The following is a 72,089-nucleotide window of genomic DNA, read 5'->3' on the forward strand; positions in this document are numbered from 1 at the left end:
TTTTCGTTAAGATCCTGCGAATTTTAGGGGTGTTTCCCCCTATTTTCCTAAATAAGGCAAATTTTCTCAGGCTCATAACTTTTGATGGGTATGACTAAACTTGATGAAACTTATATATTTAAAATCAGCATTAAAATGCGATTCTTTTGATGTAGCTATTGATATCAAAATCTAATAGCTATTCAAAATCAAATATACAAAATCAATATCCATAGCTATTAATATTCATTTTTTTAGAGTTTTGGTTACTATTGGGCCGGGTCGCCCCTTACTACGGTTCAGAAAATTTAAATAAAGAAGAGAAGAATAACAGACTACGTAAACAGGAGGATTTCTGGATCCATACTCTTGGTACAGCTTATCCTTTTGGGCTAAATGATCGTGTAGCAAAATATGGTGACCTGTCTCATGTTGTTGTTAAATGTATTGATGGTTTTATGGACCATCCTTCTTTTACTTGTCCTACTAAACGTAAAAAACTATCGAGGGGACATAGGAAAAATGAATTAGATGTATATATGGTTTCTATAGATCTATGCCAGTTACTTGAATCTAGGGGTATGATTTCTGTAATAAAATGTCTAAATACTTTATCCAAGAGGAATTTAATCAAACTTTTCTGGATTGTTAAGAATAATACAGCTCTTGATTATAATTTTAAAGTAATATGTGATACAATTTGTATTCTAACTAAAACGAAATTTATTTCAAAAAAGAAAAAGTTCGATAAGATTAGTAATAAGGATAACAGATTATATTTACCTATTAATTTTACTTGTTAGCAGATTGAAGATATTAATTTACCAGAAATTTTAAATCAGCGGCATGTGAAACAGGCCCTTCCTAGTAATTTGAATTATAATGATAGTCCAGTTTTAACTTATAAGTTTTCAAAAACTATTGGGCAAATTATTTTTTAATTATAATTTAATACTAAAAAGATTAGATAGTGATATAAATTGGAAGCCGGTTTGTAATTGTAAGCAACTTGGCCTATTTGTAAATCCTACTTACAAACATGTTATAACAGGGGACTTGTCAATAATAAAGCAAGATAATCTTCAAATTATAATGAATAAAGGGGCTAATTTCCGTCTTTCTCATCATCTGAAACCATCGAGTGTTCTTGATGGCTTGGAAAATGATTTTGATTTATTTATTGATAAGTGGTGTAAGAAAGAGAATAAAAATAAAGAGAGTTTTCAAAGTTGGAAGAATTTAATTACTAGTAGAATAAGAAATAAAATATATTCTAACTTAAAAAATAGTAACACTAAATCATTATTTTATAATGCGAAGATTAAACAAGCAATTCCTAATCTAAAGAATGAATTTGTAATTGTGCCAGTGGATAAAGCTAATAATAATTTTACCATAATTTGTCAGAAGCTGTATTGTGATATCTTAAAAAGGGAGTTATGCACAACTAATGTTTACGAAAAGGTAAATACAGAGGATGAGAATTTAATTGAAAAGACTGAAGAAAAACTTTTTAAAAATTTTAATATTAAAATAAAAGACAATGATAAGAAGTTCCCTTTCCTATATTGGACTGTAAAATTTCATAAGAATCCCCCTAAACCACGGTTTATTGCTGGAGCAGCTAAATGTCCAACCCGCATTGCTGCTACTGACCTCTCTTTAATTTTAAAGGAAATTGTAAATAAACTTAAAACCTATTGTTCTGGTATTAAAAAATTTTCGAATTTTAATCCATATTGGAGTGTTAATAATTCACTGCAGGTGATAGATTCATTAACAATGGTTTCAGCTAAAAGAATTGAGTCTTTCGATTTTGCGACAATGTATACTAATTTATCACTTAATGTAGTGTTTGATAATTTAAAAACTGTTATCAAGAAATCTTTCCTCTTATCTAGTAAAAGGTTCTTAAAAATAGACACTTATAATAAAGAAGCTATATGGACAAATTGCTTTAATACTACAGTTAAATTGAGATGTTACAGCTTGGATATGATTTTTGAGTTATTAGAATTTGTTTTATACAATACTTATATAAGATTTGGTGGTGATTTGTACAAGTAAATTGTGGGAATTCCCATGGGGGGGGGGAATGCTAGCCCATTTATATCTGACTTGTTTTTAAGTCAGCTAGAATATAAATATATGATGGATATGAATAATCCAATTAATTTAAAACATGTTTTGTCAAATAATAAAAGATATTTAGATGATATTTTGGTCTTAAATTGTAAGGATTTCATTGATATTTCTAAAAAAATATATCTATCAGAGCTTATTCTTGAACCTAGTCATGGCGCTGGTCATGAAGATCATTTCTTAGATTTAAATATTAATATTTGTGATAATAATAAATTAAGTTTTTAAAAAGTATAATAAAACGGATGATTTAGATTTTGAAGTGATTAGTTTCCCATTCCCTGAAAGTAATATACACTCAAATATCACATATTCAGCGTTTTTCTCACAGATACTTCGTTATGCAAGGATTTGTAGTAATTATATTGATTTTAAAAATAGATGTAAAATCTTAAACCAAAAATTGATATCAAGAGGTTTTTCTGCAAATAAACTTGGCAATTTAAAAATTTAGTTTTCATTATAACGAAATTTTAAATAAATATCAAAAGAATTATCTAGAAATACTTAAAGAAATTTTCAACTAATTTCGGAACTCCGTCTTGTTCAATATGCTTTCTTCACATTTAACTAAACTGCTAACCAATATTCACGGCTAATCACTAATAGATTCAGCAGTGAAAGTTTGATTTTAGCTAGTCTATTTACTATTTTTTATGAGCAACATGCAAGCCATCATTTTAGACAAGAGGTGCAGTGGCCGATATTATTATCTATTTCCTAGGTATAGCGAATAAAACATTTGGGGACCACCTTGTGCCAGCATCCACGGTCATACAAGTTCCTAGAGGAAATATTTTAGGTGAACAGAGGAGCTTTGACACAAATATATTTCATATCAATAAGGGTGAAATCTGTATTTATCTCCTATTTTTCTTTGAGTAAAGCAGTTTTTAGATGGTCAAACAACGAGGATACCCCACTAGTCCTCTCTTAATTAACCTGGGTAGTATTATTCAAACCTAAAGAGTTTGGTGGCTTCTAAACTTACTTGAGGAACCTGCCAAGTAAACGACAATCCACGAGACGATCAACCCGTTCTTGTGAAACAGCTTATATACCGTCGTTCTGGGGATTAAACAAATAACTTCTCTTAATTGCTTAGGCTAACAAATTTGCTCAAGGTGTAGCTTATGTTCGGGAGAGGATGTGTTACAATAAGAACGTACACGGAATCTTTAAGTTACCATGGAGAAGAAGGTGGATTTAAAAGTAAGGCCTGCTAACCTGAAAAATGCTCTGAGAAATGTACACATCACCCGTCGCTCTCTTGTCTGAAGAGATAAGTCGTAACAAAGTAGGCACACTGGGAGGTGTGTCTTGAAAGAGGGAGGGAGTTTGAAAAAACATTTTGCTTACACTAAAAAGATACTCTTTAGAGTGCTTCCTAAATCTCCACTCTTAAATCTATTTAAGACAATATCACATAAGTAAAAGAACTGAACTTGCTCAAGGTCTAAGCACTGAAAGTAAAATCCGTTAATTAAAAGAAAGTTATTTTTTTACCTTTTGTATCAAGGTTTATTAAATTTCGATCTCTATCAGCGAATCCCGAAATAAGGTGATCTCTGTCAATTAAAGGTGACTGTTTCATAATTCTCCTTAAGATTGAAATTGGTGTAAAAAAACATTTCGTACCTTCATATCTGGTTGGCAAAATACTCCTTTAGGATCTAAGAAGCTCCTTAGGAAGCTTTAGAAAAAATTATATTATAATATCAAGGAGGACATGTGAAGGCTTAAACGTTGCCTGGTTGTAACGAACATCGTCATTAAAATTATATTTTCAAAATAATTAATTCATATTAGCCGTTGCTAATTATAGATATTCAGCAACTATAATTATAGAATCAGTAGAATCACAAGTATATTTAATATAATTCATTTTAAAAAATCCGAAAGGAATTCGTCAGAACTCATCTCCTCCTGTTTAACAAAGATATCGCCTCCCAATTTTAGGAGTTTGGGCCTGCCCACTGATGAATTGAAGGGCCTTGGTATACTGACTTTGTGAAGGTAGCATAATCATTAGGCTTTGATTTGAAGCTGGAGGGAATAGCTTGACGACAGATGGCCTGTCTCTTCGATTAGATTGAAGTTAATTTTTAAGTGAAAAAGCTTAAGTGTACATGGAGGGTGATAGCCCCCTATAGAACTTTACATTTAATCTTTCTGTCTTACGGTAAGTAACTAGACACAAGAAAATAATGTTTGGTTGGGGCGACACTGAGAGTAGAATAAAAACTCATAGTACAAATACATCGATAAACGACCATTGATCCTTAGATGAATAAATACCAAGTTACCTTAGGGATAACAGCGTAATTCTTTTTGAGATTTCAAATGGACAAAAGAGTTTGCAACCTCGATATTGATACAGGGACTCTACTCTGTATAGCAGCCTAGAAGGGTAGTCTGTTCGACTATTAAACCCCTACACGATCTGAGTTTTGACCGGCTTAAGCCAGGTTAGTTTCTACCCCCATGGCAAATTCACTCATGATAGTACGAATGGACCTCGAGATTTTATGTCAACTTGGCAGATAAATGCTTTAAATTTAGAATCTATTTATAAGGAGTCCTTAGTTGATAGCACTAGCTAAAATGATCTATTTTATTTTTCTACAGGTAGTTATGGTTTTAATCTAAGTTGCTTTTTTAACAATATTAGAACGAAAGATTTTGGGGACATTCAATTACGTAAGGGCCCAAACAAAGTCGGTTTCCTTGGGATCTTACAGCCTTTCTCTGACGGTATCAAACTATTTTGTAAGGAAGTTTCACTTCCCCTTGTTTCCAACTTCATACCCTATCTCGTTGCCCCTGTGTTTAGCCTATTCCTCTCTTTCTTCCTATGGAACTAAGTCCCATTCATGTCTTACGGCTCAAAATTCATTTTTTCATTCCTCCTATTCATTTGCGCAATGAAAGTGGGAGTATACAGAATCATAGTCGCAGGCTGATCTTCTAACTCTAAGTATTCCTGGCTAGGAAGAATTCATGGGGGGGCGCGGACTATTTCTTATGAAGTATCTCTAATTATCATTATTCTCTCTCCTTTAAAGTTAGTCAAAAAGTTCGATCTAGTTGTGTATTTAGTTAAGTCCTCGTATTTAGAGTGACACCTATATTTATGTTTCCCTCTAGGATTGTGCTGGTTAATTACAATGATGGTAGAGACCAACCGCTCTTCTATCAAGTGTAGTATTCGGGGGAATAAGCTTTTTGATATTTTGCTTAGTGGTGTACTTCTATCTTTGGAGACGTGGATCTGACCCTCGCTACCGCTACGATAAACTAATATACTCATGTTGAAAAAGCCGTCTACCGGTATCTTTTGTATTTCTCTGTCTCTATTGAAGTCTCTCTCAAGGGGGCTAAAATTAAAGACCCCTGGTTGTATAATCAACCTTATCCTGCTTTCAAAAAAGATGCTTTAATCGGCCAAGGGGTCTCACTTCACAATTTTGTCGTTCATATTACTAATAATTGGAGTAAATACAAAATAAGAGAAGTGCACACACGTGAGAACTTTGTCTAGAAAAACATCAGGATCTTCTACGGGTCGTGCCCCAATCCATGTAAGAAGTAAGAATACAGATACTCATGATCAAAATATGGGTTGAGCGATAGAATAGAACTCAAGACCTTGAAACTTGGGCATAAATGTAAAGGAAAGGGACACAAGAATGAGGAAAGAAGAGACAAGAGCAAATACCCCTCCTAATTTATTAGGAATGGACCGTAGGAAAGCATTTGCAAACAGAAAATATTCTTCTGGCTAGATATGGGCTGGGGTAACTAACGGATTAGCAGGAATGAAATTATCCGGGTCTCCTAGAAGATATGGTCTAGTTAGGGATAGAGCTACAAGAAAAAAGATAAGCACTATAAATCCCGAGGTATCCTTAATAGTAAAATAAGGGTGTAATGTTAACTTGTCTAGGTTGGCTTTAATCCGAAGAGGATTACTAGAGACTCTTTGATGAAGGAATAAAAGGTGAATTATTGTTAAACCAGCTACCAGAAAGGGGATTAAGAAATGAAAAATGATAAATCGCGTTAAAGTAGGATTATCAACAGCAAACCCACCCCACAATCATTGCACTACATCATTACCAATATAGGGTACGGCAGATACTAGGTTCGTAATCACAATAGCTCCCCAAAAGGACATCTGACCTTATGGAAGAACATATCCTAAAAAAGCATCGGCTATTACAAGGAATAAGAGAGCGATTCCAGTCATTCATGTCTCATAGTAATGAAAAGAGCCATAATATATTCCTCGACCAATATGAAAATAAATGCAAATAAACAAAAAGGAGGCACCGTTGGCATTAATAGTGCGAAGCAGTCAACCGTAGTTTACATCTCGGCAAATATGAGCTACTCTGGAAAAAGCTAAGTCTACTCTTGCTGTGTAATGTATGGCTAAGAATATTCCAGTAACGATTTGGATAATCAGCCATAGTCCTAGGAGGGAGCCAAAGTTCCATGAAATTGAAATGTTAGCAGGGACAGGCAGGTCTACTAAGGCAGAATTAATAATATTGAGGGTAGGCTGCGTCTTGAGTAAAGATTACATTTTATTTTTTAAAATCAAGGTGGCATTAAACCCCCCACAGTAGGGGCTTTTTATTGCTGTTTAAAAAGTCAATAGCTAGAAGGAGGTCTAAAAATAAGTACACTACTACAAATGAACAGGCTAATAGAGTAAGTTTATTAACATTAAAATTAATGAGCATGAGGTCAGCAGGATAGAGATACCCCAAAGAAGAGCTTATAAATATATCACTTTTAACCAAAACCAAGAAAGAGAAGATAATTGTGGGAAGAACTCATATGAATGAAGTTAACCCAATAGCAAGCTTCTCGTTAGGTCTGAATGAAGATACATAAATAAATATTGCCAGAATTCCACCCAAAAAGATCAAAAAAGAATTAAGGAAATTCACAAGGAAATATTTTTAAGCATAATACAAATTAATAGAGTTTGGATGAATAACGAGAGCGTAAAAGCAAGAGGATGATTTATTAGAAGCATAAGTATTTAAATAACAACAATAGATCTTAGCATTTCAAAACGTTGTTTAATAAAAATATTAACTTTGGAAGTTAAACATTTAGAGATTTCTCTAAATCTGGTTTACAAGACCGACATTACTTTTTAATTTCTCTGTCTATTATAATAATTTATTTACCACTCTTCTTAGGGCTATTAATCTTCTCTTCAAGAAGCAAGCACCTTCTAGTAACTCTGCTAAGACTAGAATTCCTCATCCTTTTACTGTTCTGATTATTAATATATTCAAATTACATAAGAACAATCAATGCATTCATCTTCCTCAGAATTACAGTTTGTGAATGAGATTTAGGGTTATTACTACTAGTACCTTTAGTGTGTTCATCAGGATCAGATCAAGTACAGTTTTTAAATGAATAAGTGGTTCCTTACCTCAAGTCTAATATATTTACTATTAACTTATAAGTTAATATTCGAACTCCACTCAGAATGGGGGAGCATTCTATTGACTTTAACGTCAGGAATCTTCTTTTTAATAGTTATTATATTCAAGCCAAGTTGGCCATTAAGCTCTAGAATTATTCTTTTAAGTCTGTTTGTTCTTTTATGGCTCAATTTCACTACTCGGTCATTTATTTTATTTTATGTTTTCTTTGAGTACTCTTTATAGTTTACTTCGAAGACCACACTGACTTTCCATGACAAAAGCAAAACTGTTCAAAATGGGGGGATGAAACCTTTTTATTGACAGTGAACAAATATAAAATTTAGCTGGATATTTCGAACACATATACATTGTTCATCATCAGCAGTAAAACTAAAAGACATGAATAAACCAAACAAAATTTATACCTAATAAACTAATTAAATATAGTTTATTGCTCTTATTTTTTTCAATGCAACAGCGGAAGCCAGCCTCTTTGACATTTTCGGTTTCGGTTCAATAGATTTATCTGACATATTACGTGGACAGAGGTTATAGCTTTTAGGTGTGGTGATATTTACTTTATTTGAACTCAGTAAATTATCATAAATTGAATTCAATCCTTCATCTGTATCTCTGTTTATGGAATTATTCTTGAATAATTTTGTTTTAATTTCGATTGTTTCCCTAAAAATTTCCTTTAAAACCTGGTTCCTAGAAATCAGAAGAACATTTAAAAAATAAATTATTTGGAAAATTATAGATATGTTCCGAGAGGGCCGACGTGAAATCTTCAGGTTTAGTATTTTGCTTTAAAGACGATGAAATAGAATTATGATGTTGTAGCAATATCATTTTTAAATTCTGGATAGTACATCCCACATAAGAGCTTCCACAAGTACATGGGATTTTATAAGCCCCACTTTGTTGCTCTACGGAAGTACGATCCTTTCCAGAATTTAAAAGACTAGCCAAAGTATTATTACCACTTAAAGCTACCATTAAGCTATTATTTTGTAAAATTCTTTTAAGTCACTTAACCCTGGAACATATGGTAGAGAACAAAAAATATCTTTCTTTTCTGTTATTTCCAGAATATCCTCAGAAAAATCTAGAAATTTTTTCCTTCTTTTCGAAAACTTCTGGTCAATTAACAAACCCGGATAATGATTACTTATTAAAATCTCTTTTAACAAGAATAATTCCTCCTCAATGAATTTTGGAGAGCAAATTCTAAAAATGCGGTCAGTTAAGGATATGATAAAACCAATTTTAACTTGGTGAGCATGACCAGAGAAAAACGACAAAAATCTGTTTTGTTAGTAGGTTTTCTGTAAATCTTAAAATCCAGACTATTTTCATTTTTTAAATGAAGAACATCCGGAATGTTATTATCCTCTTCTAATTCAATTGTAAATTTTAAATCACCTTCCCAAAAATTAAGATGTTCTAGAAAACCTTTTGATTCCTCCACCCCATAATTCCATACTGAAATTATGTCACCCATATATCTCCCCCAAAATTTAAGTTTCAAAAAGTATAAATCTAAAGCTATTGTTTCAATATTTTCTACAAAACAATTTGTTAATAAAGGACTTAATGGGGCCTCCATGGGTAAACCATTTACTTGTTCGAAAAAACTTCCTCTGAAATGAAAACGAATAAGAGAACTTGTTGCACAACCTAACTAAATTCATAATTACACCGACTTCCAAAACTGTTTCATCACTAATTAAGTCCAAATCTCTTAATATCTTTCTTTCAAGAAGATTTTCTGTGGCTTGTACATCAATACTCGTATACATTGACACTATGTCAAAACTTGAAATTATAGAATTTGAAGAAATCTCCACTTATTTTAGTTTTCTTACAAGTTCTGACGAGTTCTTAATGTAAAAAATTTGGGGTTTACATAATTACACTAACCACTTACTCAGAGCACTTGTTGGTGACTTTGTTCTTGCATCAATTGGTCGTAGTGGCAGATTTGGCTTATATATCTTTGGAAGTCCATATAATTTAGGGCATAAAGAACTTCTTGGTAAGAATTTGTAGGAAAGTTGAGGTGTAATCTTCCCTTCTTCCTTCAAACTCTTTAACTCGTTCTTAAACTTCTTTGTGTGTGAGTCCGTCGGGTCAAAAGAAAGTTTTTTGTACGTTTTTTCATCTTTTAGTAAAGTGTTTAAATTTGAATCGTAGCCCTTGGTGTCCATTACCACTTAAGTGCTACCCTGGTCTGCTTTTGTAATAATAATAGATTCATCACTTTTTAAATTATTAAGAATCTTTATGTCTTTGATAGAATTATTAGGTATTTCTGGTTTTATAGCAAACTCTGACAGGGTTTTAACTGTAGAAGCTCTTACTAGGCTAACAACTTTGATTAGGATGGGGTTTCAATGTAAAGATATTTCTATTGAAGAGGTAATTTCTTCTACTGGGACTTTAATAGTTCTAAAGCTAAATTTTGGACCTTTTTCTAATACAGATTTTTCTTGTAACGTTAAGGTCCTTGATGAAAAATTAATTACACCTGGTCTAAGAGTTGACGAAGGCATTACGGCTTTATTTCCAGATAGTTTTGCAAACTTTTTAACTAATCTTTCTCCGGAAAGGTGAAAGTCATGATTGAAATGATTTCTTGCTGTTAGTTGAATAAAACAAAAATCACTTGCACTCACCTCTTTTGATAAAATATTTTCCAGGAAAAGTTTATCTTTCACTAATAAAGCTCTTTTTCTCCTTTTATCTTTAATCAGATGATTTAAAGTCTTGAATTGTAGACCTCGTTCAAACTTTCTTCCTTTAAAAGTGCCTAAATGTAAAATTTTCTACAAAAGTTCTAAATTTCTAAATTTCTAAAATTTTTCGACGATATTCTGGAAACAACAGAAAAAAAGATATTTTTTGTTCTCTACCATATGTTCCAGGGTTGAGTGAAAAGCTTAAAAGAATTTTACTAAATAATGGCTTACAGGTAGCTTTAAGAGGTAGTAATACTTTGGCTAGCTTTTTGAATTCTGGAAAGGATCGAACTTCCGTAGAGCAGCAAAGTGGGGCTTATAAAATCCCATGTACTTGTAGAAGCTCTTATGTGGGATGTACTAACCAGAATTTAAAAATGAGACTGCAACAACATCATAATTCTATTTTATCGTCTTTAAAGCAAATACTAAACCTGAAGATTTTACGTCGGCCCTCTCAAAACATATTTATAATTTTCCAAATCATTTTATTTTGTTTGAAAATGTTTCTTTGATTTTGAGGGACCAAGGTTTAAAGCAAATTTTCAGCGAAAACAATCAAAATTAAAAAAAAAACTTATTCAAGAATAATTCCATAAACAGAGACAGGTGAATTTGGATTGAATTCAATTTACGATAATTTACTGAGTTCAAATAAAGTAAATATCACCTCACCTAAAAGCTATGACCTATGTCCACGTAATATGTTAGATAAATCTAATGAGCCGGAATCGAAAAGGTCAAACAGATTGGCTTCCGCTGTTGCATTAAAAAAAATAATAACAATAAACTATATGTAATTAGTTTATTAGGTATAAATTTTGTTTGGTTTTATTCATGTCTTTTAGTTTTACTGCTGATGATGAACACTTTATAAGTGTTCGAAATATCCAGTTAAATTTTATATCTGTTCACTGTCAACAAAAAGATTTCATCCCTATTTTGAACTGTTTTACTTTCTAGTGCTCTTTAATTCTCGGTTCATCAGCCAGTTCTAATTCTCGGGTCATCTAATTCTCGGGTCATCAGCCAGAGCAGCTTCCTGCTTCTTAAGATTTCTTATTTTAAACTCTGTTTTCTTCTTTACCTCTTCTTTTTATCATCAATTGCTCATAAAAGTCTGCATTCATTCTCTTTCTTGGGATTCGGTGGAAATTTTACAGACAAGATGATCTTTTCTTTGGCCATTCTTTTAATTTTAGTGGAACTTCCAGTTTACTTTGCACATATTTAGCTACCCAAGGCTCATGTAGAAGCCCCAGTTACAGGATCCATAGTGTTAGCTTCCATTTTCATAAAATTAGGGTAGCTATGGCCTATACTTTGTGCAAGGACTAAACAATTATAGAGAGACTTTACTAAAAGGGGTCTGTTTAGTAGGCGGAATCTTCAGCTGTTTGATTTGCTTGAGGCAATCCGATGTTAAGCTGTTAATTTCTTACTCATCCGTAGCTCATATATCGTTTGTCCTTTTGGGTATACTCATAACCTGCACCTACACGAATTCAAGATCAATTTTAATAATGGTGTCTCAAGGGATCTGTTCTTTTCGGATTATTTTATTTAAGCTATCTATTCTATGTGCGTATTTAAAGTCGCAGATTCTTGCTCACCCACAGAACAATTTCTCTTTTTTCATATCTATTCATTTTGATGGCTCGGTAATAGTTTTTTCAAAATAGGTCTCCCTCCATAACTCAACTTCTTTTCCGAGATATACTTCTTTATCGGGGTATTCAGTTTAGATTAAATGGTAGTAGTCCTCTCTGGAGCCTTATGTTTTTTCTCATTTTGTTATTGTATTTTCTTGTACTGCAGCACCAGCCATTGGGAAAGTCTATATATTTTTAATTGATTAGAATTCAGTCTAAAGGAATATTTAATCAGAAATGCCCACTTCATCCCCCTATTAACTTTAATTCTCGTCTACTATTATAGTTTAAAAAGAATATTAATTTGTTTAACTAAAGGAGAATCATCTCTAACAGTGTTGTTATATTTCGTATCAGGTTACATTTTATTAATTATCGGAGTAACGGCTATTTGTTGTTCATCTTATTGTTTGTATTGGATGAAATTTACTTACTAAAAATATCCTTCTTGCATTTGGATTATCAAGTCTGTTTAGATTGATTAGGACTATCAATCATCTTTCTAGTGCTTCTGATTTCTTCTCAATTTATAATTTATTCTTCTTATTATATAAGCGATGAAATTTTTCTAAACCACTTCATATACATAATACTAGGATTCATCTCATCTATGGTTTTGTTAATCATATGTTCAGACGGGTTAAGACTCATTTTGGGTTGAGACGGGTTAGGGATCACCTCTTATTTATTAATCATATCCTTTAAAAATTACACTTCTTCTTCTAGAGGGATATTCACCATTCTAAGAAACCGGGTGGGGGATGTATTAATTTTATGGTCATTGGGGCTAATGTTTTACTCTAAGATTTGAGATTGTATATTTTTAAGATATTTCTCTTTATCAATCATGCTCCTTTTTATTCTATCTTCTTTCACTAAAAGAGCTCAGTTACCCTTTTCTGCGTGATTACCAGCTGCCATAGCAGCCTCCACTCCCAGCCCATCTTTAGTTCATTCTTCTACACTGGTAACAGCCGGAATCTATTTGATGATTCGTTTGTCTCCTTCATTTGAAGAGAGAGGATGTTCTCTACTTGTTACCATGGGGGCTCTAACTTCTTTTTTATCAGGGCTGGCCGCTTTCAGAGAAAACTATTCAAAACGAGTAATAGCATTGTCTACATTGAGCCAGTTAGAAATAATAATATTTTCTTTTAGGTTCGGGGCTTATACTATTTTGTTACTTTCATCTCTTTGCCCATGCGCTCTTTAAAAACCCTTCTTTTTATATGTTCAGGGGTCGCAACCCACTCATTAGGTGTACAAGATATACGTTGAATAGGAGGGGTATTTAAAATACTTCCTTACACTAGCTATATCATCTCAGTCTGTTCCTTAAGACAGATGGAATTCCCGTTTTTATCGGGTTTCTTTTCGAAAGATCTAATTATTGAATCTTCAGAGGACCTAGGCCTATTGATTCCCAGCGTACTTATATTAGTCTCATGTCTTTTAACAAGAACTTATTTTTCCCGAATCACAATAATATGCTTATGCTCCAATAACTCTAATTTAAGCTGTCAGTAAAAGGACGAAGAAGGCGATTATCTAACCACCCTTTTTGTCCTTTACTGGGGGGCCGTTACAAGAGGATACATTTCTTATTGTTGCTTTCTGGGAGATGCAAGAATTATCTTAAGTGCAACCGAAAAGATTCTTCTCCTTTCTCTTATCAGAATAGGGGTCGTCCTACCCTACTTTACCAAAACACTCAGCTTAGGTCTAAGAAACTATCTAATTAGAATGTTATTTTTACCAATCATTACAGGGCGGATAAGATTCATACCATTAGCTATGGGTAAACTTCTGTTCTACGAGGGTGATTGTGGCTGGGTAGATGAAGCGGGACCTTCACTAATCTACCAAAACAGTTTCTGGGGCTCATCTCTATTTTCGTTTTTAACTTCCTCCCCATATAAGGTACTCATTCTATCTTTTTTATTGTTCACACTATTTATTTATTTATTTCCATAGCTTAATAAGAGCACAACACTGAAGATGTTGGAGTGGACTATTCCTGGAAATATCTAAGAGACATCTGTCTATCTATGCATTGAAAATGCATTGTATTAAATATACTACGTTAATAGGCAGTGAGTAGAATATAACTACCTGGTTGAAGTCTTAGCAGCTCCCATCCTTCTTTCTACCTCTTAATAGGGGCTACCCCTTACTCTTCATTAACAATGAAGCACTATTAATTAACTTCTGTTAAAGAGTAGGGGCCAAGAGGCCTAAATTCAGGTCGAAACTGGATTTGATAACATCAACTCTCACTCTGAGAGAAGGGATATCCCCTCCTTTAGGATGCGAACCCAATGTTCTGATTAAACTACTCTCCTAAATAAACTAACCTCAAAAAAAGCTAACAATTACAATATTCATGAAAGGGCACCCTGCCTTCACTCATAAGATATTCATGCAACAAGGATAAAAGAATAAAAGATAATCAAGTAGGTTCTTGAGTAGGATATATTCAAAAATACTATAGGTAGGAGCAGGGTAATCTCTACATCAAAATAAGAAAATAAGAGAAATAACAAAAAACAGAATAGAAAAGGGGACTCGAGAGGAATTTAAAGGATCAAATCCACATTCAAATGGGGAACTTTTTTCACGATCGAGAGACACATTTTTGTTATTAGTAAACACCCCCAGGGTCAGCATAATAAAAACAAGTATAAAAATTCTTAATAAAACTAAAATAAATATTTTTCCCTAGCAGGATCCCTCGTTTGGAAGTCAAGTATAACATTTATACTAGAAATATTTTATTCTCCTCATCAGTAAATAGAAAGATGAAGAAACAACCATACAACGTCAACAAAGTGTCAGTATCAAGCTGCAGCCTGAAACCCGAAATGATGTTGATGGGAGAAGTAGCATTTAGCATGGCGCAAAATACAAATTTTGAGAAAAATAGAGCCAATAAGCACATGTAGATCATGAAAACCTGTCATTAAAAAGAATGTAGATCCATACATTCTATCTGCATTAGTGGAAGAGGCCTCTATATATTCCAGCCCTTGGAGAAACGAGAAGTATACTCCCAACAACAAAGTAATCAGGAGCCCCTCTAGACACCGATCAAAATTTTTTTCTATCAAGGCATGTGGGCTCAAGTTACTGTAGCCCCTAAAGCCAGACAGATACTTGTATTAAGTAGGGGTACTTGCAACGGATTAAATATTTCTACTCCCATTGGGGGTCACAAGGCCCCAACTTCAATTTTTGGCGATAAGCTTCCTGAAAAAAATAACCCAAAAGAAAGAGACAAAACAAAATTTCAGAAATAATAAACAAAATTATTCCTCATCGTAATCCAAATCCAACCTTCGTTGAATGCATTCCTTGGAAAGTAGCTTCTTGTGCGACATCTCGCCACCATTGATAAGAGACAAAAATGATTGTAAACAGCCCTGTAAAGGCGAGCATTCTATCAAAAGAATGAAATCATTTTACAATTCCCGAAGTTATTGCGCAACCTCCTATACTTGTAGCCAGGGGTCAAGGTCTAACGTTAACTAAATGATTGGGGTGATTCATTATTTGGTGATAATTTATTCATTATTCTCTTGGTAAAGATTTATTAGAGTCATATAAACATAAGATTGAATAATAGCCTAAGAGAATTCTAGTATCAATCAGACAATCTGTGAAAAGACTACAATTGTAATAATATAAAGATTTTCTATGGGACCTTGAACCCCTAAGAGAGTTAGTAGGAGATGGCCAGCAATTATATTGGCCGCAAGTCGGAGAGAGAGCGTAATAGGTCGAATCATATTTCTAATGATTTCAATCACCACTATGAAAGGTATCAGAGGTGCTGGTGTTCCTAGAGGTACAAGATGGGTTAAAGCGTTTTTAGTCTCCTTAACTCAAGCATATATGAGGAAAGAGATACAGAGAGGAACTACAAGTCTTATATTGACCGTTAAATGTCTAGTAAGAGCAATAACTAGGATATTAGCACCAAATCAAATCTAGTCGTTCCTATAAGTAAAGACGTCTCCCGATTCAATCCTATCAGAACTCTCTTAGCCAAAAATTGAGGTCATGAGAGGATTAATCAAAAAGATATCACTATAAATGAGAGTGGGGTTAACATTTTAACCAGATGGATAAAAAACAGGAAGTCGGATCAAATAAAGAAAAGAGATTTGCTATCATTTTCAATTCAAACAAATAGTCTGATTAGAGAATCTCTTACAAGAAGGGACTGAATGTGGTTGATAAAGGAAAAAAAACTATAGTCATAATAGTTCATAGGAGGGCTATGGAGATAAAAAAGATTATAACTCAAGGGAGCGGTATTATTTGGGGAATAAGAGACTGCCACTGGCTTCTTAAAGTTGACAGTCTTATATTTACTATTAAGCTAAGTCTCTATTCCATAGAGGGTAATTAAAATAAGAGAGCTTAAGAGACTACCGCTTGACCTTCAGCCACCCATTGAACTTTGTAACTCAAGTTACTTTAGAAAGTCTCTCTCCTCTACAGCTTCAATTACAATAGGTATAAATTAATGCCCAGATCCAAAAATTTAAGAACATTGTCCATAAGATACTCTTGGTATATTTACTAGAAGTCTGGATTGATGAAGTCAACCCTGGACCGTATCCATCTTAATGCCTAGAGACGGTACGGCCCATGAATGTAAAACGTCATCTGAAGAAATCATTAGACGGATAGTTTGATTGTATGGTACCAGTATACCATTATCTACATCAAGCAAACGATATGTACCGGCAGAAAGTTCATTCGAACGGGTTATATATGAATCAAACTGAAAATCATCAAAGTCAGAGTACTCATAAGATCAGTATCACTGGTGTCTTGTTACCTTAATTGTTAGAGCAGGATTGTGGATTTCATCAATTAAATAAAGAAGTCGAATAGAAGGCAGGGCAATAGCTACTAAGATAACAGCAGAAATAACGGTCCAAATTGTTTCGATTGCTTGACCATCAAGTTAATAACGATGTAGAAATTTATAAGAAAATAAAGCAGCCAAGAATATCAGACAAGTGAAGTAATTAGGATTACTACTAGTAAGGCATGGTTATGGAAAAAGATAAGTTGTTCTATGAGGGGTGAGTTCCCATTTTGTAAGCCTAGTTGGAATCATTGAGAAACTTTTAAAGGGGTTACCCATCTTTGGAGCTTAAATCCAATGCATACATTTTCTGCCACTTTAAAATGTAGAGATTATAGTAATTTCTTCGTAAGAGTGATCAGCGGGCGGATGGGGGTGATTTCACTTCACACTTGATCTTAGATTAAGCGAAAAAACATTAATTCGTTTGGCGATCATGGCCTCTCAGATACAAAAGATAAACATGAGTGTGGCAACTATAGACATAACTCTCCCTAATGAAAAAATTACATTTCATGAAGCAAATGTTTCGGGATAATCTGTGTAACGACGTGGTATTCCGTCGAGACCTAAGAAATGTTGAGGGAAAAAAGTTAAGTTCACCCCTAAGAGCATGATAAAGAAACGCAGCTTAAGAAGGAACTGATTCATTCTCAACCCATTTATTAAAGGAAATCAATGAACAAATCCTGCTATAATAGCAAAAACAGTACCCATTAACAGAACGTAGTGAAAATAGGTGACCACACAATAGGTATCTTGGAGAACAATGTAAATTCTGGAGTTTGATAGTACAACTCCGTCAAGTCCCCCTACAGTAAATAAGAACACGAACCCAAGTGCCCATAGTATAGAAGGGGTTGTAGTAAGTCGTGTTCCTTGTAAGGTCCCGATTCTTCTAAAAATCTTGATTCCCGTAGGAATTGCAATGATTCTATTTGCAGCAGTAAAATATCCTCGGGTGACTACGTCCATTCCCACAGTAAACATATGATGGGCCCAAACAACAAAACCAAGAATATCAATAGCAAGTATAGCTTAGATCATACCTAATGTACCAAATGCTTCCTTCTTACATCTCTCTTGACTAATAATATGGGATACCTTTCTGAATCCAGGTAAAATAAATACTTAAAGATGTCCAAAAAATCAGAGTAAATGTTGATAAAGGACGGGGTTTCCACCGCCTGCGGGATGAAAGAAAGAAGTATTCAAGTTACGATCAGTTAATAATATAATAATAGCTCCCGCTAGGACTTGAAGTGATAAGAGGAGAAGAACGGCCGTAATTCCCACTGCCCAAACAAAAAGAGGTATACGATCTATAGATATTGATTGAGGTCGTATATTAATAATAGTAATAATAAAATTCACAGCCCCTAAAATGGAAGAAACCCCAGCTAAATGAAGTGAAAAAATAGGTAAGTCTACAGAAGGTTCGGGATGAGCAAAGGCCGAAGAGAGTGAAAGATATACTGTCCCTCCAGTTCCTGCACCTCTTTCCACTATAGATCTGGCCAAGTGAAGAGTTAGGGATGAAGAAAGTATTCAAAATCTGAAGTTATTTAGTCGGGGGAAGGCTATGTCCGGAGTGGCTGGTATAAAGGGTACTAGTCTGTTACAAAATCCTCCAATCAAGATTTGTATAATCATGAAAAAAATTATGATAAATGCAAGAGCTGTCATATAGACATTATACACTTGTTCGTCACCAATCAGTGAACCTGGCTGGCCCAATTCCGCTTGGATAAGCATTCTTAAAGAGGTCCCAACTATACCTGCTGAAGCCCCAAAAATAAAGTACAAAGTTCCAATATCCTTGTGATTTGTAGAATAAAACCAATGTTGTATAAGTAAAGTGGCCAACAATAGGTGCTGAATTGTAAATTAAGTTAAGGATTATTCCCTTTACTATGGTCAATTTGTGGCTCAGTATTTTAAAAAAATCTAAGATTACAAATCTTGATTTGTGTCTAACCTGGGCTTAATCAGTCATAAATCACTTTTCTGGCGGGGAGTAATTTTTTATAGAAGTGTTTTGTGCACGTAAGATTTTGATTCTTAAAGAGAAATTTACATTTCATATATAATAAACAGATGGGGTGCCTGATAAAAAGGATTACGTTGATACTATAATTATGTAGATAATACCCCCATCTATGTTAAGTAGAAATTAATAAAGCTTAAGAACCTCTTATTTCCAGTTTTGAAGGCTGGTAGATTAATTAAATTAAATCCTCACAAAAATAACAAGGGAATAAAAATATTGAACCATATTGATAGAATGCCCAGGATCTCTATTTGCTTAGACGTAACCTCTGAGGGGAATAAAGAGAGCACACAGCAATTTTAAAATAAAAATAGACTGAGAGACACGAGGATATAACAAGGGCTAGTACAAGAAGAGGGGGTAAAACATTTATTTCTAAAGATATTTATTTAATAAAAAATTCCAAGAAGGGGGGGTAGTCCGTTTAAAGATAGAAGACTAAATGTAATCGAAGCTTTATAGATCAATCCGGCATTAATATTCATCTGGGTGAGGGAATATGTTCCCTTTTGCTGTAGTAAAATTACTACAAAATATAGGATAGCCAGATAAGTGATAAAATAAATTAATATCAAGAAACATCAACTTATATTAACTATTAATCAAGATAAATGTCCAACAGAAGAAAACACCATAACTAGCCAAAGGCTGGATTGGTTAATTCCTCCAATCCACCAGTCGGTGCTCTAACAAGGATAAAATAAGAATTTGTAAATTGCATTATAACTAGTCCGTGAAGAGGTCCGATTTTCTGACAAGTTATTAAAAGAGATAAAACCTTTCATGACATAGACTTAGAAATATTTAGAATTATATATTTTTAGTAAGTAAATTTCATCCGATACAAACAAGAAGAATGAACAACAAATATCCGTTTACCCGGAAATTAATATAATGTAGCCTCATACGAAATATAACAATACTGTTAGAGACGATTCTCCTTTAGTTTCACAAACTACTATTCTTTTTAAACTATGAAAGTAGACGAGGATTAAAGTTAATAAGGGGATGAAGTGCCGACTAGATATTCCTTTAGACTGTATTCTAATCAACTAGAAATATACAGACTTTCTCCATGGCTGGTGCTGCAGTACAAATAAATACAATAACAAGATGAGAAAAAACGTAAGGCCCCGGGTAGGACTACTACCATTTCAATCTAAACTGAATACTCTGATAAAGAAGTATATCCCGGAAAAGAAGTTGAGTGATGGAGGGAGTCCTATATTAAAAAAACTAGGACCGAGCCATCAAAAGCATAGATATAGAAAAAGCGAAATTGTTCTGCGGGTGAGCATGAATCTGCGACTTCAAATACGCACATAGAATAGATAGCTTAAAAAAAATAATCTGAAAGAACAGATCCTGTGAGACGCCATTATTAAAATTGATCTTGAATTCGTGTAGGTGCAGGATATGAGTATACCCAAAATGACAAACGATATATGAGCTACGGAAGAGTAACCAATTAACGACTTAACATCGGATTGCCGCAAGCAAATCAAGCAGTTGAAGATTCCGCCTACTAAACAGACCCCTATTGATAAAGTCTTTCTATAAATGTTTAGTCCTTGCATCAAGTAGGGGCCATAGCCCCCTAATTTTAGGAGGATGGCAGTAAATACTATGGATCTTGGGACTGGGGCTTCTACATGAGTCTTGGGTAGCCAAATATGTGCAAAGTAAACTGGAAGTTTCACTAAAAATGGAAGAATGGCCAAAGAAAAGATTATCTCGTCTGTAAAATTTCCCCAGAATCCCAAGAAAGAGGATGAATACAGACTTCTATGAGCAATGGTAAAAAAAGAAGAGGTAAAGAGGACAATGGAGTATAAAATAAGAAATAATAAGAAGTAGGAAGCCGCTCTGGCTGATAACCTCACCCGAGAATTAATATTTTTGTAGGAATTAAAGAGCACTCAAAGAAAACGTAAAATAAAATAAATGACCGAGTAGTGAACGTGAACCATAAAAGAACAATCAGACTTAAAAGAATGATTCTATAGCTTAATGGCCAACTTGGCTTCAATCTATTAACTATTAAAATGAAGATTCCTGACGTTAAAGTCAATAGGATGCTCCCCATTCTGAGTGGAGTTCGAATATTAACTTATAAGTTAATATTAAGTATATTAGACCTGAGTTAAGGAACTACTTATTCATTTAAAAACTGTACTTGATCTGATCCTGATGAACGCGCTAAAGATACTAGTACTGATAACCCTAATGCTCTTTCACAAACTGTAATTCTGTGAATAATGAATGCATTGATTGTTCTTATGTAATTTGAATATATTAATAATCCGAACAGTAAAAAGATAAGGAACTCTAATCTCAGCAGAGTTACTAGAAGGTGCTTGCTTCTTGAAGAGAAGATTAATAACCCAAAGAAGAGTGATAAATGAATTATTATAATAGACTGAGTCATTAAAAAATGATGTTGGTCTTGTAACCGGATTTAGAGAAATCTAAGATTTCTCTGGATTTAGAGAGCTAAGATCTATTGTTGTTATTTCTATACTTATGCTCCTTACAAATCATCCTCTTGCTTTTACGCTCTCGTTATTCATCCAAACTCTATTAATTTGTATTATGATTATACTTAATTAATTTAATTAATTAATTAATTTTAGCCCCCTTGAGAGAGACTCCATTAGAGACAGAAAAATATAAGACATACCGGCAGAAGGCTTTTTCAACATAAGTATATTAGGTTATCGTAGCGGTAGCGAGGGTAAGATCGATGTGTCCAAAGATAGAAGTACAACACTAAGCAAAATATCAAAAAGCTTATTCCCCCGAATACTACACTAAATAGAAGAGATATATAAAGAATGCTAGCGTATTCAGATAATATAATGAAAGCAAAGCCGACCCCTAGGAACTCTGTGTTAAAGCCCGACACTAATTCAGACTCCCCTTCAGCTAAATCAAATGGGGTGCGGTTGGTCTCTCCCAGAATTGTAATGGACCAGCACAATCCTAGAGGGAAACATAAATATAAAGGTCACCCTAAATACGGGGACTTAACTACCTACCCCACTAGATCGAGCTTTTTTTTACTTATATTAAAGGAGAAAGAGTAATGATAATTAGAGATACTTCATAAGAAATAGTCTGTGCCCCCGTGTGAATTCTTCCAAGAAGGGAATACTTAGAGTTAGAAGATCAGCCTGCCACTATGATTCTGTATACTCCCACTCTCATTGCACAAATGACTAGAAGGAATGATAAATTGAATTTCGTGCCGTAAGACATGAATGGGACTAAGGTCCATAGGAAGAAAGAGAGGAATAGGCTAGACACAGGGGCAACGAGATAGGGTATGAAGTTGGAAACAAGGGGAAGTGAAACTTCCTTACAAAATAGTTTGATACAGTCAGAGAAAGGCTGTAAGATCCCTAGGAAACCGACTTTGTTTGGGCCCTTACATAATTGAATATACCCCAAAATCTTTTGTTCTAATAGTATTAAAAAAGCAACTGAGATTAAAACCATAGCTACCTGTAGAAAAATAAAAAAGATCATTTTAGCTAATGCTATCAACTAAGGACTCCTTATAAATAGATTCTAAATTTAACGCATTTATCTGCCAAGTTGACATAAAATCTCTAGAGGTCCGAGTGAATTTGCCCTGGGGGTAGAGACTAACCTGGCTTACGCCGGTCTGCAATCAGATCACGTAGGGGTTTAATAGTCGAACAGACTACATTTCTAGGCTGCTGCACCGAGTAGGGTCCCTGAACCAATATCGAGGTCGCAAACTCTTTTGTCGATTTGAACTCTCAAAAATAATTACGCTGTTATCCCTAAGGTAACTTTGTTCAAGTTACCTTTGAGGTAACTTGTCATTCTAAGGATCAATGGTAATTTATCGATATATTTGTACTATGAGTGTTTATTCTACTTTCACCGTCGCCCAAACCAAACATTATTTTCTTGTGTCTAGTTACTTACCGTAAGACAGAAGGATGAAATGTAAAGATCTATAGGGTCTTATCGTCCTCCAAGTACACTTAAGCTTTTTCACTTAAAAATTATACTTCAATCTAATCGAAGAGACTGGCCATCTCTCGTCAAGCCATTCATTCCAGCCTCAAATCAAAGGCTAATGATTATGCTACCTTCGCATGGTCATTATACCACTGCCCTTCAATTCATCAGTGGGCAGGCCCAACCTCCTAAAATTGGAAGGAGTTGTCTTTGTTAAACAGGCATAGATAGTTTTGCCGAATTCCTTTCGGAATTTTTTTAAATGAATTATATCAAATATATTTGTGATTCTACTGATTCTATCATTATTATTACTAAATTTCTATAATTAGCGCCGGGTAGTCTAAATTAATTATTTTGAAATGATCATTTTAATGATGATGGTTGTTACAGCCAGGCAACTTTTAAGCCTTCACATATTCTCCTTGATATTATATTATATTTTTTTTCTAGAGCCTGTCCCCCAGAAAGTCTTCCTTGTGGAGTACCTTAAAGGAGTATTCTGCCAACCAGATATGAAGGTACGAAATAATTTTTACACCAATATCAATCTTAAAGAGAATTATGAAACAGTCATCTTTAATTGACATAGATGAACTTATTTCGGGATTTGCTGATAGAGGTCGAAATTTAATAAACCCTGATACAAAAGTTACAAAGAATAACTTTTTTATAATTAACGGATTTTGCTTTTCTGTACTTAGACCTTGAGCAAGTTCAATTCTTTTACTTATGTGAGATTGTTTTAAAAAGATTTATGAGTAGAGATCAAGGAAGCACTCTAAAGAGTATCTTTTTAGTGTAAGCAAAATGTTTATTCAAACTCCCTCCCTCTTTCAAGACACACCTTCCGGTGTGCCTACTTTGTTACGACTTATCTCTTCAGACAAGAGAGCGACAGGCGATGTGTATATTTCTCAGAGCCTTCTTCAGGCTATCGGGCCTTACTTCTAAATCCACCTTCTTCTCCATGGTAACATAAGGATTCCGTGTAAGTTCTTACTGTAACACACCTTGATCTGATTTGTTAGACCAAGCAATTAAGAGAAGTTATTTGTTTAATCTCCTGAACGACGGTATATAAGCTGTTTCAAAATAACGAGTTGATTGTCCGGTGGATTGTCGTTTACGGGGCAGGTTCCTCTAGTAAGTTTAGAAACTGCCAAATTCTTGAGGTTTGAGTAATACTACCCAGGTTAATTAAGAGTGGACTAGTAGTTTATCTAATCCTAGTTGTTTGACCATCTAAAAAGTGCTTTAATCAAAGAAAATAGGAGATAAATACAGATTTCACCCTTATTGATATGAAATATATTTGTGCCAAAGCTCCTCTGTTCACCTAAAATATTTCCTCTAGGACCTTGTGTGACCGGGGATGCTGGCACAAGGTGGTCCCCCAATCTTTTCATTTGCTATACCTAGGAAATAGACAATAATATTGGCCACTGCACCTCTTGTCTAAAATAATGTCTTGCATATTGCTCGTAGAAATAGTAAATAAACTAGCTAGAATCAAACTTTCACTACTGAATCTATTAGTGATTAGCCGTGAATTTGGGTTAGCAGTGTTGTTAAATGTGAAGAAAGTATATTGAAAAAGACGGTGTTCCCAGATTGACTTACTAGGTCAGAAGTCTGTAAAAATTATTCTGTGGACATGAATACTGAAGACAGATCTGGGAGGTTAAAAAAAGCACCTAGCCCTGCAAGTGACCGAAACCCATTCTCTGGCCGCCAGAAAGAGTGTAACATCCGCTCGATATTTATATTTAGATATGAAAAATACTATAAACTAGCTTCATATGTATCCTCTGGGGGGGGGGGGGGGTCCTTCTCCATTGTAGGCGTTAAAGAGTAAGCTAAGATAAGCTACTGGGCTCTTACCCCAATGATAGAGCAATCTAACTTTAAATGATTAAGTGGTTATGCCATTTTTTTCTTATATTGTTATAGTTTCCTCCCACTCCTGGTTAGGTCTGTGACTTAGAATAGAAATAAATTCTTTAAGCTTCATTTCTATTATGATTGAAGAGAGAAGGGAAAATAGATTATAGTATTTCTTAATTCAGTCAGTAGCCTTAGCCATCTTCTTAGCGAGTATTTTGAATCAATAATTTTTATTCTTGATCCCTTTTGCCCTACTAATTAAGATTGGCGCAGCCCCGTTTCACATATGACTAGTAAGTATTTCTGAGTCTATGTCATGAAAGGTTTTATCTCTTTTGATAACTTTTCAGAAAATTGGACCTCTTCTCAGACTAGTTATAATGCGATTTACAAATTTTTTTTTATCCTTGTTAGAGTATTGATTAGTAGATTGGGGGGAATTAACCAATCCAACCTTCGGCTGGTTATGGCGTTTTCCTCTGTTAGACATTATTTTTATCCTGATTAATAGTTAATATAAGTAGATCCTTCCTGATATTAATTTATTATATCACTTATCTGGTTATCCTATATTTTGTAGTAATTTTACTACAACAAAAGGGGACTTGCTCCCTCGCCCAGATGAATAATAATGCCAGATTAATCAATAAGGCTTCGATTTTATTTATTCTTCTCTCTTTAGCCGGACTACCCGCCTTTTTGGGATTTTTTATTAGATGAATGTCTCTAGAAATAAATGTTTTACCCCCTCTTCTTGTACTAGCCCTTGTTATATCCTCGTGTCTCTCAGTCTATTTTTATTTTAAGATTGCTATGAGCTCTCTTTTATTCCCCTCAGGGGTAAAGTCTAAGTAAATAGAGATCCTGGGCATTCAATCCATAGGGTTCAATATTTTTCTTCCCCTGTTCTTTTTGTAAAGCTTTAAGTTAATTAAACTACCAGCCTTCAAAGCTGGAAATAAGAGGCTCTTAAGCTTTTTTAATTTCTACTTAACATAGATGGGGGTATTATCTACATAATTACAGTATCAACGTAATCCTTTTTATCAGGCACCCCATCTGTTTATTATATATGAAATGTAAATTTCTCTTTAAGAATCAAAATCTTTCGTGCTAAAAAAAATTATATATAAAATTTCTCCCTGCCACAAAAGTGATATAACTGATTAAGGCCGGGTAAGACACAACTCAAGAATTGCAATCTTATATTTTTCTGAAACTACTGAGCCAAAAATTAACCATAGTAAGGGGGAATAAATCTTAACTAAATTTACAATTTAGCACCTATTGTTGCCCACTTTACTTATGCAACGTTGATTTTATTCTACAAATCATTGATTTTATTTTTATTTTATTATTTATTGATTTTTTTTTTACTTTATTCTACAAGTCTTTGTGACAGCTCATGCATTTATCATGATTTTTTTCATGGTTATACCGATCTTGATTGGAGGATTTGGTAAATGACTAGTACCCATTATACTAGGTGTTCCGGCTATAGCCTTCCCCCGACTAAATCACTTAAGATTTTGAATATATCCTCCATCCATAGCTCTTTTCTTGGCCAGATCTATAGTGGAAAGAGCTGCAGGAACTGGATAGACAGTATATCCTCCACTCTCATCGGCCATTGCTCATGCCGGACCTTCTGTAGACTTAAATATTTTTTCACTTCATTTAGCTGAAGTTTCTTCCATTTTAGGGACTGTGAGTATTATTACTACTATTATTAATATAAGACCTCAACCAATATCTATTGATCGTATACCTCTTTTCGTTTGGGCAGTGGGAATTACGACCTTTCTTCTCCTCTTATCACTTCCAGTCCTAGTGGGAGTTTTTACTATATTATTAACTGATCGTAACTTGAATACTTCTTTCTTTGATACCGCAGGTGACGGAGACCCCATCCTTTATCAACATTTATTCTGATTTTTTGGACATCCTGAAGTATATATTTTAATTTTACCTGGATTCGGAATGGTATCTCAAATTACTAGTCAAGAGAGAGGTAAGAAGGAAGCATTTGGTAAATTAGGTATGATCTATTCTATACTTGCTATTGGTATTCTTGGTTTTGTTGTTTGGGTCCATCATATATTTACTGTGGGAATGGACGTAGATATCCAAGGTTATTTTACTGCTGCAACTATAATCATTGCAATTCCTACGGGAATTAAGATTTTTAGATGAATCGGGACCTTACACGGAAAACGACTTACTATATCCCCCACTATACTATGGGTCCTTGGGTTCGTGTTCTTATTTACTGTAGGGGGACTTACCAGAGTTGTACTATCAAGCTCCAGGATTTATGTTGTTCTCCACGATACCTATTATATGGTCGACCATTTTCACTACGTTCTGTCAATGGGTGCTGTCTTTGCTATTATAGCAAGATTTGTTCATTGATTTCCTTTAATAACTGGGTTGAGAATGAATCAGTTCCTTCTTAAGTTGCATTTCTTCTTCATGTTCTTAGGGGCGAACTTAACTTTTTTCCCTCAATATTTCTTAGGTCTCGCCGGAATACCACGTCGTTACGCAGATTATCCCGATACATATGCTTTATGAAATGTAATTTGTTCATTGGGGAGAGTTATGTCTATAGTTGCCACACTCATGTTTATCTTTATGCATTGGATTTAGTCTCCAAAGATGGTTAACCCCTTTAAAAGTGTCTCAATGATTCCAACTGGGCTTACACAATGGGAACTCACACATCATAGAACAACCTATATTTTTCCATGACCATGCCTTACTAGTAGTAAGCCTAATTACTTCACTTGTCGGCTTTTTCTTTGCTGCGTTATTTTCTAATAAGTTTCTCCATTGTTATTTACTTGATGGTCAAGCAATTGAGACGATTTGGACCGTTATACCTGTTGTTATCTTAGTAGCTATTGCCCTTCCTTCAATTCGACTTCTTTATTTTATTGTTGAAATCCACAATCCTGCTCTAACAATTAAGGTATCAGGACACCAGTGATACTGATCTTATGAGTACTCTGACTTTGATGATATTCAGTTTGATTCATATATAATTCGTTCGAATGAACTTTTTACCGGTATATATCGTTTGCTTAATGTAGATAATAGTATAACAGTACCTTACAATCAAGCTCTCCTTCTAATGATTTCTTCAGATGACGTTTTACATTCATGGGCCGTACCGTCTCTAGGCATTAAGATAGATGCGGTCCATGGTCGACTTAATCAATCCAGACAAGTAGTAAATATACCCGGTGTATTTTATGGACAATGTTCGGAAATTTATAGATCTGAACATAGTTTTATACCTATTGTAATTGAAGCTGTAGGGGAGAGAGACTTTCTAAAGTGAATTGAGTTAAAAATTTTGTAGGATGGCTTAAGGTCAAGCGGTAGCCTCTTAAGCTCTCTTATGGTAATTACCCCCCTATGGGATAGAAACTTACAAGTATCCTTCTGGCTTCAGGGGTAACTTGAGCCCACCATGCCTTGATAGAAAACAATTTTGATCAGTGTCTACAGGGCCTCCTGATTATTATGATATTGGGAGTATACTTCTCGTTACTCCAAGGATTGGAACACATAGAGGCCTCTTTCACTATTGCAGATCTTTGGATCTACATTCATTTTAGCGACAAGTTTTCATGGTTTACATGTGCTTATTGGCAATATTTTTCTAATAGTTTGTACTTTGCGCCATGCTAAATGCTACATCTTCTCCAACATAATTTCGGGTTTGAGGCTGCAGCTTGATACTGATACTGTCGTTGTATGGTTGTTTCTTTATCTTCCTATTTACTGATGAGGAGAATAAAATCTTTCTAGTATAAATATTATACTTGACTTCCAATCGAGGGATCCTGTTAGGGAAAGATAATTATTTTAGTTTTATTAAGAATTTTTATTCTTGTTTTTATTATGCTGACCCTGGGGGTGTTTATTAATAAAAAAGTTTCTCAAGATCGTGAGAAAAGTAAACCATTTGAATGCGGATTTGATCCTTTAAATTCCTCTCGTGCCCCCTTTTCTATTCGGTTTTTTGTTATTACTCTAATTTTTCTTATTTTTTATGTAGAATTTACCTTGCTCCTACCTATAGTATTTTGAATATATCCTACCCATAAACCTACTTTGTTATCCTCTTTTCTTTTATTCTGATTGCAAAAGTATTTTATGAGTGAAAGGAGGGTGCCCTCAGATGAATGAAATAATTGCAGCTTTATTGGAGATTAGTTTATTTAGGAAAATATTTTAATCAGAACTTTGGGTTTGCATCCTAAAGGAGGGGATATCCCATCTCTCAGAGTGAGAATTGATGTTATCAAATCCAGTTTCGACCTATATTTACGCCTCTTGGCCCCCACTCTTTAACAAAAGCTAATTAATAGCGCTTCTTTGTTAATGAAGAGGAAGGGGTAGCCCCTTTTAAGAAGCAGAAAGAAGGATGGGAGCTGCTAACTCTTCAGCCGGGTAGTTAAACTCTACTCACTGCCAATTTACTTAGTATATTTAATACAATACATTCTCAATGCAGAGATAGACAAACGTCTCTTAGATATTTCCAGGAATAATCCACCCCAACATCTTCAGTGTTGTGCTCTTATTAAGCTATAGAAATATATAAATAGTGTGAACAATAAAGAAGATAGAATGAACACCTTTTATGGGGAGGAAGTTATAAGCGAAAATAGAGATGAGCCGAACGAACTATTTTAGTAGATTAGTGAATGTCCTGCTTCCTCTACGCAGTCGCAGCGACCCTCGTAGTAGAGAAGTTCACCCATAGCTAAGGGTATGAAGCTTGTCCGCTCTGTAATGGATGGTAAAATAATATTCTGATTAAATAATGTCTTAGATCTAAGCTATCCCTCTAGAAGAAGAAGTGTAATTTTTATAGAATATGATTAATAAATAAGAGGTGATCCCTAGCCCGTCTCAACCCAACATCAGTCTTAACCCGTCTGAAGATATGATTAACCAAACCATAGATGAAATGGATCCTAGTATTATGTATATGAAGCGGCTTAGAAAAATTTCAACGCTTATATAATAAGAAGAATAAATTATAACTTGAGAAGAAATCAGAAGCACTAGAAAGATAAATGATAGTCCTAATCAATCTAAACAGACTTGATAATCCAAATGCAAGAAGGATATTTTTACAAGTAAATTTTATCCGATACAAACAATAAGAATAAACAACAAATAGCCGTTACTCCGATAATTAATAAAATGTAACCTGATACGAAATATAGCAATACTGTTGGAGATGATTCTCCTTTATTTCTATAAACTAATATTCTTTTTAAACTATAACAATAAACGAGGATTAAAGTTATATGGGGGATGAAGTGAGCGCTTCCGACTAGTTATTCCTTAGACTGTATTCTAATCAACTAAAAATATATAGACTTTACCCAAGGCTGCTGCTGCAGTACAAATAAATACAATAACAAGATGAGAAAAACATAAGGCTCAGGATAAGACGACCGAGCCATCAAAAACATAGATATGGAAAAAGAAAAATCGTTCTGCGGATGAGCTTGAATCTCCGACTTCAAATACGCACATGGAATAGATAGCTTAAATAAAATAATCAAGAAGAACAGATCCCGTGAGACATCATTATTAAAATTGATCTTGAATTCGTGTAGGTGCAGGATATGAGTAAACCCAAAATGAAAAACGATATATGAGCTACGGAAGAGTAAGAAATTAACGACTTAACATCGGATTGCCACAAGCAAATCAAGCAGCTGAAGATTCCGCCTACTAAACAGACCCCTATTAATGAAGTCTCTCTATAGATGTTTAGTTTTTGCACCAAGTAGAGGCCATAGCCCCCTAATTATAGGAGGATGGCAGTTAACACTATGATTCCTGTGACTGGGGCTTCTACATGAGCCTTGGGTAGCCAAATATGTGCAAAGTAAACTGGTAGTTTCGCTGAAAATGGAAGAATGGCAAAAGGAAAAGATTTTCTTCTCTGAAAAATTTTCCCAGAATCCCAAGAAAGAGGATGAATACAGACTTGTATGAGCAATGATGATAAAAAGAAGAGGTAAAGAGGACACAATAGAGTATAAAATAAGAAATAATAGGAAGCAGGAAGCAGCTCTGGCTGATAACCTCACTCGAGAATTAAGATGATTGTAGGAATTAAAGAGAACTCAAAGAAAACGTAAAATGAAATAAATGACCGAGTAGTGAAAATGAGCCATAAAATAACAAACAAACTTAAAAGAATTATTCTATAGCCTAATGGCCAACTTGGCTTCAATCTAATAACTATAAAAAGAAGATTCCTGACGTTAAAGTCAATAGGATGCTCTCCCATTCTGAGTGGAGTTCGAATATTAACTTATAAGTTAATATTCAAGTATATTAGACTTGAGGTAAGGAACCACTTATTCATTTAAAAACTGCACTTGATCTTTTCCTGATGGACACACTAAAGATACCAGTACTGGTAACCCTAAAGATCCTTCACAAACTGTAATTCTGAGGAAGACGAATGCATAGATTCTTTTTATGTAATTTGAATATATTAAGAATCCGAACATTATAAGCATGAGAAATTCTAATCTCAGCAGAGTTACTAGAAGGTGCTTGCTTCTTGAAGAGAATATTAATAACCCTAAGAAGAGTGGTAAATAAATTATTTGAATAATAATTTATAATTAAAAAATAATTTATAATTAACAATTAAAAAATAATATTGATCTTGTAAACCGGATTTAGGGAAATCTCTCGTTCTTCAAAAGAGTTATTAACATCTTTAACTTCCAAAGTTAATATTTTTATTAAACTACCTTTTGAAATGCTACGATCTATTGTCGTTATTTCTATACTTATGCTCCTAATAAATCATCCTCTTGCTTTTACGCTCTCGTTATTCATCCAAGCTCTATTAATTTGTATTCTGCTTAAAAATATTTCCTTATGAATTTTCTTAATTCTTTTTTTGATGTTTTTGGGTGGAATTCTTGTAATATTTATTCATGTATCTTCGCTCAGAGCTAACGAGAAGTTTGCTATTGAGTTAACTTCATTCATGTGAGTTCTTCCTACAATTATCTTCTCTTTCTTGGTTTTAATAAATTATTTTAATATATTTAATATATAAATATATTAAAAATAATATATTTATAAGCTCTTCTTCGGGGAATCTCTATCCTGCTGATCTCATGGTCATTAATTTTAATGTTAATAGACTTACTCTATTAGCCTATTCATTTGTAGTAGTGTACTTATTTTTGGCCCTCCCTCTAGTTGACTAATTTAAACAGCAATAAGAAGCCCCTACTGTCGATGGTCGAAAGCCCGCCTGATTTTGAAAAATAAAACGTTATCTTTGCGCAAGACCCTGCCTACCCTCAAGATTATTAATTCGGCCTTAGTAGACCTGCCTATCCCTGCTAACATTTACATTTGATGGAACTTTGGCTCCCTCCTAGGTCTATGCCTGATTATCCAAATCGTTACTGGACTATTCTTAGCCATGCATTACACAGAAAGAGTAGATTTAGCTTTTTCCAGAGTAGCTCATATTTGCCGAGATGTAAACTACAGTTGATTGCTTTGCACTAGTCATGCAAACGGTGCCTCCTTTTTCTTTCTTTGCATTTATTTTCATATTGGTCGAGGAATATATTATAGCTCTTTTCATTAATTTGAGACATGAATGACTGGAATCGCTCTCTTATTCCTTGTAATAGCCGCTACTTTTTTAGGATATTTTCACCATGAGGTCAGATGTTCTTTTGGGGAGCTACTGTGATTATGAACCTAGTATCTGCCGTACCCATATCGGTAATGATGTAGTGCAATGATTGTGGGGCGGATTTGCTGTTGATAATCCCACTCTATCGTGATTTTTCATTTTTCATTTTTTAATTCCCTTTCCGGTAGCCGGTTTAACAATAAATCACATTTTACTCCTTCATCACAGAGGCTCTAATAATCCTCTTGGGATTAACGCCAACCTAGACAAGTTACCATTCAACCCTTATTTTACTATTAAGGATACCGTGGGATTTATAGTGCTTATCTTTTTTGTTCTAGCTCCATTCCTTACTAGACTTTATCTTCTAGGAGACCCGGATAATTTCATTCCTGCTAATCCGTTGGTTACCCCAGCCAAAATCCAGCCAGAATGATATTTTCTGTTTGCATATGCTATCCTACGGTCTATTCCTAATAAATTAGGAGGGGTAATTGCTCTTGTCTCTTCTATCCTCATTCTTATGTCCCATCCCTTTAAATTTAAGCCCAAGTTCCGAGGTCTTGAGTTCTATTCTATCGCTCAACCCATATTTTCATCATGAGTATCCGTCTTCTTACTTCTCACATGGATTGGGGCACGACCCATAGAATATCCTTATATTTTTCTAGGCAAAGCTCTTACGTGTGTGCACTTTTCTTATTTTGTGTTTACTCCAATTATTATTAATATGAACGTGAAGATTGTGTAGTGAGACCCCTTGGCCGATTAAAGCATCTGTTTTGAAAGCAGGATAAGGTTGATTATACAACCAGGGGTTTTTAATTTTTTCCCCCTTGAGAGAGACTTCAATAGAGATAGAGAAATATAAGAGATACCGACAGAAGGCTTTTTCAACATAAGTATATTAGGTTATCGTAGCGGTAGCGAGGGTAAGATCCGCGTCTTCAAAGGTAGAAGTACACCATTGAGCAAAATATCAAAAAGATTATTCCCCCGAATACTACACTAAATAGAAGAGATATGAAAAGAATGCTAGCATATTCAAATAATATAACTAAAGCAAAGCTGACCCCTAGTTACTCTGTTTTAAACTCTGACACTAATTCAGACTCCCCCTCAGCTAAATCGAATGGGGTGCAGTTGGTGTCTGCCAGAATTGTAATGAACCAGCAAGAGGGAGACATAAATATAGGGGTCACCCTAAATACGAGGACTTAATTATATACCCCACTAGATCGAGTTTTTTACTAACATTAAAGGAGAGAGAATAATGATAATTAGAGATAATTCATAAGAAATAATCTCTGCGCCCGTGCGAATTCTTCCTAGCAAGGAATACTTAGAGTTAGAAGATGAGCCTGCCACTATGATTCTGTATACTCCCACTCTCATTGCGCAAATGACTAGGAGGAATGATAAATTGAATTTTGCGCCGCAAGACAAGAATAGGACTAAGGTCATTGGGAAGAAAGAGAGGAATAGGCTAAACACAGAGGCAACGAGATAGGGTATGAAGTTGGAAACAAGGGGAAGTGAAACTTCCTTACCAAATAGTTTGATACGGTCAGAGAAAGGCTTAAAGGATCCTTAGGAAACCGACTTTGTTTAGGCGCTTACGTAGTTGAATGTACCCCAAAATCTTTCCTTCTAATAGTTTTAAAAAAGCAGCTGAGATTAAAACCATAACTACCTTTAGAAAAATTAAATCGATCATTTTAGCTAGTGCTATCAACTCAAGACTCCTTATAAATAGATCCTAAATTTAATGCATTTTTCTGCCAAGTCAACATAAAATATCAAGAGGTTCCTTCGTAATATCATGAGTGAATTTACCCTGGGTGTAGAAACTAACCTGGCTTACGCCAGTCTGAACTCAGATCACGTAGGGGTTTAATAGTCGAACAGACTACATTTCTAGGCTGCTGCACCGAGTGACAACCATGTTAATGACCATGAGATCAGCAGGATAGAGATTCCCCGAAGAAGAGCTTATAAATATATTATTTTTAACCAAAACCCAGAAAGAGAAGATTTTTATCGGGTTTCTTTTCGAAAGATCTAATTATTGAATCTTCAGAGGACCTTGGCCTATTGATTCCCAGCGTATTTATATTAGTCTCATGTCTTTTAACAAGAACTTATTCTTCCCGAATCGCAATAATATGCTTATTCTCCCATAACTATAATCTAAGCTTTCAGTACAAGGAGGAAGAAGGCGATTATCTAACCCCCTTTTTTGTCCTTTACTGGGGAGCCGTTATAGGTGGATACATTTTTTATTGGTGCTTTCTGGGGGATGCAAGAATCATCTTAGGTGCATCCGAGAAGATTTTCCTCCTTTCTCTTATCAGAATAGGGGTCGTCTTACCCTACTTTATCAAATCACTCAGCTTAGGTCGAAGACATTATCTAATTAGAATATTATTTTACCATCTATTACAGGGCGGACAAGCTTCATACCCTTAGCTATGGGTGAACTTCTCTACTACGAGGGTCGCTGCGACTGGGTAGAGGAAGCAGGACATTCACTAATCTACCAAATTAGTTCGTTGGGCTCATCTCTATTTTCGTTTTTAACTTCCTCCCCATAAAAGGTGCTCATTCTCTCTTCTTTATTGTTCGCAATATTTATATATTTCTATAGCTTAATAAGAGCACAACACTGAAGATGTTGGGGTGGATTATTCCTGGAAATATCCAAGAGACATCTGTCTATCTCTGTAATGAAAATGCATTCCATTAAATATACTACGTAAATAGGCAGTGAGTAGATTTTAACTACCCGGCTGAAGAGTTAGCAGCTCATCTTTTTTTTTGCTTCTTAAAAGGGGCTACCCCTTCCTCTTCATTAACAATGAAGTGCTATTAATTAGCTTTTGTTAAAGAGTGGGGGCCAAGAGGACTAAATATATGTCGAAACTTGATTTTATAACATCAATCTTTACTCTTAGAGATGGGATATCCCCTCCTTTTATCCCCTCCTTTAGGATGCAAACCCAAAGTTCCGATTAAACTATTGTCCTAAAAAAACTAACCTCCAATAAAGCTACAATTATTTAATTCATCTGAGGGCACCCTCCTTTCACTCATAAAGTACTCCTGCAACCAGAATAAAAGAAGAGAAGATAACCAAGTAGGTTCTTGGGTAGGATACATTCTAAATATTGTAGGTAGGAGCAAGGTAATTTAAGACGGTGGATCCTTCCCACTTGGAATTGGAGACCTGCCCTGTTTGAACGGGACTTTGCCTTTCCCTTCACTTTTCCATCTTTTCTTCTTCCTGACATGGTTTCTAGGTTACGAAATTCACTTGGACTCTTCTTCAGGGCTTCCACTTCGAAATTGTCAAAAACATATTATCATAGCCAAAAAACATGAGAAAACATGAGAACGCTGAAACTTGGAAAACATGAGATTTCGCATGAGAATTTTCTTTTGTTTATATTTTGAATTCAGTGTTCAAATTAAATCCAAATTTAGCAGCAGATCACTATATCACTCATTTCTATTTAAACTCAGCTTTCAACTAATTGGTACGTATTCTGCGCTCCTAGTAGTGTCTGGTTTTTACTCACTGGGATTTGGTGCTGGCTTGGTGTTGCACCTACAAGGGAGATTCTTGGTCCCATCTATTTACCGAATCCCACTTACTTTTTACTAGAGCCTGACTCCCGAACAAGTTTTGAGGAGTCTACAATGATGAGGAAAAACTAGCCACGGAGCCCGAAAATGGTTTAAAGAAGTCACAAGCGAATAAAAAAACATATATAGGAAAAAACAGAGCATCATCAGCTAGTTCGTTCATTACTAAGGAACACAGCTACTATAAACTTCCAACTAAGATAATAAAAATAAATTATCAGACTAATGTTTCATAATAGGCATTCCCCTATACTCTTCAGAAGTTGCACTGGCTTTTACCATTTTAAGTCTCTTCCGCAAATGAGAATTATCCACCACTGATGGTCCAACCCTCTTGAAGCCACTCTGAGATTGCAGACATGCACCTAAAGATTCAGCTGACAGAGTTTCTATTGTCTGTCTTGATGTTTTTTAGAGAGCTGAACAACCTTTCCACCACAACATTAGAAAACGGAAAAGAAAGAAGATACATCACTACCTTCTGAAGGTTCTTAAATCTCAGTGACCCACAAGGCGTTTTCATTGACAAAATTTTCTGCCAAAAAAGCAAAGGACTTTCTAGTAGATTAAACGGAATTTATAGTGTACTGATGTTCCTCCGCTCACTCTCTATTTTCTTCTTGTTCCAGTCTGGACTGCTGTAAAAGTGGAAGAACGGTAGTAGCGTAGGTGGTTCCATGTTTGCAGCCTTACATGGTTCAAGCATGACAAGGTGCTTAAATATAGGTGCTGAAAAATCGAATCTAATCTGCATTTGATTAATAAGCTCCTGGTACAACTCCTTTGCTGTTCTGAGAATAATTTGGACATTAGAGTCCTCGTATGTAAGGTTCCTTTCTTCGACATACTCCCGAAGAATTGTAGTTGCATCAAAGCAAATAGAGATATCCTTAATTGGCAAGTATCCAATTGCAGCGTTTACATCCAAACATATTATATCAGATCCCTTTATATGATTGGATAATATGAAAGAAGAAGCGAAAGTACGAAGCAACCCTTCCGTTTCCATTTTGAGTTTGAATATAAGAGGCTCTTCGGTCTGGAAGGTCTTATTATAGTCAGTGATCAGCCCAAGTGCGTATTCGGCAAACACGAAAAGAACTTTCATCAGTGGATTGGACACTGTTTCCAGAACAACTTCGTTAGCAAGTGTCGGGTCATATGCTGCTAGACTTGTAAAGTACAGCCAAAGCGCATTCCACTGTACCACGATCTGTTCCACGTTGTCTGACTAGGTGTCAAGAGCTTGTGAATCTTTGTATTGCAGAACTCCTGGAATTCCTTAAAACCTTCGGTTCTTATTGCACTCTGGTTGAAATGATTGTAGATGGTCCTGCAAACATCTTCCAGTTTCTTCGACAACTTTTTACAGGCATTACTCGCAGATAAATGGCAGAGATGACCGGTGCATTTTACTGGGATCACCTAAGGATACTTGTCCTGGATGATGGATACCGCTGATCGATTGGCACCAAACATCAGATTGGTGGTGTCACTGCAGTACCCAGTCCAGTTGGGGAGACCCGCAATAGTCAATTTGGAAATACTCTCTTCCATTTTCTGAAACAGAGCAATTGCAGTACCATTGGCACACTCAGTGACATTTAAGACGTCTATCTGTGTTTCAAGGTTTTCGTTGCAAAAGGATACACACACTGCCAAATGTTTTTTTGTGCTCTGATCGATTGTCTCGTCAGTGATGATGGAGAGTTGTGACGTTTTGAGTTTCTCTATAATAAGGTCCTTAAAGAAAGGACCAAAACCTTGCCTGATACAGTTCGTAGCTTTCTGTTTCCCCAACTGTATAAACAGCACTGCTTGTCCTGCCCCAGGTAAGGATTTTACAAGGGACACCAAATTTTCTGAGATGCTGAAGGGAAGGTTGTTTTGAATAATAAAGCTGACAAGTTTCGTTTCAACTTCTTCAACCTGATGAACAAATGAGCTCCCCGACAAACTTGACGAGATTTTTAGCTGGCCTTTCATACTGGCCAGCCAGCGAACTTCATTATCTTTGTGCTTCTGGGTTTTTTCATGATTAACAAGAGCTGTCTTTCCAAAGTCAACTTTGATATCAGTGTCACAGTACAGACATTAGGCTTCTGTTTTCGCTTCGTTTTGGGACAACCAGGCTTTCAATTCAGGTAAACTTGGCCACTCTTTTCGATATGAGTGTTTATAAGACTGCTTTGCTTTCTTTGCATCTCTAGGGACTGTCGTATGTACTAGCTGACTATCTGAGTCAATGTTGCCAGTGCTATAAGGACCAGATCTTTCATCTTCTGATTCCAAAGATATCTATAAATGGAAAGAGATGTTAAATGATAAAGTTCTATAGGCAATGATGCAGGGGCACCCGTTTACCTTGCAGCGGTGATGGAGTACTGATAAGCTTCCTGGTAATGCTGCACGAGATAACAAAAAAACTCGTATCATTCCTCGTCACCTTCAGCTAGCCATTAGAAACGATGAAGAACAGAACAAGCTATTGTCGGGGGTTGCCATTGCCCAAGGAGGAGTTTTGCCCAATATTCAAGCAGTCCTTCTACCAAAGAAGACTTAACAACTGGCAAAGGCCTAAATGAATCTGATTTTAGCTCGAAAACCTACCCTAAATTAACCAACAGCCCTTTTCAGGGCTACAAATTCATTGAATCACTCTATAGCCTCTAACCACTGCCAGAATGGAAAAACCTATGAAATTAAGGATACTGAATGTGAAAAGGAAAACTTTCACATTTATCTAGAAACAAAGTACACGAATTTACCGGAGGCTGGGGGGATATTTTCCTTAAAAAAGCTTAAATTATACCCCGACAAAATATAAATATATATTTGAGGCTAAACTATTTTGTTACAATTAACAAAGTTCCAAAGCCTTGGAATTTTTGGCCTTTACAGGCTTTACAGGCCTAATTCCATTGTAAAGTTCAAATTGCCTCGGTCTTTCAATCGCATCTATAGCAAAAGTCTAATTGTTCCTTCAATAGCGCCGCCTAAGCAATTGTCTTAGATCAAAAACTAACTTTAAAGTTAGTCTTTGATTGGTCCATGCTCAAAGTCCCTTCAAATGTTTTCGTGCCTCAACTTCATTGTACAGTTCAACTACTTTTGTCTTTCAGTAGCATGAATAACACCAATGTACTTGCTCCTTCAAGAGCGCCACGAAAACAACTGACTTTAATCAAAGACTTCTAACGTATTCTATCTTCTATCTTATAACCTATATTCAGGAAACCGCTCTACCTGGGCGAACAATTTCTGCTCAGAGGCCTAGCGAGTCATTTCTAGGTAATCTGTGGTTCTTCTTTTTTGTTTTTGCAAAGATTGCGATTCATGTGTTGTATTGTTAAATATGAAAACAATACCAAAAACAACAGTCATTTTTAGAGTCTAAACTTTTTGTATCGTATATTCTATCGTATATTCACGGAACTGCTCTACCTGGGTGAACAATTTCGGCTCAGAGGCCTAGCGAGTCATTTCTAGGTAAACTGTGGCTCTTCTTTTTTGTTTTTGCAAAGATTGCGATTCATATATTGTATTGTTAAATAAGAAAAAAATACCAACAACAACAGTCATTTTTAGAGTCGAAACTTTTTGTATCGTATATTCTAACGTATATTTAGGTAACCGCTCTACCTGGGCGAAAAATTTCTGCTCAGAGACCTATCGAGTCATTTCTAGCTAATCTGTGGTTCTTTTTTTTTGTTTTTGTAAAGATTGCGGTTCATGTGTTGTATTGTTAATTCAGAAAACAATACCAACAACAACAGTCATGTTTAGAGTCTAAACTTTTTGTATCGTATATTCTAACGTATATTCACGGAGCCACTCTACCTGGGCAAACAATTTCTGCTCAGAGGCCTAGCGAGTCATCTCTAGTTAATCTGTGGTTCTTCTGTTTTGTTTCGCAAAGATTGCGATTCATGTGTTGTATTGTTGAATAAGAAAAAATACCAATAACAGTCATTTTTGGAGTCTAAACTTTTTGTATCCTATATTCTAACTTATATTCAGGTAACCGCTCTACCTGGGCGAACAATTTCTGCTCAGAGGCCTAGTGAGTCATTTCTAGGTAATCTGTGGTTCTTCTTTTTGTTTTTGCAAAGTTTACGATTCATGTGTTGTATTGTTAAATAAGAAAACAATACCAACAACAACACTTATTTTTATAGTCTTAACTTTTTGTATCGTATATTCTAACGTATATTCAGGGAACCTCTGTACCTGGGCGAAAAATTTCTGCTCAGAGGCCTAGTGAGTCATTTCTAGGTAATCTGTGGCTCTTCTTTTTTGTTTATGTAAATATTGCGATTCATGTGTTGTATGGTTAAATAAGAAAACAAAACCGACAACAACAGTCATTTTTAGAGTCTAAACTTTTTGAATCAAACCATTTCTTTTTTGTCGAAGATTTCAAAAAAGAAAATTAAGCCAAACTGTTTATATTTTTGTTGTTTTACTGTAAAATAGTACTAGTATTTATAATTCTAGTTGGAATGACACCTCAACTCTCACGATTTACACTTTGTTATTTTTAATCTCTTATTATTTTTGATTGATACAATCTTATTAGTTAGGATTCATCAGCCTCGCTCAGACTAGTTGGGAATGGTACCTCCGCTCCCGCAATTTGAAGGCGCCACTCTGCCCATTCGGCTATGGCGATATATTTGTATATTTATCAATTTGAGCACGTTAATATCAAGCTTGAACCTTACGAGCCAGCCGTCAAATCTAGTCTTCAATATGTTTTTTTTTTTAGACAGCAATAGCGCTAGAATACAAAAGTAAATATTATGCAACGTATTTTTGGGCTCAAACAACAGCTGAATTATACTTGAAAGGGAAAAGTAGAGAGTCAAAATTGGAAATTTATAGCATTATAACTTTTTGAACAGAAAGTTTCCTGGAAAGGGCTGTTTGATACTGCAGGATAACTTATTGCACACATTACTTTTTTGCTGGTCTCTTGGCTACTGACTTTTTAGATGCCACTGTCTTGGCGGGAGCTTTCTTGACTGACAGCCCCTTCTTTGGTGTTGATTTCTTTGCTGCTACTGCTTTTTTGGCCACAGTGGGTTTCTTGAAAACCCTTACAGGTTTTTTGCTACCAGCCATAGGCTTGGTATCGTTTTTGGCTGAAGTTGACTTTTTAACTGCAGTAGGTTTGGCTGTTTTCTTGTCTAAGGTTTTCTTAGCTGTGGGCTCGGCAGGCTTTACAGCCTTGGAATTTTCGGCCTTGACAGGCTTTGCAAGCTTGGAGGAACCAGTTACGCCAGTACCTTTGGGATTATAACAATTCTATTTGCAAGGCAACGCTTCAAAGCTTGCTTAAGATGCATATTCACAACTTTGGCATCATTGCCAACCTGGAGATTGCCCTTTATATATTTGAGAATGGCCTGATGGCTAGGTCCCCCACGTTCTTTCAGGTCAGCAAAGGATTTTGTGATCATTTCCGTGTATTTTGGGTGGTTTCCTGGTGCCTTGACCTTTTCATCCCCTTTAGGTTTTGCAGCATCAGCTCGTTTTGGAGCCTTTGCTTTCTTTTCCTTCTTGGATGGTGAAGCCATGCTCTGGGATTCTACAGATGCTGCTGCCACTTCAGCTTCAATTCCAGACATTTTCAATTCTTCTCCACTTTTTTCTATCACTAGTACGACTAAATACTGAAAAAATGCTTATTTTCAAAGTTGGAAACCAACATTCCCGGGCTAACATTTCTCTGTGTGCGCGAGCTAAGGAATTTCGGCCGTGCTTGTGTTTGTTTGAAAAGGCTTTATTTGAATTTTTTGATTAGGAGGTAAGTTTTTGAGGAACGAAACCGAAACTAAAGGATAAACAGGTCATTTTTCAATAGTTAGACGCTTTTTTCATTGCTTCATCCATGATAATTTGCCAGCAAAGGGACAGAGAATAGTGGATATCTGTCAAAACTAGTGTTCAATGTCAATAAACACCTTTTTGCTAGGAATTTAGATCTACGATGTCCACTTTTTATTTTTTATTAGTGAAATCCAGTACAAGTACGTTCGGACAATGTAACATACATGCATGTGTGTTTGAAAAATCACACTGAAATTAATTCCTAGACTCCAACTAAAAACACAGAAGATAAAGCAATAAGAAACGACACCTAAATTTGAGGCTGAAAGTGTCAAACTTGTATTCCAATGAAAATGAATTTCATTTTATTCTAGTATTATATTTAAAACGACAAAAATAACGTTGTATGGTTTCGACATGCCGAGGGAGGGGGGGAGTGGAAATGAATTGTTTTTGTTTATTTTAATCACAGCCTATATAAAAGTTCAATATACATACAATTTAAACTAAACTATTTGTAACCTGAGGAGTGTCCCTTGCTTGAGTATATTTTTGATCACAGCCTACATAAAAGTTCAATATACATACAATTTAAACTAAACTATTTGTAACCTGAGGAGTGTCCCTTGCTTGAGTATATTTTTGAGTTTGTTTAATATGAAACAAGAGAAATCACAAATTAGCCTAATCATAAAAAAAGTATTTAACACATTTACAATCATTATATTTACATGATTACGTAAGTAAGGAATGTCTGCCTTTTAGATTTTGGTATTGAAGTCTCTATTAGTGGTAGTAAAGGGAGGATATGAGGAGGATAAGGAGGCTTTTAAAAACAAGCATCTCTGAAATTTTTTTCTTTTTTTCCTTTTTTTATCAGAATCCCTTTAGCAAGACAGTTTTCAACCAAAGATGAGTCAAAAAACTGGGATGCATTTTTTTTAGAAACAAAGGCTTTTATTACTTATAGTCTTGTATTTCAAAGGGCCCAAAATATTGAAACTTTGAGGCTTGTATGTCAAATTTGCATTATAATAAAAATAAATTTTATTTTATTTTAGCATTATATTTGAAAAGTTAAAAATGGTGCTATAATATTTTTGAGATGCAGGGGGGGGGGGGGTTGGACTCAAAGTTGAAGCAAACTGCATTTTATTTTTTTCGATCCCAGGATATCTGAAAGTTTATTATTTGTTCTACACAAAAAAGAAATTGCTTTAAACTAGAAAAATGTTCCTTTCTACAGTATATTTTCGAGTTTTGCTTGAAAGCAAACATTAGAAATCATAAATAAAATAAAAAAAAAAACGCAAAAGGTTAAAACACAAATGACAATAAATTTTTGCCTAAGTTAAAAACGCATAACGAATTGTTGCAATATAATCACAAATAAACCCACTTTTATTTGTTTCGATCTCAGGCTATCTGAAAGTTGTAATATACGTTCCACTGATAAAGGGAATATTTTAAACGGTAAAAATGTCCCTTTTTACAGTATATTTTCAAGTTTGTCCTAAAAAACAACATTATAAATCATAAATAAATAAATTTAAAAATAAAAACGGCAGCAAATTGTTACTATATAATCACAAATAAACTCAATTTTATAGGTTTAAGGCGTCTTGTATTTTGAAAGACCAAAAGCAGAGTTGCTCAATGCTTAGCATTGAAATGCAAAAAAGAAAAGCATTGAAATGAATACCAGATAAAAGTCGATTTGCTGTTATTTTCCGACCTCTAAATTAAAGACAGTCAGATGCCTTTTGTTGTAGTTTGAAACTCATGATTTTGGACTTCATTCTCAGAGTCAATTTACAAGGAAATTCAATTGTTAGCTAAAATTTTGCCAGCTTTTCATACTTGTTTATTAACTGCAAATAACTAATGCAATACTTTTGTCCAAATTGTAAGGTCTAGCGGCAATTTAGCAAAGAGTAGGAACCCATTTTCCTCTGTTTCTACTACCTTCATTCAAACATGAAAGAATGAGCTTGTGCAGTTAAATAGCAACAATTATTTCTTTGAATAATTCCATGGTGTGAATACGCATACAAGGAAAATCTAAATACAGTAAAATAGTAATGGAAAATTTGTCTGCATATTTCTAATCAGATATTATACCTGAGACGAAAAAAGAAAAGTATTTGCCGACATTTTAAAGGCACAACAAAGAAAAGGCTCAAAAACCTGAGCTAGAAAGTGTCTAAAAGATTTGGACGCCTTTAAAAAGGCCATTGGGTAGGGGGATAGTTCAGGGGGACCATTAACCACCAAAGCCATACAATGTACGACCTTGACGCTTCAGAGCGTAGACTACATCCATTGCAGTAACTGTCTCTCTTTTGGCAGGTTCTGTGTAGGTGAGAGCATCACGAATAACATTTTCGAGAAAAATTTTAAGAACACCTCTGGTTTCCTCGTAAATTAGGTAAATGATACCCTGTATATTGTCACGAAGAACTTTGCGATGAGGTTTTGTGCCTCCTTTTCAAAGCCCCTTTCCTCCTTTCCCTCTTCCTGTCATATTAAATTCAGTGAAGTTGTCAACAGCTGTAAAGTTTTTGTCAAACTAAGAAATTTCCTTCAAAGCCCGCTCAATTTATATTATTAAAGTCTATCCTGTCAAAATGTGACTCTTTCGCTTGGCTGGCACGGCGTATAGATGTAGCCACTAGGTATTGGTTCGTTAGTTCATTCTTTTCAGTGTTGTCAGATGTAGCATAATTATGCGGAACGTAGCATAATTAGGAACCAAAAGCATCCAAGCATAATACTCCTTAAGATAGCATAATCGTAGCATAATTACAGACAATGTAGAACAACTCATAAAGTCACATCAATCAAACGAACACCAAAGATATTTTATCCATTTAAGATGGTTATGGTTATCAATCAAGATGGTAAAAATTTATCGACCAAACTAAAGTAAAATTTTCTGCACAGCGTTTAGGTGTTTAGGTTTCTACATTACAGACGCTAAAGTGCTTTCCGCACGGTGATCCTTTTTTGAAGTCCCTTCACTTTGTTAATCCCAAGATGGCCCTGGGAACTGAAAGAACCAGTATTCCGTCACTAGGTGTCGTAGTGATCCGATTTCCAAGTATCATGCAAAAAGCTAAGATATTGACTCCCAGTGGCGCAAGCTGCCACATGCTTTTAGTAACTCTGAAAAGATAGATGTGAGAAAAATTACTACAGACTTGATGTGGAGAAAAATGCTCGAAATGAGAAACATTACCGACGAAAGAGTTTTCCAGATCTGGCAGAACTTGCCGAGAGGGTGCTCTCCCTACCACATTCGAACGCAGGCTCAGAAAGAATTTTTTCTTGGGTCAGTGATGTCAAGACAAAAAAAGCGGAATAGGTTGAAGAAACAATGATTGAAAAAATAAGAAAGAAAGAAAGAATATTGAAGCCGTGTTGGTCATGAAATCGCGACTAAGAACAAAAGATACAGTTTGCAACAAATATGTCCCTACAGACAATCTGATCAAGCTCCATAATACCAAGAATCTCCACGTAGCCATCCCACCCTCTGGTCAATAAAATCTGAAAGCGAAGATGAAGAAGATCATTGAAAATGAACCGCGTTTTTTCCTTCTATTTTTAATGTATATGAAGTAAAATTCTGATGATGATGTAAGACACTATGGTTTACAAATGTCGTCAACCGCTTCGAGAAGAAAGACGACCAGAGAAAAAAGACGAAAAACGTGAACCAAATTGGGCCAATAAATGGAGATCAGCAACGCTGGTGTGGACTGTAAAGTCTAATGCCGTATTCTTTACTTTACTTTATAGAGCCTTTATTAAGATAAGACAGAATTCGACTTGTCTTAACTGATCAACCTTTTCGTAAAACCCGGGAAAATATAGAAGCGTAGCACAAATCTGTCCAAAAAAGCATAATTTTGGGCTCAAGAAAGGATAATCCTCTCCATCTATTCTGGCAACACTGATTCTTTTAAAAAGAGGCTATCTATGAACATGGCTATGACAAAACAAACTGCAAGAAAATCAACGGGCGGAAAGGCACCTAGAAAGCAACTTGCGACCAAGGCAGCACGTAAGTCGGCTCCTGCTACCAGAGGGGTGAAAAAACCACACAGATACAGGCCCGGAACCGTAGCCCTAAGAGAAATTCGTCACTATCAAGGCTGTCAAAAGAGTACCAAACTGTTAATAAGGAAATTGCCCTTTCAGAGACTTGTGCGAGAGATTGCCCAGGATTTCAAAACTGACTTGAGGCTCCAGAGTTCGGCTGTGATGGCCTTACAAGAACCCAGCGAGTCGTATTTAGTTGGACTTTTTGAGGATACGAACTTGTGTGCCATTCAAGCCAAAAGGGTGACCATCATGCCGAAAGATATTCTTCTTGCCCGTCGTATCCATGGCGAGAGAGCTTAAGTACCCTAGTTCACCGCAATTGCATCTTAACCAACGGCCCTTTTAAGGGCCACTAGATGGATTAAACAAACAGGCAAAATTACGTTAAACAGGGTAGTGTTCGGTGAAACCAAAGGTATGACTCAAGGAGGCATAATTATTTCAAAATTAAATTATTCGGCGCGGCATTAAACAAGATCCAAATAATCTAATCAAAAGTGAAAGACACCAAAAGCCAATTTAGGCCAGTCTAATAAATCGAAAATACCCCCCAAAAAATTAACAGACTCATTTTTATGCAATCCTAATAAGGGGGTTAATGCCAGATTTGCCTCTGACTCAATCGGACCATCTCTCTGGGCTTTTTCAACAATTGTTCATGGCTTGATGCCCACAACTATTCAATTTTAATTCAAAATCAATGGACATAAAAAAACAAAACAAAAAAAAAGAACACTACGGGCAAAAGAACCAAAAAAAGAAAGGTCGAAATTATTTCAGGTATATGCCAAATTATTGTAAAAATGAGTCATAAATTCAGCGTGGCATTCAACAAGATCCAAAACACGTAATGAAAAGGAAACACGCAAAAAGCCAATTTAGGTAATCCTAATAAATCCAAAAACACTCAAAAAAATGAACAGCTCCCAATGGGGTCCACAGACCTTAAGAAATGCTTTCAATGGAATGTCATGAAAAAGTCGAGGCCCCCTTTTCTATTCTCTTTAACTATTCAGCGATAGATATTATTTTCTATACAACAAGCAAATTGAGACCTGCCTTCTAAACAGGGACCCTTTTCATTGTTTTGAATTGTGGTTTAGTATGGGTTCTTATTTACCCAAGATTTCACAAATCAAAGCCAGGATTAATGAAAGCAATTTGAGAGTAGAGCATTTGAAATAAGGTGTTAGCCTTTAAAAGGGCTGTTTGGGAAACCCCCTTATTTGGAGCTCGTGTATTTTGTTACAGCTTTAGTGCCTTCACTAACAGCGTGCTTGGCAAGTTCTCCGGGTAGTAGCAGCCTCACAGCAGTTTGAACCTCCCTGCTAGTGATGGTGGACCTCTTGTTGTAGTGAGCTAGACGAGAGGCTTCCGCACCAATCCTTTCAAAGATGTCAATGACAAAGCTATTCATGATGCTCATTGCCTTGCTAGAAACACCAGTGTCGGGATGCACATGTCGGGATACACCAGTATTGGGAGAAAGTTGTAAATGTAAATGGTGTAGCTTTCCTTCCTCTTTCGTTTCCTTTTCTTATCAGTTTTACTGATATTTTTCTGCACCTTACCAGCTTTCTTTGCTGCTTTTCCTGAAGTTTTTGGAGTCATGGCTAAAAGATGCCTTAACGAAATCCAATTGTCAAATGAATTGCGTTTTCAAAATTTGACCTGTTTATATACCAACTACAGTCCGCGCACAATTCTTTTGTCAGAGGAGTTCAGTTCGCTGGCCGGAGTATAAATTATTTGCGTTTTCAAGAATAGGCATCATTTTCAATTTGTTCGTGATCAAGAAGAGTCCAAGTGAATTCTGTAACTTAGAAACCATGCCAGGAAGAGGGAAAGGTGTAAAAGTGAAGGGAAACGCAAAGTCCCGTTCAAACAGGGCAGGTCTCCAATTCCCAGTAGAAAGGATCCACCGTCTTGTGAGACAGGGCAAATATGCAGAGCGAGTTGGTGCAGGGGCACCCGTTTACCTTGCAGCGGTGATGGAGTATTGATGAGCTTGCTGGTAATACTGCACGAGATAACAAAAAAACTCGTATCGTTCATCGTCACCTTCAGTTAGCCATTAGAAACGATGAAGAACAGAACAAGCTACTGTCGGGGGTTACCATTGCCCAAGGAGGCGTTTTGCCTAATATTCAAGCAGTCCTTGTACCAATGAAGACTGAAAAACCGGCAAAGGTCTAAATGAATCTAATTTTAGCTCCAAGACCTACCCTAAATTAACCAACAGCCCTTTTCAGGGCTACAAATTCATTGAATCACTCTATAGCATCTAACTATGAAATTAAGGATGCTGAATGTGAAAAGGAAAACTTTCACATTTATCTAGTAGCAAAGGACACGATTTTACCGGAGGCTGGGGAGATATTTTCCTTATAATCCTTATTATATACCCCAACACAATCAAAATATACTTTTGAGGCTATACTATTTTGTTACAAGTAATAAAGTTTCAAAGACGCTCTAATTCGACTGATCTAAACTAGCATAGGAAGCCATAGGGTAGTCATCTCAAAGGTAGAAACGTTTTGGGGGGCTTGTCATTTTTTCAGAAGGAATAAAGGTTTGTTTTAAGAAAAAGAATTAATAAACATATTTTGATTCTTTTTAAATATTTGTCTACTAAAAACCTTGGTTCATGACTCCAAAAATAGGCATGTTATTTCTTTTCAGTTTGAAGACCAACAATCATTTTGTTACAAAATTTCTCAGCCAGCGGCCATACCACGTTGAAAGTACCCAGTCTCGTCAGATCCTGGAAATTATACAACGTCAGGCCCGGTCAGTACTTGGATGGGTGACCGCCTGGGGACACAGGGTGCTGTTGGCATCTTTATATATATATATATATATATATATATATATATATATATATATATATATATATATATATATATATATATATATATATATATATATATATATATATATATATATATATATATATATATATATATATATATATATATATATATATATATATATATATATATATATAAATATATATATATATATATATATATATATATATATATATATATATATATATACATTTTAATGAATTTTTTCTAAGTAAAATAATATTCTTGGTAACAAACTCGTTTCCTTATTCTATTAGCCCCAAGCTGATTACATCTTTTATAAGAAAAAAGAAAAACAGAAGAGACTAAGTTGGACATCTTCTTCATTTCCATCTATCGGTAATAAATAAATGCCAACAATTGACTCACATTTATCTAAGCCAATAAATAAAGTCAAAAATTTTAACCAAAGTGACATTATAAGCCCTCAAGTTGACCATTCCGGCAATTAAATCAAGTTGAAAGCCACCAAGACACATACAGTTGTAAATGATTAATTCACCTACGCCGGAATTGATTTTTCAGTCCAGGGGGCATCGCCTTGATCGGTCAAATATACTGGGGGCTTATAATGTCACTTTTCACTTTTGTCACAAGTCACAATTTTTGACTTTATTTATTGGCTCATCACCGAAGCCAAAACAACAGTGGACTCACACTCATTTCTGATTTCCAAAAAGATGGCGTGTCTTTCAATATATTCCATTGGGGGCACTTTACCAGCAATTTATGATTAAAGCTGATTGAACAGTGTGTTTATGTCAAAATCGCCCTTTTATATTTTAAGGCTCAACTCCATTGGACAGTTCAAATATCTGTGTGTTTCAATAGCATCTTCACCACAATTCTGCTTGTTCCTTCAATACCGCCACATAGATAGCTGACTTTAATCAAAGACTTACTTTAAAATTAGTCTTTGATTTATCCATGTCCAAATCCTCTTCATATGTTGTCAGGCTAAACTCCATTGTACAGTTCAAATTGCCTTGGTCTTTCAATGGCATCTGTAGCAAAAGTCTACTTGTTCCTTCAATAGCACCGCCTAAGTAATTGTCTTAGATCAAAAACTAACTTTAAAGTTAGTCTTTGATTGGTCTATGTTCAAAGTCCCTTCAAATGTTTTCGGCCTCAACTTCTTTGTACAGTTCATCTACTTTTGTCTTTCAGTAGCATCAATAACACCAATGTGCTTGCTTCTTCAAGAGCGCCGCGGAAACAACTGACTTTAATCAAAGACTTCTATTGTATTCTATCTTCTAACGTATATTCAAGGAACCGCTTTACCTGGGCGAACAATTTCTGCTCAGAGGCCTAGTGAGTCATTTCTGGGTAATCTGTGGTTCTTCTTTTTTGTTCTTGCAAAGATTGCGATTCATGTGTTGTATGGTTAAATAAGAAAAAAATACCAACAACAACAGTCTTTTTAGAGTTTAAACTTTTTGTATCGTATATTCTAACGTATATTCAGGGAACCGCTCTACCTGGGCGAACAATTTCTGCTCAGAGGCCTAGTGAGTCATTTCTGGGTAATCTGTGGTTCTTATTTTTTGTTCTTGCAAAGATTGCGATTCATGTGTTGTATGGTTAAATAAGAAAACAATACCAACAACAACAGTCATTTTTAGAGTCTAAACTTTTTGTATCGTATATTCTAACGTATATTCAGGAAACCGCTCTACCTGGACGAACAATATCTGCTCAGAGGCCTAGCGAGGCATTTCTAGGTAATCTGTGGTTCTTCTTTTTTGTTTTTGCAAGGATTCCGATTCATGTGTTGTATTTTTAAATAAGAAAAAAATACCAACAACAACAGTCATTTTTAGAGTCTAAATTTTTTGTATCGTATATTCTAACGTATATTCAGGAAACCGCTGTACATGAGCTAACAATTTCTGCTCAGAGGCCTAGCAAGTCATTTCTAGGTAATCTGTGGTTCTTCTTTTTTGTTTTTGCAAAGATTACGATTCATGTGTTGTATTGTTAAATAAGAAAAAATTACCAACAACAACAGTCTTTTTAGAGTCTAATTTGTTTGTACTGTATAATCAGGGAACCGCTCTTCCTGGGCGAACAATTTCTGCTCAGAGGCCTAGCGAGTCATTTCTAGGTAATCTCTGGTTCTTCTTTTTTGTTTTTGAAGATATTGCGATTCATGTGTTGTATGGTTAAATAAGAAAACAATACCAACAACAACAGTCATTTTTAGAGTCTAAACTTTTTGTATCTTATATTCTAACGTATATTCAGGAAACCGCTCTACCTGGGCGAACAATTTATGCTCAGAGGCCTAGCAAGTCATTTCTAGGTAATAAGTGGTTCTTCTTTTTTGTTTTTACAAAGATTGCGATTCATGTGTTGTATTGTTAAATAAGAAAACAATACCAACAACAACAGTCATTTTTAGAGTCTAAACTTTTTGTATCGTATATTCTAACGTATATTCAGGAAACCGCCCTACCTGGGCGAACAATTTATGCTCAGAGGCCTAGCAAGTCATTTCTAGGTAATATGTGGTTCTTCTTTTTTGTTTTTACAAAGATTGCGATTCATGTGTTGTATGGTTAAATAAGAAAACAATACCAACAACAACAGTCATTTTTAGATTCTAAACTTTTTGTATCGTATATTCTAACGTATATTCAGGAAACCGCTCTATCTGGGCGAATAATTTCTACTCAGAGGCCTAGCAAGTCATTTCTAGGTAATATGTGGTTGTTCTTTTTTGTTTTGCAAAGATTGCTATTCATGTGTTGTATGGTTAAATAAGAAAACAAGACCAACAACAACAGTCATTTTTAGAGTCTAAACTGTTTGTATCGTATATTCTAACATATATTCAGGAAACCGCTCTACCTGGGTGATACATTTCTGCTCAGGGGCCTAGCAAGTCATTTCTAGGTAATCTGTGGTTCTTCTTTTTTGTTTTTGCAAAGATTGCAATTCATGTGTTGTATGGTTAAATAAGAAAACAATACATACAACAACAGTCATTTTTAGAGTCTAAACTTTTTGTGTCGTATATTCTAACGTATATTCAGGAAACCGCTCTACCTGGGTGAACAATTTCTGCTCAGGGGCCTAGCAAGTCATTTTTAGGTAATTTATGGTTCTTCTTTTTTGTTTTTGCAAAGATTGCGATTCATGTGTTGTATGGTTAAATAAGAAAACAATACATACAACAACAGTCATTTTTAGAATCTAAACTTTTTGTGTCGTATATTCTAACGTATATTAAGGAAACCGCTCTACCTGTACGAACAATTTCTGCTCAGAGGCCTAGCAAGTCATTTCTAGGTAATCTGTGGTTCTTCTTTTTTGTTTTTGCAAAGATTGCGATTCATCTGTTGTATCGTTAAATAAGAAAACAATACCAACAACAACAGTCATTTTTAGAGTCTAAACTTTTTAAATCGTATATTCTAATGTATATTCAGGAAACCGCTCTACCTGGGCGAACAATTTCTGCTCAGGGGCCTAGCAAGTCATTTCTAGGTAATCTCTGCTTCTTCTTTTTTTGTTTTTGCAAAGATTGCGATTCATGTGTTGTATTTTTAAATACAATTTTTGTGTTGTATTTTTGTATTGTATAATCAGGGAACCGCTCTTCCTGGACGAACAATTTCTGCTCAGAGGCCTAGCGAGTCATTTCTAGGTAATCTCTGGTTCTTCTTTTTTGTTTTTGCAAAGATTGCGATTCATGTGTTGTATGGTTAAATAAGAAAACAATACCAACAACAACAGTCATTTTTAGAGTCTAAACTTTTTGTATCGTATATTCTAACGTATATTCAGGAAACCGCTCTACCTGGGCGAACAATTTCTGCTCAGAGGCCTAGCAAGTCATTTCTAGATAATCTGTGGTTCTTCTTTTTTGTTTTTGCAAAGATTGCGACTCATGTGTTGTATTGTTAAATAAGAAAACAATACCAACAACAACAGTCATTTTTAGAGTCTAAACTTTTTGTGTCGTATATTCTAACGTATATTCAGGAAACCGTTCTACCTGGGCGAACAATTTCTGCTCAGAGGCCTAGCAAGTCATTTCTAGGTAATCTCTGGTTCTTCTTTTTTGTTTTTGCAAATATTGCGATTAATGTGTTGTATTGTTAAATAAGAAAAAAATACCAACAACAACAGTCATTTTTAGAGTCTAAAATTTTTGTATCGTATATTCTAACGTATATTCAGGTAACCGCTCTACCTGGACGAACAATTTCTGCTCAAAGGCCTAGCAAGTCATTTCTAGGTAATCTGTGGTTCTTCTTTTTTGTTTTTGCAAAGATTGCGATTCATGTGTTGTATTGTCAAATAAGAAAACAATACCAACAACAGCAGTCATTTTTAGAGTCTAAACTTTTTGTATCTTATATTCTAACGTATATTCAAAAAACCGCTCTACCTGGGTGAAAAATTTATGCTCAGAGGCCTAGCAAGTCATTTCTAGGTAATATGTGGTTCTTCTTTTTTGTTTTTACAAAGATTGCGATTCATGTGTTGTATGGTTAAATAAGAAAACAATACCAACAACAACAGTCATTTTTAGAGTCTAAACTTTTTGTATCGTATATTCTAACGTATATTCAGGAAACCGCCCTACCTGGGCGAACAATTTATGCTCAGAGGCCTAGCAAGTCATTTCTAGGTAATATGTGGTTCTTCTTTTTTGTTTTTACAAAGATTGCGATTCATGTGTTGTATGGTTAAATAAGAAAACAATACCAACAACAACAGTCATTTTTAGAGTCTAAACTTTTTGTATCTTATATTCTAACGTATATTCAGGAAACCGCTCTACCTGGGCGAACAATTTATGCTCAAAGGCCTAGCAAGTCATTTCTAGGTAATATGTGGTTCTTCTTTTTTGTTTTTACAAAGATTGCGATTCATGTGTTGTATGGTTAAATAAGAAAACAATACCAACAACAACAGTCATTTTTAGAGTCTAAACTTTTTGTATAGTATATTCTAACGTATATTCAGGAAACCGCTCTACCTGGGTGAACAATTTCTGCTCAGAGGCCTAGCAAGTCATTTCTAGGTAATCTCTGGTTCTTCTCTTTTGTTTTTGCAAAGATTGTGATTCATGTGTTGTATTGTTAAATACAATTTTTGTATTGCATTTTTGTATTGTATAATCAGGGAACCGCTCTTCCTGGACGAACAATTTCTGCTCAGAGGCCTAGCAAGTCATTTCTAGGTAATCTGTGGTTCTTTTTTTTTTGTTTTTGCAAAGATTGCGAATCATGTGTTGTATGGTTAAATAAGAAAACAATACCAACAACAACAGTCATTTTTAGAGTCTAAACTTTTTGTATCGTATATTCTAACGTATATTCAGGAAAACACTCTACCTGGGCGAACAATTTCTGCTCAGAGGCCTAGCAAGTCATTTCTAGGTAATCTGTGGTTCTTCTTTTTTGTTTTTGTAAAGATTGCGATTCATGTTTTGTATGGTTAAAAAGAAAACAATACATACAACAACATTTATTTTTAGAGTCTAAAATTTTTGTGTCGTATATTCTAACGTATATTCAGGAAACCGCTCTACCTGGACGAACAATTTCTGCTCAGAGGCCTAGCAAGTCATTTATAGGTAATCTGTGGTTCTTCTTTTTTGTTTTTGCAAAGATTGCGATTCATGTGTTGTATTGTTAAATAAGAAAACAATACCAACAACAACATTCATTTTTAGACTCTAAAACTTTGTATCGTATATTTTAACGTATATTCAGGAAACCGCTGTACCTGGGCGAACAATTTCTGCTCAGAAGCCTAGCAAGTCATGTCTAGGTAATCTGTGGTTCTTTTTTTTGTTTTTGCAAAGATTGCGAATCATGTGTTGTATGGTTAAATAAGAAAACAATACCAACAACAACAGTCATTTTTAGAGTCTAAACTTTTTGTATCGTATATTCTAACGTATATTCAGGAAAACACTCTACCTGGGCGAACAATTTCTGCTCAGAGGCCTAGCAAGTCATTTCTAGGTAATCTGTGGTTCTTCTTTTTTGTTTTTGTAAAGATTGCGATTCATGTGTTGTATGGTTAAATAAGAAAACAATACATACAACAACAGTCATTTTTAGAGTCTAAACTTTTTGTGTCGTATATTCTAACGTATATTCAGGAAACCGCTCTACCTGGACGAACAATTTCTGCTCAGAGGCCTAGCAAGTCATTTCTAGGAAATCTGTGGTTCTTCTTTTTTGTTTTTGCAAAGATTGCGATTCATGTGTTGTATTGTTAAAAAAGAAAACAATACCAACAACAACAGTCATTTTTAGAGTCTAAACTTTTGTATCGTATATTTTAACGTATATTCAGGAAACCGCTGTACCTGGGCAAACAATTTCTGCTCAGAGGCTAAGCGAGTCATTTCTAGGTAATCTGTGGTTCTTCTTTTTTGTTTTTGCAAAGATTGCGATTCATGTGTTGTATGGTTAAATAAGAAAACAATACAAACAACAACAGTCATTTTTAGAGTCTTAACTGTTTGTATCGTATATTCTAACGTATATTCAGGAAACCGCTCTACCTGGGTGAGCAATTTCTGCTCAGGGGCCTAGCAAGTCATTTCTAGGTAATTTATGGTTCTTCTTTTTTGTTTTTGCAAAGATTGCGATTCATGTGTTGTATGGTTAAATAAGAAAACAATACCAACAACAACAGTCATTTTTAGAGTCTAAACTTTTTGTATCGTATATTCTAACGTATATTCAGGAAACCACTCTACCTGGGCGAACAATTTATGCTCAGAGGCCTAGCAAGCCATTCCCTAGGTAGTCTGTGGTTCTGATTTTTTGTTTTTGCAAAGATTGCGATTCATGTGTTGTATGGTTAAATAAGAAAACAATACCAACAACAACAGTCATTTTTAGATTCTAAACTTTTTGTATCGTATATTCTAACGTATATTCAGGAAACCGCTCTACCTGGGCGAATAATTTCTACTCAGAGGCCTAGCAAGTCATTTCTAGGTAATATGTGGTTGTTCTTTTTTGTTTTGCAAAGATTGCAATTCATGTGTTGTATGGTTAAATAAGAAAACAAGACCAACAACAACAGTCATTTTTAGAGTCTAAACTGTTTGTATCGTATATTCTAACATATATTCAGGAAACCGCTCTACCTGGGTGAAACATTTCTGCTCAGGGGCCTAGCAAGTCATTTCTAGGTAATCTGTGGTTCTTCTTTTTTGTTTTTGCAAAGATTGCAATTCATGTGTTGTATGGTTAAATAAGAAAACAATACATACAACAACAGTCATTTTTAGAGTCTAAACTTTTTGTGTCGTATATTCTAACGTATATTCAGGAAACCGCTCTACCTGGACGAAAAATTCTGCTCAGAGGCCTAGCAAGTCATTTCTAGGTAATCTGTGGTTCTTCTTTTTTGTTTTTGCAAAGATTGCGATTCATGTGTTGTATTGTTAAATAAAAAAACAATACCAACAACAACAGTCATTTTTAGAGTCTAAACTTTTGTATCGTATATTTTAACGTATATTCAGGAAACCGCTGTACCTGGGCAAACAATTTCTGCTCAGAGGCCTAGCGAGTCATTTCTAGGTAATCTGTGGTTCTTCTTTTTTGTTTTTGCAAAGATTGCGATTCATGTGTTGTATGGTTAAATAAGAAAACAATACAAACAACAACAGTCATTTTTAGAGTCTTAACTGTTTGTATCGTATATTCTAACGTATATTCAGGAAACCGCTCTACCTGGGTGAGCAATTTCTGCTCAGGGGCCTAGCAAGTCATTTCTAGGTAATTTATGGTTCTTCTTTTTTGTTTTTGCAAAGATTGCGATTCATGTGTTGTATGGTTAAATAAGAAAACAATACATACAACAACAGTCATTTTTAGAGTCTAAACTTTTTGTATCGTATATTCTAACGTATATTCAGGAAACCGCTCTACCTGGACGAACAATTTCTGCTCAGAGGCCTAGCAAGTCATTTCTAGGTAATTTATGGCTCTTCTTTTTTGTTTTTGCAAAGATTGCGATTCATGTGTTGTATGGTTAAATAAGAAAACAATGCATACAACAACAGTCATTTTTAGAGTCTAAACTTTTTGTGTTGTATATTCTAACGTATATTCAGGAAACCGCTGTACATGGGCGAACAATTTCTGCTCAGAGTCCTAGCAAGTCATTTCTAGGTAATCTGTGGTTCTTCTTTTTTGTTTTTGCAAAGATTGCGATTCATGTGTTGTATGGTTAAATAAGAAAACAATACCAACAACAACAGTCATTTTTAGAGTCTAAACTTTTTGTGTTGTATATTCTAACGTATATTCAGGAAACCGCTGTACATGAGCTAACAATTTCTGCTCAGAGGCCTAGCAAGTCATTTCTAGGTAATCTGTGGTTCTTCTTTTTTGTTTTTGCAAAGATTGCGATTCATGTGTTGTATTGTTAAATAAGAAAACAATACAACAACAACAGTCATTTTTAGAGTCTAAACTTTTGTATCGTATATTCTAACGTATATTCAGGAAACCGCTCTACCTGGGTGAGCAATTTCTGCTCAGAGGCCTAGCAAGTCATTTCTAGGTAATTTATGGTTCTTCTTTTTTGTTTTTGCATAGATTGCGATTCATGTGTTGTACGGTAAAATAAGAAAACAATACCAACAACAACAGTCATTTTTAGAGTCTAAACTTTTTGTATCCTATATTCTAACGTATATTCAGGAAACCGCTGTACCTGGGCGAACAATCTCTGCTCAGAAGCCTAGCGAGTCATTTCTAGGTAATCTGTGGTTCTTCTTTTTTATTTTTGCAAAGATTGCGATTCATGTGTTGTATGGTTAAATAAGAAAACAATACATACAACAACAGTCATTTTTAGAGTCTAAGCTTTTTGTATCGTATATTCTAACGTATATTCAGGAAACCACTCTACCTGGGCGAACAATTTCTGCTCAGAGGCCTAGCAAGTCATTTCTAGGTAATCTGTGGTTCTTCTTTTTTGTTTTTGCAAAGATTGCGATTCATGTGTTGTATTGTTAAATAAGAAAACAATACCAACAACACCAGTCATTTTTAGAGTCTAAACTTTTTGTATCGTATATTCTAACGTATATTCAGGAAACCACTCTACCTGGGCGAACAATTTCTGCTCAGAGGCCTAGCGAGTCATTTCTAGGTAATCTGTGGTTCTTCTTTTTTGTTTTTGCAAAGATTGCGATTCATGTGTTGTATGGTTAAATAAGAAAACAATACCAACAACAAAAGCCATTTTTAGATTCTAAACTTTTTGTATCGTATATTCTAACGTATATTCAGGAAACCGCTCTACCTGGGCGAATAATCTCTGCTCAGAGGCCTAGCAAGTCATTTCTAGGTAATCTGTGGTTCTTCTTTATTGTTTTTGCAAAGATTGCGATTCATGTGTTGTATGGTTAAATAAGAAAACAATACCAACAACAACAGTCATTTTTAGAGTCTAAACTTTTGTATTGTATATTCTAACGTATAATCAGGAAACCGCTGTACCTGGGCGAACAATTTCTGCTCAGAGGCCTAGCAAGTCATTTCTAGTTAATCTGTGGTTCTTTTTTTTTGTTTTTGCAAAGATTGCGATTTACGTGTTGTATGGTTAAATAAGAAAAGAATACCAACAACAACAGTCATTTTTAGAGTCTAAACTTTTTTTATCGTATATTCTAACGTTTATTCAGGAAACTGCTCTACCTGGGCGAATAATTTCTACTCAGAGGCCTAGCAAGTCATTTCTAGGTAATATGTGGTTGTTCTTTTTTGTTTTGCAAAGATTGCGATTCATGTGTTGTATTGTTAAGTAAGAAAACAATACCAACAACAACAGTTATTTTTAGAGTCTAAACTTTTTTTATCGTATATTCTAACGTATATTCAGGGAAACACTCTACCTGGGCGAACAATTTCTGCTCGGAGGCCTAGCAGGTAATTTCTAGGTAATCTGTGGTTCTTCGTTTTTGTTTTTGCAAAGATTGCGATTCATGTGTTGTATGGTTAAATAAGAAAACAATACATACAACAACAGTCATTTTTAGAGTCTAAACTTTTTGTATCGTATATTCTAACGTATATTCAGGAAACCGCTCTACCTGGGAGAACAATTTCTGCTCAAGGCCTAGCAAGTCCTTTCTAGGTAATCTGTGGTTCTTCTTTTTTGTTTTTGCAAAGATTGCGATTCTTGTGTTGTATTGTTAAATAAGATAACAATACCAACAACAACAGTCATTTTTAGAGTCTAAACTTTTTGTATCGTATATTCTAAAGTATATTCAGGAAACCACTCTACCTGGGCGAACAATTTCTGCTCAGAGGCCTAGCAAGTCATTTCTAGGTAATATGTGGTTGTTCTTTTTTGTTTTTGCAAATATTGCGATTCATGTGTTGTATGGTTAAATAAGAAAAGAATACCAACAACAACAGTCATTTTTAGAGTCTAAACTTTTTTTTATCGTATATTCTAACGTTTATTCAGGAAACTGCTCTACTTTGGCGAATAATTTCTACTCAGAGGCCTAGCAAGTCATTTCTAGGTAATCCGTGGTTCTTCTTTTTTGTTTTTGCAAAGATTGCGATTCATGTGTTGTATTGTTAAATAAGAAAACAATACCAACAACAACAGTCATTTTTAGAGTCTAAACTTTTTGCATCGTATATTCTAACGTATATTCAGGAAACCACTCTACCTGGGCGAACAATTTCTGCTCAGAGGCCAGGCAAGTCATTTCTAGGTAATCTGTGGTTCTTATTTTTTGTTTTTACAAAGATTGCGATTCATGTGTTGTATGGTTAAATAAGAAAACAATACCAACAACAACAGTCATTTTTAGATTCTAAACTTTTTGTATCGTATATTCTAACGTATATTCAGGAAACCGCTCTACCTGGGCGAATAATTTTTACTCAGAGGCCTAGCAAGTCATTTCTAGGTAATATGTGGTTGTTCTTTTTTGTTTTGCAAAGATTGCGATTCATGTGTTGTATTGTTAAATAAGAAAACAATACCAACAACAACAGTCATTTTTAGAGTCTAAACTTTTTGTATTGTATATTCTAACGTATATTCAGGAAACCGCTGTACCTGGGCGAACAATTTCTGCTCAGAGGCCTAGCAAGTCATTTCTAGGTAATCTGTGGTTCTTCTTTTTTGTTTTTGCAAAGATTGCGATTCATGTGTTGTATGGTTAAATAAGAAAAGAAAACCAACAACAACAGTCATTTTTAGAGTCTAAACTGTTTGTATCGTATATTCTAACGTATATTCAGGAAACCGCTCTACCTGGGCGAACAATTTCTGCTCAGAGGCCTAGCAGGTCATTTGTAGGTAATCTGTGGCTCTTCTTTTTTGTTTTTGCAAAGATTGCGATTCATGTGTTGTATGGTTAAATAAGAAAACAATACCAACAACAACAGTCATTTTTAGAGTCTAAACTTTTTGTATCGTATATTCTAACGTATATTCAGGAAACCGCTGTACATGGGCGAACAATTTCTGCTAAGAAGCCTAGCGAGTCATTTCTAGGTAATCTGTGGTTCTTCTTTTTTGTTTTTGCAAAGATTGCGATTCATGTGTTGTATTGTTAAATAAGAGAACAATACCAACAACAACAGTCATTTTTAGAGTCTAAACTTTTTGTATCGTATATTCTAACGTCTATTCAGGAAACCACTCTACCTGGGCGAACAATTTCTGCTCAGAGGCCTAGCAAGTCATTTCTAGGTAATCTCTGGTTCTTCTTTTTTGTTTTTGCAAAGATTGCGATTCATGTGTTGTATTGTTAAATAAGAGAACAATACCAACAACAACAGTCATTTTTAGAGTCTAAACTTTTTGTATCGTATATTCTAACGTCTATTCAGGAAACCACTCTACCTGGGCGAACAATTTCTGCTCAGAGGCCTAGCAAGTCATTTCTAGGTAATCTCTGGTTCTTCTTTTTTGTTTTTGCAAAGATTGCGATTCATGTGTTGTATTGTTAAATAAGAGAACAATACCAACAACAACAGTCATTTTTAGAGTCTAAACTTTTTGTATCGTATATTCTAACGTATATTCAGGAAACCACTCTATCTGGGCGAATAATTTCTACTCAGAGGCCTAGCAAGTCATTTCCAAGAAATATGTGGTTGTTCTTTTTTGTTTTGCAAAGATTGCGATTCATGTGTTGCATTGTTAAATAAAAAAACAATACCAACAACAACAGTCATTTTTAGAGTCTAAACTTTTTGTATTGTATATTCTAACGTATATTCAGGAAACCGCTGTACCTGGGCGAACAATTTCTGCTCAGAGGCCTAGCAAGTCATTTCTAGGTAATCTGTGGTTCTTCTTTTTTGTTTTTGCAAAGATTGAGATGCATGTGTTGTATGGTTAAATAAGAAAAGAATACCAACAACAAAAGTCATTTTTAGAGTCTAAACTTTTTGTATCGTATATTCTAACGTATATTCAGGAAACCGCTCTACCTGGGCGAATAATCTCTGCTCAGAGGCCTAGCAAGTCATTTCTAGGTAATCTGTGGTTCTTCTTTATTGTTTTTGCAAAGATTGTGATTCATGTGTTGTATGGTTAAATAAGAAAACAATACCAACAACAACAGTCATTTTTAGAGTCTAAACTGTTTGTATCGTATATTCAAACGTATATTCAGGAAACCGCTCTACCTGGGTGAACAATTTCTGCTCAGGGGCCTAGCAAGTCATTTCTAGGTAATCTGTGGTTTTTCTTTTTTGTTTTTGCAAAGATTGCGATTCATGTCTTGTATGGTTAAATAAGAAAACAATACCAACAACAACAGTCATTTTTAGAGTCTAAACTTTTTGTATCGTATATTCTAACGTATATTCAGGGAAACACTCTACCTGGGCGAACAATTTCTGCTCAGAGGCCTAGCAGGTCATTTCTAGGTAATCTGTGGTTCTTCGTTTTTGTTTTTGCAAAGATTGCGATTCATGTGTTGTATGGTTAAATAAGAAAACAATACATACAACAACAGTCATTTTTAGAGTCTAAACTTTTTGTATCGTATATTCTAACGTATATTCAGGAAACCGCTCTACCTGGGCGAACAATTTCTGCTCAAGGCCTAGCAAGTCATTTCTAGTTAATCTGTGGTTCTTCTTTTTTGTTTTTGCAAAGATTGCGATTCTTGTGTTGTATTGTTAAATAAGATAACAATACCAACAACAACAGTCATTTTTAGAGTCTAAACTTTTTGTATCGTATATTCTAAAGTATATTCAGGAAACCACTCTACCTGGGCGAACAATTTCTGCTCAGAGGCCTAGCAAGTCATTTCTAGGTAATATGTGGTTGTTCTTTTTTGTTTTTGCAAATATTGCGATTCATGTGTTGTATGGTTAAATAAGAAAAGAATACCAACAACAACAGTCATTTTTAGAGTCTAAACTTTTTTTATCGTATATTCTAACGTTTATTCAGGAAACTGCTCTACCTGGGCGAATAATTTCTACTCAGAGGCCTAGCAAGTCATTTCTAGGTAATATGTGGTTGTTCTTTTTTGTTTTGCAAAGATTGCGATTCATGTGTTGTATTGTTAAGTAAGAAAACAATACCAACAACAACAGTCATTTTTATAGTCTAAACTTTTTGTATTGTATATTCTAACGTATATTCAGGAAACCGCTGTACCTGGGCGAACAATTTCTGCTCAGAGGCCTAGCAAGTAATTTCTAGGTAATCTGTGGTTCTTCTTTTTTGTTTTTGCAAAGATTGCGATTCATGTGTTGTATGGTTAAATAAGAAAACAAGACCAACAACAACAGTCATTTTTAGAGTCTAAACTTTTTTTATCGTATATTCTAACGTATATTCAGGAAAACACTCTACCTGGGCGAACAATTTCTGCTCAGAGGCCTAGCAAGTCATTTCTAGGTAATCTGTGGTTCTTCATTTTTGTTTTTGCAAAGATTGCGATTCATGTGTTGTATGGTTAAATAAGAAAACAATACATACAACAACAGTCATTTTTAGAGTCTAAACTTTTTGAATCGTATATTCTAACGTATATTCAGGAAACCGCTCAAACTGGACGAACAATTTCTGCTCAGAGGCCTAGCAAGTCATTTCTAGGTAATCTGTGGTTCTTCTTTTTTGTTTTTGCAAAGATTGCGATTCATGTGTTGTATTGTTAAATAAGAAAACAATACCAACAACAACAGTCATTTTAAGAGTCTAAACATTTTGTATGGTATATTCTAACGTATATTCAGGAAACCGCTGTACCTGGGCGAACAATTTCTGCTCAGAAGCCTAGCAAGTCATTTCTAGGTAAACTGTGGTTCTTCTTTTTTGTTTTTACAAAGATTGCGATTCATGTGTTGTATGGTTAAATAAGAAAAGAAAAGAAAACAACAAAAAAAAGTGACCCTAAAAATGACTGTTGTTGTTGGTATTTTTTTTCTTATTTAACAATACAACACATTAATCGCAATCTTTGTAAAAACAAAAAAGAACAACCAACAACAACAGTCAGTTTTAGAGTCTAAACTGTTTGTATTGTATATTCTAACGTATATTCATGAAACCGCTCTAACTGGGTGAACAATTTCTGCTCAGGGGCCTAGCAAGTCATTTCTAAGTAATCTGTGGTATTTCTTTTTTGTTTTTGCAAAGATTGCGATTCATGTTTTGTATGGTTAAATAAGAAAACAATACATACAACAACAGTCATTTTTAGAGTCTAAACTTTTTGTATCGTATATTCTAACGTATATTCAGGAAACCGCTCTACCTGGGCGAACAATTTCTGCTTAGAGGCCTAGCAAGTCATTTCTAGGTAATCTGTGGTTCTTCTTTTTTGTTTTTGCAAAGATTGCGATTCATGTGTTGTATTGTTAAATAAGAGAACAATACCAACAACAACAGTCATTTTTAGAGTCTAAACTTTTTGTATCGTATATTCTAACGTCTATTCAGGAAACCACTCTACCTGGGCGAACAATTTCTGCTCAGAGGCCTAGCAAGTCATTTCTAGGTAATCTGTGGTTCTTCTTTTTTGTTTTTGTAAAGATTGCGATTCATGTGTTGTATTGTTAAATAAGAGAACAATACCAACAACAACAGTCATTTTTAGAGTCGAAACTTTTTGTATCGTATATTCTAACGTATATTCAGGAAACCACTCTATCTGGGCGAATAATTTCTACTCAGAGGCCTAGCAAGTCATTTCCAAGAAATATGTGGTTGTTCTTATTTGTTTTGCAAAGATTGCGATTCATGTGTTGTATTGTTAAGTAAGAAAACAATACCAACAACAACAGTCATTTTTATAGTCTAAACTTTTTGTATTGTATATTCTAACGTATATTCAGGAAACCGCTGTACCTGGGCGAACAATTTCTGCTCAGAGGCCTAGCAAGTCATTTCTAGGTAATCTGTGGTTCTTCTTTTTTGTTTTTGCAAAGATTGCGATTCATGTGTTGTATGGTTAAATAAGAAAACAAGACCAACAACAACAGTCATTTTTAGAGTCTAAATTTTTGTATCGTATATTCTAACGTATATTCAGGAAAACACTATACCTGGGCAAAGAATTTCTGCTCAGAGGCCTAGCAAGTCATTTCTAGGTAATCGTTGGTTCTTCTTTTTTTTTGCAAAGATGTCGATCCATGTGTTGTATGGTTAAATAAGAAAACAATACCAACAACAACAGTTATTTTTAGAGTCTAAACTGTTTGTATCGTATATTCTAAAGTATTTTCAGGAAACCGCTCTACCTGGGTGAAAAATTTTCTGCTCAGGGGCCTAGCAAGTCGTTTCTAGGTAATCTATGGTTCTTCTTTTTTGTTTTTGCAAAGATTTCGATTCATGTGTTATATGGTTAAATAAGAAAACAATACCAACAAGAACAGTCATTTTTAGAGTCTAAACTTTTTGTATCGTATATTCTAACGTATATTCAGGAAAACACTATACCTGGGCGAACAATTTCTGGTCAGAGGCCTAGCAAGTCATTTCTAGGTAATAGGTGGTTGTTCTTTTTTGTTTTTGCAAATATTGCGATTCATGTGTTGTATGGTTAAATAAGAAAAGAATACCAACAACAACAGTCATTTTTAGAGTCGAAACTGCTTGTATCGTATATTCTAACGTATATTCAGGAAACCGCTCTACCTGGGTGAAGAAGAGCCACAGATTACCTAGAAATGACCTGCTAGGCCTCTGAGCAGAAATTGTTTGCCCAGGTAGAGTGTTTCCCTGAATATATGTTAGAATATACGATACAAAAAGTTTAGACTCTAAAAATGACTGTTGTTGTTGGTATTGTTTTCTTATTTAACCATACAAGACAAGAATCCCAATCTTTGCAAAAACAAAAAAGAAATACCACAGATTACTTAGAAATGACTTGCTAGGCCCCTGAGCAGAAATTGTTCACCCAGGTAGAGCGGTTTCATGAATATACGTTAGAATATACGATACAAACAGTTTAGACTCTAAATGACTGTTGTTGTTGGTTGTTCTTTTTTGTTTTTACAAAGATTGCGATTAATGTGTTGTATTGTTAAATAAGAAAAAAAATACCAACAACAACAGTCATTTTTAGGGTCACTTTTTTTGTATAGTATATTCTAACGTATATTCAGAAAACCGCACTACCTGGGCAAACAATTTCTGCTCAGAGGCCTAGCACGTCACTTTTAGGTAATCTGTGGTTCTTCTTTTTTGTTTTTGCAAAGATTGCGATTCATGTGTTGTATTGTTAAATAAGTAAACAATACCAACAACAACAGTCATGTTTAGAGTCTATACTTTTTGTATCGTATATTCTAACGTATATTCAGGAAACCGCTTTGCCTGGGCGAACAATTTCTGCTCAGAGGCCTAGCGTGTCATTTCTATTAATCTGTAGCAAGTCATTTCCAGGTAATCAATGGTTCTTCTTTTTTGTTTTTGCAAAGATTGCGATTCATGTGTTCTATTGTTAAATAAGAAAACAATACCAATAACAACTGTCATTTTTAGAGTCTAAACTTTTTGTATCGGTTATTCTAACGTATGTTCAGGAGACTGCTCTACCTGCACAAACAATTTCTGCTCAGAGGCCTAGCAAGTCATTTCTAAGTAATCTGTGGTTCTTCTTTTTTGTTTTTGCAAAGATTGCGATTCATGTGTTGTATTGTTAAATAAGAAAAAAAATACCAACAACAACAGTCATTTTTAGAGTCTAAACTTTTTGTATCGTATATTCTAACGTATATTAAGGAAACCGCTCTACCTGGGCGAACAATTTCTGCTCAGAGGCCTAAAAAGTCATTTCTAGGTAATCTGTGGTTCTTTTTTTTTGTTTTTGCAAAGATTGCGACTCATGTTTTGTATTGTTAAATAAGAAAAAAATACCAACAACAACAGTCGTTTTTAGAGTCTAAACTTTTTGTATCGTATATTCTAACGTATATTCAGGAAACCACTCTACCTGGGAGAACAATTTCTGCTCAGAGGCCTAGCAAGTCATTTCTAGGTAATCTTTGGTTCTTCTTTTTTGTTTTTGCAAAGATTGCGATTCATGTGTTGTATTGTTAAATAAGAAAACAATACTAACAACAACAGTCATTTTTAGAGTCTAAACTTTTTTTATCGTATATTTTAACATATATTCAGGAAACCGCTGTACCTGGGTGAACAATTTCTGCTCTGAGGCCCAGCAAGTCATTTCTAGGTAATCTGTGGTTCTTCTTTTTTGTTTTTGCAAAGATTGCAATTCATGTGTTGTATTGTTAAATAAGAAAACAATACCAACAACAACAGTCATTTTTAAAGTCTAAACTTTTTGTATCGTATATTCTAACGTATTTTCAGGAAACCGCTGTACCTGGGCGAACAATTTCTGCTCAGAGGCCTAGCGAGTCATTTCTAGGTAATCTCTGGTTCTTCTTTTTTGTTTTTGCAAAGATTGCGATTCTTGTGTTGTATGGTTAAAAAAGAAAACAATACCAATAACAACAGTCATTTTTAGAGTCTAAACTTTTTTTATCGTATATTCTAACATATATTCAGGAAACCGCTGTACCTGGGCGAACAATTTCTGCTCAGAGGCCTAGCAAGTCATTTCTAGGTAATCTTTGGTTCTTCTTTTTTGTTTTTGCAAAGATTGCGATTCATGTGTTGTAAGGTTAAATAAGAAAACAATACTAACAACATCAGTCATTTTTAGAGTCTAAACTTTTTTTATCGTATATTTCAACATATATTCAGGAAACCGCTGCACCTGGGTGAACAATTTCTGCTCTGAGGCCCGGCAGGTCATTTCTAGGTGATCTGTGGTTCTTCTTTTTTGTTTTTGCAAAGATTGCGATTCATGTGTTGTATTGCTAAATAAGAAAACAAGACCCACAACAACAGTCATTTTTAGAGTCTAAACTTTTTGTATTGTATATTCTAACGTATATTCAGGAAACCGCTGTACCTGGGCGAACAATTTCTGCTCAGAGGCCTAGCGAGTCATTTCTAGGTTATCTGTGGTTCTTCTTGTTTGTTTTTACAAAGATTGCGATTCATGTGTTGCATGGTTAAATAAGAAAACAATACCAACAACAACAGTCATTTTTAGAGTCTAAACTTTTTGTTTAGTATCTTCTATTGTATATTCAGGAAACCGCTCTACTTGGGTGAACAATTTCTGCTCAGAGGCCTAGCAAGTCATTTCTAGGTAATCTGTGGTTCTTCTTTTTTGTTTCTGCAAAGATTGCTATTCATGTGTTGTATTGTCAAATAAGAAAAAAAAAATACCAACAGAAAGAGTCATTTTTAGAGTCTAAACTTTTTGTATGGTATATTCTAACGTATATTCAGGAAACCGCTCTACCTGGGCGAACAATTTCTGCTCAGAGGCCTAGCAAGTCATTTTTAGGTAATCAGTGGTTCTTCTTTTTTGTTTTTGCAAAGATTGCGATTCATGTGTTGTATTGTTAAATAAGAAAAGAATACCAACAACAACAGTCATTTTTAGAGTCTAAACTTTTTGTATCGTATATTCTAACGTATATTCAGGAAACCGCTCTACCTGGGCGAACAATTTCTGCTCAGAGGCCTAGCAAGTCATTTCTAGGTAATCTGTGGTTCTTCTTTTTTGTTTTAGCAAAGATTGCGATTCATGTGTTGTATTGTTAGATAAGAAAAAATACCAACAACAACAGTCATTATTAGAGTCTAAACTTTTTGTATCGTATATTCAGAAAACCGCTCTACCTGGGCGAACAATTTCTGCTCAGAGGCCTAGCAAGTCATTTCTAGGTAATCTGTGGTTCTTCTTTTTTGTTTTTGCAAAGATTACGATTCATGTGTTGTATGGTTAAATAAGAAAACAATACAAACAACAACAGTCATTTTTAGAGTCTAAACTTTTTGTATCGTATATTCTAACGTATATTAACCCTTTCATGCCTGTGGTCACCATACGGATACCGCTCGCCTCCTATTTTTTTTCTCTCGTCTCGACAAAGTCACAACCGTGATTTCTTTTCCACTAGATAGCGCTTGCTTGACTCTGTCGTGTTTGAATTTATTGTCCCTCAAGGCTTTACCCGAGCGGTCGAGCGAGCGTCCAAGTTTAGACAAAACATAAAATGTCAAAAAAGAGGAAAGGTGCAGATTTCGACCTCGATGACCTGGACGTTTCTGGTAAGTTCAGAGCCTGATTATGATCTTATTTTGTAGCTAAGAATGCGTTCTTTCGAATGAGATATCACTAGTCTAATTCCGATCTGTAGTTTAGCCGCAAACAAGGTTGCTAACGATCGGTTACCAAATGGTCACGTCAGGCATTCAGTGCCAAACCATACCTAGGCAGATTTGTACAGCAAACGAGGCAGCAAGTCCTTTTTATGATCGGGAATAGGCACATTTTCTTTCTGTTCCTCCTTTTTACTGAAACACGGGTAAAAAAGCTATTTTGTGGGATGCCTCAGGCAAGTGTTGAGGCCAATGGCCTATTTTATTGCAATATACTATTATTATTGTTATTATTAAGTGATGCACTTACCTTGAATTTCTTTTCAGCTGATCCAAGCACGAGCTCTGACTCCATGAGAGGTCATGGTCCCAAGCCCTTGGAAGAGAGACCGATCAAGGAAAGAAGTAGAAGAGTTACCACGAAAATGACTGCAGAAGAAGCAGCAAGGCTTTTATTCATACCTGATTGTGATTCAGATCTCGATATCTCTTCCGACCGACGACCCAAACTGGGCACCAGACAATCCAGATCAAGAATTTCAGCCTTTACGTTCTCTCAACTGTTATGGCAATGAAGACGGAAGAGATGAAGAGGATATCCACCACACAGACGACATCCCTTTAGCAATGCTTGGCAGGTTCGAGTTAGACAATGGCGATGACACGGATCAATTCGATTTTCCTCTCCCGGGCTTGAATGATACAACAGCGTCAAACAGTTCTTCAAGCACATCATCAGCACCAGTGTCAGCTTCTTCTGCAATACAGTCAGCAACAGTTACTGCACCTGCTGAACCCTTTGTCCTTACAAGAGCTAAAAAAAATGCTCCTTCCCAAGCAGTGGCCGGTCTAGTAACTCCAACTGATGCTCCTCAGGTCACGGCAAAACCAGTAGCAAAAAAGAAGGTAGCGAAGGAGGCAAAGCAATACAAGTGGATAAAAACGGAGCCCGAACCTCGAAATATTACATGAAAGGGTTCTATGCCACACTATGACGAGGTACAAACGCCCCTTGATCTCTTCCGAATGTTTATCACAGAAGACATTCTTTCAAACATTGTGGACCAAACGAATCTGAATGCCATGAGAAAGAAGAATCTTGCTCTGAAACTTTCCCTTGAAGAGCTGCGCAGATTTCTTGGAGTTCAAATGCTTATGAGCATTCTCAAACTTCCGGCTATTAAAATGTACTGGGAGAATGGAATACGATATTCCCCGGTGGCTGATACCATGAGCAGAGATAGGTTCATCAGCTTGAGGTCTTTTTTCCATATTTGCGATGACACCTTAATGATACCGAAAGGGAGGTTGGTCGTGATAAACTGTTCAAGATCAGAAGACTATACGACGCATTCAGGGAGAATCTGAAAAAAATAGACCCTGAAGAGATCCAAAGTATTGAAGAACAGATGATCCCATTCAAAGGAACAATTGGATTTCGACAGTACTTGAAGGACAAGCCCCACTCGTGGGGTGTAAAGGTTTTCACGAGAGCCGGCATCAGCGGAATAGTGTATGACATAGAGATATATACAGGAAAAGGAGCTGTTGAAATTTCTGAACTTGGCCAAGGTACTGACGTTGTCCTTCGGCTTGTAGAAAATATGCCAAGATTCATGAACTTCAAGTTGTTCTTTGATAACTTCTATACTGGCATCGATCTCATTCACAAGCTCCGGGTTGAATATGGCATCGAGTCATGTGGTACGATACGCAGCAACAGAATGAGGGGCGCTGTTCTAGATACCGACGCCAACATGAAGAAGAAAGGACGAGGGTCAGTGGACTTCCGTTTTGAAAGACATTCAGAAGTATCGGTAGTAAAATGGTATGACAACAAACCAGTCCATTTGGCTTCTTCATACTGTGCAGTCACCCCAATTGATAAGTGTCAGAGATGGGATGGCACAACACGGAAATACGTCAAAGTTGATCGCCCCCGAATCGTCCGTGACTACAACAAATCAATTGGGGGCGTAGATCTTGCGTACTAATCTGTGGTTCTTTTTTTTTGAAAAGATTGCGATTCATGTGCTGTATTGTTAAATAAGAAAAAAACAACCAACAACAACAGTCATTTTTAGAGTCTAAACTTTTTGTATCGTATATTCTAATGTATATTAAGGAAACCGCTCTACCTGGGAGAACAATTTCTGCTCAGAGGCCTAGCAAGTCATTTCTAGGTAATCTGTGGTTCTTCTTTTTTGTTTTTGCAAAGATTGCGATTCATGTGTTGTATTGTTAAATAAGAAAACAATACCAACAACAACAGTAATTTTTAAAGTCTAAACTTTTTTATCGTATATTTTAACATATATTCAGGAAACCCCTGTACCTGGGTGAACAATTTCTACTCTGAGGCCCAGCAAGTCATTTCTAGGTAATCTGTGGTTCTTCTTTTTTGTTTTTGCAAAAATTGCAATTCATGTGTTGTATTGTTAAATAAGAAAAACAATACCAACAACAACAGTCATTTTTAAAGTCTAAACTTTTTGTATCGTATATTCTAACGTATATTCAGGAAACCGCTCTACCTGGGCGAACAATTTCTGCTCAAAGGCCTAGCAAGTCATTTCTAGGTAATCTGTGGTTCTTCTTTTTTGTTTTTGCAAAGATTGCGATTCATGTGTTGTATTGCTAAATAAGAAAACAAGACCCACGACAACAGTCATTTTTAGAGTCTAAACATTTTGTATTGTATATTCTAACGTATATTCAGGAAACCGCTGTACCTGGGCGAACAATTTCTGCTCAGAGGCCTAGCGAGTCTTTTCTAGGTTATCTGTGGTTCTTCTTGTTTGTTTTTACAAAGATTGCAATTCATGTGTTGCATGGTTAAATAAGAAAACAATAACAACAACAACATTCATTTTCAGAGTCTAAACTTTTTGTATAGTATCTTCTATTGTATATTCAGGAAACCGCTCTACCTTGGTGAACAATTTCTGCTCAGAGGCCTAGCAAGTCATTTCTAGGTAATCTTTGGTTCTTCTTTTTTGTTTTTGCAAAGATTGCGATTCATGTGTTGTATTGTCAAATAAAAAAAAAAAACCAACAGAAAGAGTCATTTTTAGAGTCTAAACTTTTTGTATGGTATATTCTAACGTATATTCAGGAAACCGCTCTACCTGGGCGAACAATTTCTGCTCAGAAGCCTAGCAAGTCATTTCTAGGTCATCAGTGGTTCTTCTTTTTTGTTTTTGCAAAGATTGCGATTCATGTGTTGTATTGTTAAATAAGAAAATAATACCAACAATAACAGTCATTTTTAGAGTCTAAACTTTTTGTAACGTATATTCTAACGTATATTCAGGAAACATCTCTATCTGGGCGAACAATTTCTGCTCAGAGGTCTAGCAAGTCATTTCTAGGTAATCTGTGGTTCTTCTTTTTTGTTTTTGCAAAGATTGCGATTCATGTGTTGTATTGTTAAATAAGAAAATAATA

At 35.2% G+C, this 72,089-nt stretch overlaps 3 protein-coding genes and 4 pseudogenes across 3 annotated transcripts; 4 read left to right on the top strand and 3 right to left on the bottom strand.

Moving 5' to 3' along the window:
* Nucleotides 1-17,227: 17,227 nt before the first annotated feature.
* On the bottom strand, nucleotides 17,228-23,861 carry LOC136033534 (cytochrome c oxidase subunit 1-like; annotated as a pseudogene).
* A 2,173-nt stretch (nucleotides 23,862-26,034) lies between these two features.
* LOC136034151 (cytochrome c oxidase subunit 1-like) lies at nucleotides 26,035-26,745 on the top strand (annotated as a pseudogene).
* An 11,484-nt stretch (nucleotides 26,746-38,229) lies between these two features.
* On the bottom strand, nucleotides 38,230-41,765 carry LOC136033535 (histone 24-like). The gene is made up of 2 exons (XM_065714277.1): nucleotides 41,424-41,765; nucleotides 38,230-38,433 (listed from the first exon to the last, which is right to left on the bottom strand). The coding sequence occupies exons 1-2, from the start codon at nucleotides 41,763-41,765 to the stop codon at nucleotides 38,230-38,232; spliced, it is 546 nt and encodes a 181-aa protein (XP_065570349.1).
* A 4,189-nt stretch (nucleotides 41,766-45,954) lies between these two features.
* LOC136033536 (histone H3-like) lies at nucleotides 45,955-46,374 on the top strand. Its single transcript, XM_065714278.1, has one exon. It carries the CDS (start codon nucleotides 45,955-45,957, stop codon nucleotides 46,372-46,374), a length of 420 nt encoding a protein of 139 aa, XP_065570350.1.
* A 922-nt stretch (nucleotides 46,375-47,296) lies between these two features.
* On the bottom strand, nucleotides 47,297-47,685 carry LOC136034217 (histone H2B-like; annotated as a pseudogene).
* Nucleotides 47,686-48,797: 1,112 nt separating this feature from the next.
* Nucleotides 48,798-48,916, top strand: LOC136034223 (5S ribosomal RNA; annotated as a pseudogene).
* Nucleotides 48,917-70,051: 21,135 nt separating this feature from the next.
* LOC136033537 (piggyBac transposable element-derived protein 2-like) lies at nucleotides 70,052-70,636 on the top strand. The gene has a single exon (XM_065714279.1). It carries the CDS (start codon nucleotides 70,052-70,054, stop codon nucleotides 70,634-70,636), a length of 585 nt encoding a protein of 194 aa, XP_065570351.1.
* Nucleotides 70,637-72,089: the final 1,453 nt, after the last annotated feature.

Source organism: Artemia franciscana, chromosome 12 (assembly GCF_032884065.1).
Source record: "Artemia franciscana chromosome 12, ASM3288406v1, whole genome shotgun sequence".
Classification (NCBI taxonomy): domain Eukaryota; kingdom Metazoa; phylum Arthropoda; class Branchiopoda; order Anostraca; family Artemiidae; genus Artemia; species Artemia franciscana.

Bases quoted from the DNA above. Each gene is read 5' to 3' on its own strand.
- LOC136033535 (XM_065714277.1), bottom strand. From the start codon at position 41,765: ATGTCTGGAATTGAAGCTGAAGTGGCAGCAGCATCTGTAGAATCCCAG. The intron at 38,434-41,423 runs GTACTGGCGTAA...TTCCATTTATAG, and splicing joins GAATTGTTATAATCCCAAAG to ATATCTTTGGAATCAGAAGA.
- LOC136033536 (XM_065714278.1), top strand. From the start codon at position 45,955: ATGGCTATGACAAAACAAACTGCAAGAAAATCAACGGGCGGAAAGGCA.
- LOC136033537 (XM_065714279.1), top strand. From the start codon at position 70,052: ATGATCCCATTCAAAGGAACAATTGGATTTCGACAGTACTTGAAGGAC.